This window comes from Danio rerio, chromosome 9 (genome assembly GCF_049306965.1).
Source record: "Danio rerio strain Tuebingen ecotype United States chromosome 9, GRCz12tu, whole genome shotgun sequence".
NCBI classification, from domain to species: domain Eukaryota; kingdom Metazoa; phylum Chordata; class Actinopteri; order Cypriniformes; family Danionidae; genus Danio; species Danio rerio.
In genome coordinates, this window is record NC_133184.1 from 18,927,639 (window position 1) to 18,999,727 (window position 72,089).

Here is a 72,089-nt window from a genome sequence, read left to right on the forward strand (position 1 = left end):
TCTATATGAAGAATGTTGGAAAACAGCAACCATTTATATCCTTAGTAAGAACAAAAAATATCCGTTTCTAACATTCTTCAAAATATCTTTTTTATGTTCAACAGAAGAAGAAATAAAAAACTCAAACAGGTTTGGAAAAAGTAAAGGATGAGTTAACAATTACATAATTTTAAGTTTTGGGTGAACTATTTCTTAAATGACACTGACTAACTCTTGACAGGCACAACAAATTCAGGAAGAACTTTAATAACCCAAGAAAAAAGACCAGTACATATGAAATGCAATGCTTACGCGTAAACAGGACAGACCACAAGCTGAACAAAACAAGGAGTGTATTTATATATATATATACACTATGAGGGACCAAAACAGTAACAGCAGAACAGAACAATTGTGATTTTTTTTCTCTTTGTTTTACACATTTTAATCTCATTTTAACCATTTTTATTTGTTGTTTTTATTTCTTATACTTGTTTCTTTTATTATTGTTTATGTGAAACACTTTGAATTACTATTGTGTATGAATTGTGCCATATGAATAGAATTGCCTAGCGTTGCCTTACTCTTTATGAAATGTGCCATGGGATTTTTAATGACCGCAGAGAGTCAGGACCTCAGTTTTTAATGTCTCATCCGAAAGATGGATAAGATGGATGAGGGTAATTACTAATTACTCTCCCTCATGGTGTTTTAATAATCCCCTGAGATGTTCGTTTATCTTCAGAATACAGATTATGATATATCAGGGGAAATTTGAGAGCTCTCTCATGTGCACACAAAGATATTGTCATTGCTTGATAATATTTGGATTGAACTCCTGTAGCATTCATTCATTCATTCATTCACTCATTCATTTATTTTCCTGTGGCTTAGTCCTTTTATTCATCAGGGGTCGCCACAGCAGAATGAACCGCCAACTTATCCAGCATATGTTTTATATAGTGAATGCCCTAACAGCAACCCAATACTGGGAAACATCCATACACACTAGTTCACACACATAAACTACGGCTAATTTAGTTTATTCAATTCACCTGTATCACGTCTTTGGACTGTGGGGGAAACCAGAGCACCTGGAGGAAACCCACATAAACATAGGGAGAATATGCAAACTCCACACAGAAATGCCAACTGATCCAGCCTGGACTCGAACCAGCGACCTTCTTGCTGTGAAGCGACAGTGTTGGATGATGTTTTGTCTTATTTTTCTGACTGAATCTTGCTGGGGTGTGCTCAGATTTAATCTGAAACATCTTTATTTGTGTTCTGAAAATGAATAAAGTTGTCAGGGTTTTTTAACCAACATGAGTGTGAGTAAATATAAACATTTTTTGGTTCATTTAAATAAATAAAAAAATGCACATAATTATAAAAATTATGTTGTCAACTAGTTTACTTACTTTTTAAAGTATATTACGCTGTAAAAAATGCTAGGTTCCACAAAGTTCCTTCATGTTGTCCCAACACAAATCGATTAAGTTAACTTAAGCGGGGCACATGGAAACACTTTTTGGTTTTCGCCAAATAAAGAATGGGGTTAGACAAGCCATATTTTTTACACTAACAACACACAAGCCTCTCCTACACAAGAGCACTGAAAGTATGATCGCCAAACCTATGATTTATGTGCAGTATTGCCAAAAGTGCCAGGAGTAAATATTGCTGTCTACTATTGACCCCACCTGCGGAACAACTTGTAACAGACAGAGGGTTAGTTGTAACATATTAAAAAATCCGATTTTACACAATTCATTTAAATGTAGTAATTTGAACAGTTAAATAGTATACTTCCTCAGTACTTAACTATTTTTTTTTTATTCTACATAGAACAGCATGTTTATTCATTTATCTGTTGGATAAACACATTTGGATTTATTTGCATTATTGTCTATTATTATACATGGTGATTAAAAAAGAACACAACTTTGAAAATCTGTATTTAATCAACGAAACATGATAAAACCTGGAGTAATTATTCAATGTGAAGCGTACTTAACAAAGTTTTTTTTTCAATAGAAAACAAATTTATAGATGTTCAATGTAACTCCTCTAGACACTTGAGTGACATCAACCTGAAAGTTGTGGTATTCGTTTTGAATCACCCTATTAAAAAAAAAAATTTTTATTTAAAAAGTTCCCAACATTCAAAAGTTTCCAAAATGCTAAAAGTATTTGTTAGCTTGATTGGTGTCTAACAGTGTGTGTTTTTTTTGTAAGACCCTGTTACCCCGCTGTGTCGTGTCCTCCCCCAAGGCTGGCTAGCAGTGTGTGTTTTTTTGACATCTTTTAACCTAAAAGACGGTAATCACAATATAAGATTTTACATACATACTTTAACAGATTTAAAAAAAAAAGAGTAAAATAAAATTATTTTTTTTATCCAAATTTTCTAAATTTTTTAAATAATTGTCAGGAAGACGTCTGCCGATACTGTGGTGAAAACCTCGGAAGCATGCCATGGTTACCCCTAAGCAAATACCTTACTGTAAAAAAATCTGTTATTTTTTTTTTTTTTCAGAGTGCTGAAAAAAAGTAAAATAACAGTCATTAAATCACAGAAATTTACCATTAAATAACGACTGTTAAATTACAGAAATCTGCCTTAAAACAACGGACATTAAATTACAGAAATTTCCTTAAATTTACATTGCCAGTAAATTTCTTTAATTTAACGTCTGTAATTTTATGGCAAATTTCCGTAATTTAACAGCTGTTATTTAAAAAAAAAATTTTTCCAGCAGATGGGGTGCCAGAAAAAAAAGAAAAATAATGGCTGATAAATTACAGAAATTTACCAATAATGACCGTTAGATTGTAGAAATTTACCATAAAACAAAGGGCGTTAACTTACAGAAATTTACTGTTAGATTACCAAAATTGACTGTAAAACAACAAACGTTCAATTACAGAAATTTGCCATAAAAAACGCCCGTTAGATTACAGAAATTTACCATAAAACAACGGATGTTAAATTACAGAAATTTACTGTAAAATAACGGCCGTTAGATTACAGAAATTTACCGTAAAGCAACGGACGTTAAATTACAGAAATTTCTGTAATTTAATGGCCGTAATTTTCCATTTTATTTCCTGTACTTTTTTCACAAAAAAAGTAAAATAACTGATTTTTTTTTTACAAGATTGTGTTACTTTGTGCCCTGGGCTCTCTTAGTTTTTAGAGTTTTTCCAAATTTAACTGAACTGAACAAAAAAACTATTCAAGAACTGTGTTGATTCAACTAATTTATAATAAGTATTGAACAAGCAGCAAAAATAAAATTGAGTGTAAGTCATCACTATTTACAGTGTAGTGTACTTTGAGATAATCTGTATTGTTTAAAGTTTTAAAGAATTAATAAGTGAGTAAAATGAACATTTTAATAATTTAAACAAGATTTGTCTTCTATTAGGAATGCATGCAAACAATCTATATGGGTGTCCGAACTAGAGGACCATTGTCCTGTGAAATTTAGTTTCAACCTTAATTAGACACACCTGGGCTAGCTAATCAAGCTCTCAATAGGCTTTCTAGAAACATCTTCGTAGGTGTGTTGAGGCAAGTTGGAGCTAAAATCTGAAGGACGCCGGCCTTCCAGGACTGAGTATGGACACCCTTGTTCTATATAAGGACGTTGACGGTTTCAAAAGCTGAAATAAAAATTCCTTAAGTATATCAATGATGTTGTGCACAATTGCCTCAACAGATAGACATGTGAATGAATTTAACTATGAGTGAATAACTATTAAAAAAATATAAGCAATAAACAATTAGAATGCTGAACTTTTAAACCTTAAGAATGACACCTGAACAACTTTTCTTCCGCCTTATCTCGATCCGTATCTGCCCGAAGGTTGTTTTGGCTGCGTTCAAATAGTTCCCTATGTCAAACAATCGTCTGCTGTTCTCCAAATGACATTCATTAGTTACTGTCTTTTCATCTTTCCCGGCTGAAGGAAAAGACCTCGTAAAGACACGCCTCTACAGTAAACCACATTGCTGACAGTTCAGGTTCTGTTGCTCTAGTCGGTGTCATACGAATTCAAGCCACACCTTTCACCACACTCTTTTTTTCCCTGCCCAGGTCAAAAATGTAAGACGGGAAGAGCAGTAAACTGTTTGTTATTCTCATCCAACTTCAATCACATCCTGCGCACACCTGAAATACCAAGGTAGGACTGTTCTTAATATCATATCTGTATGCTTTATATGTGTCTCTGAATTCTCTTCATCCTTTTTCATGGTTAAAATTGTCTCCTTTTTTATAAAATGAAAGAGATTTTGGGTTAACAGCATGCGATTGTGTCTAAAAATGTTTTTGTTTCTTTAAAATGTATTATACTGATTTGTATCTGTTGTATGAAAATCAGATATTTTGAGTATTTGATTGTCAAGGTGAGGCTGAAGGACACAACATTGCATTTGACAAAATTTCAGATAAAACTTTGACAGTGGGTTTCTTCTCGTATTAAAAGACAAATCTTCATCACCAGTATTAGTACAGTTTCCTGACTGATGTTTTTAACTGATTTGAAAGTTATTTGTTATTTAAGGAGACATAATTGTAATTAGCAAAGATGTTTATAAATAGTCTGAGTTTTTAAAAAAACCTCAAGATTTTATTAATGAATGCGTAATACATATAATTGTGTTTGAGTTAGAAATACATTTTATTTAATTTTCTAAACTGTTGATATGTTTTCCAAGTTTAAAATCAAAAGGTTTCTATTTACAATTTCTTTTAGGCATAAAATAACAAAAATATTTACATGCGTTCAGACATATTTGTATTTATTTTTGGAAATATTTATTGACAGTTTAGTCAAAATATTAATGTTTTAAGTTAAGAGTGAAGAAATAAATATTTGGAGGAATGAGCCAGCATTTTCGATCACAACAAATAAAAACATTTTCTATTTTTGAAAAACTAATCGCTCTAAATGACAATTTTTTTATTTGAAATTTGGAAGAACATTTATCATACATTTTTGCTGTGATATGAGTTACAAATACACTTACTAAATTGTCATTCAGTGTAACACTGCACCAGAAACACTTGGTATTTGATCATGCATATTTCGAACAAGGCTGAACAGTGGCACAGTGGGTAGCACGATCACCTCACAGCAAGAAGGTCGCTGATTCGAGCCTCGGCTGGGTCAGTTGGGATTTCTGTGTGGAGTTTGCATGTTCTCCCCGTGTTCATGTGGGTTTCCTTTGGGTGCTCCGGTTTACCCCACAAGTCCAAAGACAGGCACTATAGTGAATATGTGAATGAGTGTGTATGGATGTTTCCCAGTAATGGGTTCCAGCTGAAAGAGCATCGGCTGCGTAAAACATATGTTGGATAAGTTGGTGGTTCATTTCGCTGTGGCGACCCCAGATTAATAAAGGGACTAAGCTGAAAAGAAAATGCATGAATGGATGAATAAATATTTCGAACAATTTGATGGCATATATGGTTTTTGAGATCAGATACAGTTGCAGCTGGAAGTTAACAAGAATGATTTGTATTATTTATTAAATTTGTCATTTATTGTATTTCTTTAACGTCTACCCCCCACCCCAACCCGAAACCCAACTGTAACAGCAATGTAAAAACAGTAGTTGTACAGATAATTATTTATGTTATTTTTTAAATTACCCAATATTTTATTAACACCTACCCCCACCCCAACCCTAAACCCAACCGGCACAGTACTGTATAAAGTGTTACAAAAATAATGCAATATTGATGTGTGTATCCGCAGGTGTCCCCTATCTAGACTTTACTCAAACTGCAGCTCCAAAATAGTTTTAAAAATTTTTATTTTTGAAAATTACACCAGATTTAACTGTAATATCAATTTTATATAAATGTTTACTTTTTGGAAAAAAATTTTTTGAAGCCATTAAAATTGTATTTTTTATATGCTGTAAATGAAATTACAGTAAAAAACAAAAACGAGCATGAAACCTGACCAATCATAAAAAATACAGTAAATTACCATTTGTACTATTTTACAGTAAATAGATAAATGGACAATGAATAACAAGTAAATTTCTTTATTGTATGAACACATGTTGCAGTTAAGAAGTCTTTTATCTAAGTTATTTTATAATTTTCATATTTACAAAATACTGTATATTTACAAAAAATATTAACACAGTAATTTTACTGCAAGTTTGATTTACAGTAAAGTCTGCCAGTAGGTTACTGTAAATTCTACAGGAAATTGTTATATAATTGTTAATTGTGTATATTTTACTATGTTCACTTTTTTAATAAATTTTAATAAGTAGGTCAGAATAGGAATGTTTAAAGGAACATAAAAGAACATTACGCTGAAGGAATAATTATTTTGCCCATAATTTTTATTTTCACAAAACTATTTGAATCATCAGAAAGAGACTTTCCATATCGTCACTTTTTAAAAAAAAATTATAATGTTCTATCTTACATTTTTGTCAAAATTGAGTTATTGACATATTCTTATTAAATGACAACTTATTTACATCATGGGATGTATTTTTATAAGTTGTTTGCATTTTAAGACTTTTTATTTTTAAAACAAATGTTACACACATACACATAAATATCACATGAGTTTAACATTAAAATAACATGTGGAACACATGTGAATCACGCATGAAGTGCTGTTCACTTACATTCAATATGCTGTCTGTGTATATGAAATCATGTTTGTATTTTTAATGCACACACTGCAAAATAGGATGTCTGATCTTCAGCCACTAAAAATGAAAAGCACCAAATAATAGTTGATATCATTATTGCAGTTACAAACTTTCCCACATAAAATCCAGTGAAACCTGTCAGCTGATGTTAGTGCATGTGATGTCTATTGTATGTGAAGCTTCTTTCCAAGCATGAGAATGCTGCCATGGTTACAGGTTGTTGGCAGGTGTTTAAACAGGGTGTGTCTTTACAGGCATCAGGACAGACTAGTTTTGGGTGTAACCAGGAGAGTTAAAGGGCAGTGCAAAATCAAACATCACCGTGGGATAGACAAATGCATTATTAGAATGGAATGTATTAACCGTGATTTGTAAAATCATAGTGTTTTAGCTATTGGCACCTTGTGGATAGTCTAGTATGAGCACTAAACATAATAATGTGCATTCCATTTTACAGCGTAAACCATGTCTTTCACCGGAAAATCAAACAGCCAATCAGGTGAGAAAATGACTAAATATATTGTTCTCAAAATAAAAAAATACAGTTGAAGTCAAAAGTGTACATGTACCTTACAGAATCTACAAAATGTTGACTATTATTATTATTATTATAGATTTTTTATATAGTAATAAACTGAATAGGATATATTAAAGAAGAGACATTATACGAGACAAAATGATAGTTGTAAAAAGAAAATTCAGATGATACTCACTCCAGAAAGTAACGAGATGCATTTAGAGCTTATAGCGTGTGAAAACCTTTTGTAAATTTTGTCTTCTGGAAAACATGTATGTATCTTTTGTAGCTTCTGAAAGGCAGTACTTAATTAAAAAATAAGTATATAAAAACAGAAATATAAAATATATACATTTTAATATCAGATAAATAAACATCTTATAGGGGTCAGTAATACATCTTAAATCATGCCTCTTTAGTGTTTTGTTTCTCTCTTAAAAACTTATTTTTTTCTGTTTGATGACACTAAAATGAGCTGAAACAACACAATCTGTAAGTTTTTTTTGGGACAACTTAATTGTTTTAAGTTCAATCCAATTATGCTCAATTTAATTTGTTAAAACAATTAAATTAACTTAATTGATTTTTGTGGAATTATGTCGAACCATCCTTTTTTACAGTATTGTTTAGTTTTTATCTTCAAAACAAAAAGCTAAATAATGCAGAAAAATGCTAAAGTTTCACAAATCAATATGTAGAAAATCCTGGACGAGCCCCCAAGTTCATGTTACAAGTCAAAGTCAAAATTTATGGACAATAAAACATAAATATGGTTCACAGAGTCTAATGGTGTCATGAATGATGAAACTTTAATACAAATAAGAATAAATTCAACAAAAGACATGACGACCCCTCCAAAGGGAAAAAAAGAAAGCCTCACACTTTCAATCTTGAATGTTAAAAAGTTCTATCATGCTCCCAAAAAACAAAAAGAGTTGAGTCTCATATAACTAAAAAAAATACTGAACCAAAACTATAAAAGTGTTGGATTTTTTTAAAATTAACTAAACAAAAATTAATGTAAGGTGTGGTTACAAACATCTGGGAACCGAAGGCGAGAGAGTGTGGCCCCTTGCTATTGGGGTGGTATTTATACAAGATGGCTAACCTTAATTAACAAAAGCTATGGAATATCATCACATTTTGGAACATCACATGAAAATACTCAATGGAAATGACAAGATGTGCATACATTTTAAATATGTACATAAAAAACTGAGTAGGATAATATATAATATATTTAGCTATAAGTTAAATAAACATCTTATTCGAGTCAGTAAATCCTAAATGATCCCTCTTTAGTTTTTTGTTTTTCACTCAAAATATTATTTTTGCTGCTTCAAACTAAAATGAGTTGAGAAAACACAATTCTTGATTTTTTTTGGGACAAATTAATTGTTTTATGTCCTATCCACTTAAATTTATTAAAACATTTAAGTTAACTGGTTTGTTGAGACAGCATTTTTTACAGTATTGTTTAGTTTTTATTTTCTAAACAAAAAGCTAAATGATACAGCAAAAATTGAAAAGTTTCACAAATCAATATGTAGAATATCCCGGACAAGCCCCCAAGTTCAAGTCAAAAGTCAAAATTTATGCACAATATAACATAAATAAGGTTCACAGAGTAGTTATGTCACGAATGATAATTCTTTAAAACAAATAAGAAAAATTTCAACAAAAGACATGATAACCCCCCCCCCAAACAACAAAAAGCCTATGATGAAGACACATTTACCAAATACATCCCAGCATGCGCATTAAACAAAAGTTATATTATTTCATTTTAACAGAACATGTAATAAAAATAAACGTGAACTTTAATGAAAAAACCAGTGGACAGACCACTTTGTAATACATCTAAAATGTTGTTTTGGTCAATCTAAAAGCCCTTGACCAAAATCCATCATCAAAGTGGTTTAGTATTAGTACCTTACAGAAACAAATGTGCTTCCAAAGAGCGGTCCCATGCAGGCCTTCAAAAGCCACAGCACATTAATTGCAAGTAATTTATTAAAAAATAAATAAAAGAGCTACAAAAATAAAACCCAGATGATTCTCCTACTACAAAAAAAAACCATTGTACTTTTTAATATTTGGCACCAGGGAGTGAAGATTTTTTTGTCTTTTAAAAAAAATAAATATTTTGATGCAAAATTCATATCTAATTGTTTTGCATATCTAATTAGCATATTTGGATGGAAACATAGCTACAGACACATCCAAAGACCATCATCAAAGCTCCAACTACAATAGCAAAACAAACAACAACAACAAAAGTGAACACACAAAAAAATCACATTTAGTAGATTTTGCAAGGTGTAAGTACATCCATAATCAAGTTATTAGGGACCGAGCACCGAAACGGTGCGTAGGCCCTATTGGAATTGCTCCGTTTATTATTCTTCTTCTTCTTCTTCTTCTTCTTCTTCTTCTTCCGCGGAATGAATCGCGGTTTTGAGGGGCTAAACATGCCCGAAAACTCACGAAACTTTGCACACGCCTCAGAAGTGGCGAAAATTTACGTTTATTATGGGCTTCGGAAGTGGGCGTGGCAAAATGACTCGACAGCGCCACCTAGAAAAATTAAACGGACGAGCCCCCGATCCACGAATCACGCACATGCATGAAAATTGGCACACACCTCAAACATGCCAAAACATACGAAAAAGTCTCTTGGAGCCATATCTCAAACCCAACAGGAAGTCGGATATTTTTAACTTCCTGCGGCGAAAAAGTGGTGTTTTTGCCATTTCCAGGCGTTGTATTTTAACGAACTCCTCCTAGGGATTTTATCCGATCGACACCAAAATTGGGTTTTGTCATCTAAAGGCCTTGGCGATGTTAAATTGCGAAGCTTTTGAGTTTTCGTCGATGGGCGTGTCCGTGGCGGCCTCGCAAACTTTGACGATTCGCCACAAAACAGGAAGTCGTTATAACTCAGGCATGCATTATCCGATCTGCCTCAAAATTCACACGTTTGATAAGAGTCCTGACCTGAACACGTTTACATGCCAATATCCAGATACAGGTATAGCGCCACCTACTGGGCACAGGAAATGACATGTTTTACACTATAACAAACTCCTCCCACAAATTTTATCGTATCAGCACCAAAATTGGGTAGTGTTATCTGAAAGCTCTAGCGATGATATATTGTGAAGATCTAGAGTTTTTGCAGAGGGGCGTGTCTGTGGCAGCATGACAAACCTCAACGCTTCGCCATGGAACAGGAAGTCCTTATAACTCAACCACACAATGTCCGATCTGCCTGAAACTACACATGGTTGATTAAATTCTTCTCCTGAACACATCCCCATAACAATATTGAAGTGGGCGTGGCAAAATGACTCGGCAGCGCCACCTATGAAAATTAAACGGACGAGCCCCTGATCTACGAATCACGCACATGCACGAAAATTGGCACACACCTCAAACACGCCAAAACATACGAAAAAGTCTCTTAGAGCCATATCTCAAACCCAACAGGAAGTCGAATATTTTTAACTTCCTGCGGCAAATAAGTGGCATTTTTGCCATTTCCAGGCTTTGTATCTTAACGAACTCCTCCTAGGAATTTTATCCGATCGACACCAAAATTGGGTTTTGTCATCTAAAGGCCTTGGCGATGTTAAATTGCGAAGCTTTAGAGGTGTTGTCGATGGGTGTGTCCGTGGCGGCATCGCAAACTTTGACGATTCGCCACAAAACAGGAACTCATTATAACTCAGGCATGCATTATCAGATCTGCCTCAAAATCCACATGTTTAATAAGAGTTCAGAGCAGAACACGTTTACATGCCGATATCCAGATACAGTTATAGCGCCACCTGCTGGTCACAGGAAATGTCATGTTTTACACTGTAACGAACTCCTCTCACAAATTTTATCGTATCAGCACCAAAATTGGGTAGTGTTATCTGAAAGCTCTAGCGATGATATATTGTGAAGATCTAGAGTTTTTGCAGAGGGGCGTGTCTGTGGCGGTATGACAAACCTCAACGCTTCGCCATGGAACAGGAAGTCCTTATAACTCAACCACACAATGTCCGATCTGCCTGAAACTTCACATGGTTGATAAAAGTCCTCTCCTGAACATACATGCCAATATTGAAAATGAAAATTAAACGGACGAGCCCCCGATATACGAATCACGCACATGCACGAAAATTGGCACACACCTCAAACACACCAAAACATACGAAAAAGTCTCTTGGAGCCATATCTCAAACCCAACAGGAAGTCAGATATTTTTAACTTCCTGCGGCGAAAAAGTGCCATTTTTGCCATTTCCAGGCGTCGTATTTTAACGAACTCCTCCTAGGGATTTTATCCGATCGACACCAAAATTGGGTTTTGTCATCTAAAGGCCTTGGCGATGTTAAATTGCGAAGCTTTAGAGTTTTCGTCGATGGGCGTGTCTGTGGCGGCCTCGCAAACTTTGACGATTCGCCACAAAACAGGAAGTTGTTATAACTCAGGCATGCATTATCCGATCTGCCTCAAAATTCACACGTTTGATAACAGTCCTGACATGAACACGTTTACATGCCGATATCCAGATACAGTTACAGCGCCACCTGCTGGCCACAGGAAATGACATGATTTTCGGTGTAACAAACTCCTCCCACAAATTTTTTCGTATCAGCACCAAATTAGGGTTGTGTTATCTGAAAGCCCTAGCAATGATATATTGTGGAGATCTAAAGTTTTCGCAGAGGGGCGTGTCCGTGGCGGCATGACAAATCTCAACGCTTCGCCATGGAACAGGAAGTCCTTATAACTCAACCACACAATGTGCGATCTGCCTGAAACTTCACATGGTTGATAAAAGTCCTCTCCTAAACACATCCAGATAACAATAATGAAGTGGGCGTGGCAAAATGACTCGACAGCGCCACCTATAAAAATTAAACGGACGAGCCCCTGATCTACGAATACCGCATATGCACGAAAATTGGCAAACACCTCAAACACGCCAAAACATACGAAAAAGTCTCTTGGAGCCCTATCTCAAATCCAACAGGAAGTCGGATATTTTTAACTTCCTGCGGCAAATAAGTGGCATTTTTGCCATTTCCAGGCGTTGTATCTTAACGAACTCCTCCTAGGGATTTTATCCGATCGACAAAAAAATTAGGTTTTGTCATCTAAAGGCCTTGGTGATGTTAAATTGCGAAGCTTTAGAGTTTTCATCGATGGGCGTGTCCATGGCGGCCTCACAAACTTTGATGATTCGCCACAAAACAGGAAGTCGTTATAACTCAGTCATGCATTATCCGATCTGCCTCAAAATTCACACGCTAAATAAGAGTCCTGACCTGAACACGTTTACATGCCGATATCCAGATACAGTTATAGCGCCACCTGCTGGCCACAGAAAATTACATGTTTTACAGAGTAACAAACTCCTGCCACAAATTTTATCGTATCAGCACCAAAATTGGCACCAAAATTATCTGAAAGCTCTGGCGATGATATATTGTGAAGATCTAGAGTTTTCGGAGAGGGGCGTGTCCGTGGCGGCATGACAAACCTCAACTCTTCGCCATGGAACAGGAAGACCTTATAACTCGACCATACAATGTCCGATCAGCCTGAAACTTCACATGGTTTATAAAAATCCTCCCATGAACACATCCAGATAACAATATTGAGTCAGTCATAGCGCCACCTGCTTGCAGAAGGTAGTTTAGCTTATAACTCAGCCACACAATGTATGACCTGCCTGAAAATTCACATGGTTGATAAGATTCCTCTACTGAAGGCATCTACATGCCAATCTTAAGTCATAGTCATAGCGTCTCCTGCTGACAGGAGGAAGTTTGTCTTAAATTTGTGATTTTCTCAGGTTCTTTATATATATCGGCTTAAATTAATATTGTTTGCTGTTCTCTGTCATCCTGAGGCCACAGGGCGGCGGTGAGCCCGGGTGCGAGGTCCCTATCATCGCTGCTTGCAGCTTTAATTAGGGACCGAGCACCGAACGGTGCAAGGCCCTATTGGAATTGCTCCGTTTATTATTATTCTTCTTCTTCCGCGGAATGAATCGCAGTTTTAAGGGGCTAAACATGCCCGAAAACTCACGCAACTTTGCACACGCCTCAGAAGTGGCGAAAATTTACGTTTGTTATGGGCTTCGGAAGTGGGCGTGGCAAAATGACTCGACAGCGCCACCTAGAAATATGAAACGGACGAGCCCCCGATCCACGAATCACGCACATGCACGAAAATTGGCACACACCTCTAACATGCCAAAACATACGAAAAAGTCTCTTGGAGCCATATCTCAAACCCAACAGGAAGTCAGATATTTTTGACTTCCTGCGGCGAAAAAGTGGCGTTTTTGCCATTTCCAGGTGTTGTATTTTAACGAACTCCTCCTAGGGATTTTATCTGATCGACACCAAAATTGGGTTTTGTCATCTAAAGGCCTTGGCGATGTTAAATTGCGAAGCTTTAGAGTTTTTGTCGATGGGCGTGTCCGTGGCGGCCTCGCAAACTTTGACGATTCGCCACAAAACAGGAAGTCGTTATAACTCAGGCATGCATTATCCGATCTGCTTCAAATTTCACACGTTTGATAAGAGTCCTGACCTGAACACGTTTACATGCCGATATCCAGATATAGTTATAGCGCCACCTGCTGGTCACAGGAAATGACATGTTTTACACTGTAACAAACTCCTCCCACAAATTTTATGGTATCAGCACCAAATGTAAGTGGTGTCATCTGAAAGCTCTAGCGATGATATATTGTGAAGATCTAGAGTTTTTGCAGAGGGGCGTGTCCGTGGCGGCATGACAAACCTCAACGCTTCGCCATGGAACAGGAAGTCCTCATAACTCAACCACACAAAGTCCGATCAGCCTGAAACTTCATATGGTTGATAAAAGTCCATCACTGAACACATCCACATAACAATATTGAAGTGGGTGTGGCTATATGACTCGACAGCGCCCCCTAAAAAAATTAAACGGACGAGCCCCTGATCTATGAATCACGCACATGCACGAAAATTGGCACACACCTCAAACACGCCAAAACATACGAAAAAGTCTCTTGGAGCCATATCTCAAACCCAACAGGAAGTCGGATATTTTTAACTTCCTGTGGCCAAAAAGTAGCGTTTTTGCCATTTTCAGGCGTTGTATCTTAACGAACTCCTCCTAGGGATTTTATCTGATTGACACCAAAATTGGGTTTTGTCATCTTAAAGCCTTGGTGATGTTAAATTGCGAAGCTTTAGAGTTTTCATCGATGGGCGTGTCCGTGGCGGCCTCGCAAACGTTGATGATTCGCCACAAAACAGGAAGTCGTTATAACTCAGGCATGCAATATTCGATCTGCCTCAAAATTCACACATTTAATAACAGTCCCGACCTGAACAGGTTTACGTGCCGATATCCAGTTACAGTTATAGTGCCACCTGCTGGCCACAGGAAATGACATGTTTGACACTGTAACAAACTCCTCCCACAAACTTTCCCATATCAGCACCAAAATAGAGTGGTGTCATCTGAAAGCTCTAGCAATGATATATTGTGAAGATCTAGAGTTTTCGCAGAGGGGCGTGTCTGTGGTGGCATGACAAACCTCAATGCTTCGCCATGGAACAGGAAGTTATTATAACTCAAACACAAAATGTCTGATCTGCCTGAAACTTCACATGGTTGATAAAAGTCCTCTTCTGAACAAATCTACATAACAATATTGAGTCAGTCATAGCGCCACCTGCTGGCAGTAGGTACATTGTCTTATAACTCAACCACACAAACTCCGATCTGCCTGAAACTTCACATGGTTGATTAAATTCCATTACTGAAGGCATCTACATGCCAATCTTAAGTCACAGTTATAGCGCCACCTGCTGGCAGATGGTAGTTTGCAGTATAACTCAACCACACAAAGTCCGATCTGGCTGAAACTTCACAAGGTTGATAAAAGTCCTCTCCTGAGCACATCTACATAACAACATTGAGTTTGTTATAGCGCCACCTGCTGACAAAAGGCAGTTTGGCTTATAACTCAGCCAAACAATGTCCGATCTGCCTAAAACTTCACATGGTTGATAAGATTCCTCTCCTGAAGACATCTACATGCCAATCGTGAGTCACAGTTATAGCGCCACCTGCTGACAGGAGGAAGTTTGGCATAAATCTGTGATTTTTCTCAGATTTTTTAAATATATTGGCTTAAATTATTACTGTTCGCTGTTCTCTGTCATACTGAGGCCACCGGGTGGCGGTGAGCCCGGGTGCGAGGTCCCTATCATCGCTGCTTGCAGCTTTAATTAATATTATTTTTGATCAAAACAGGCACAACTTCAAGCACAGGATCCATTAATCCAGTGAATGAAAGCAAAAAGAAAACATCCCTGCTAAAAGACAATAGCTGGATAAAGTCAAATGTGAATGAAGACCAGAAAGTCGAGTAAGTTTTTAGCAAATTCATTATCCAGACAGAACATCTTGTTTAACATATCACCTCTGTAATAGACTTATACTGTAAATGTTTCAAATGACGTATATGTCTCTGGCAGACTAAACCAGTGATAAACAGAACTTGTGTTTCTCATTTCTCAACAGACAAGAGACGAACTTTGGGAAAACTGTTCTGAGCCGTTACAAGTCCAATGAAAGCCTCACAAGGTTGTAAATCTTATTTAAATGCTATAGTGTGTTGATCTCACGTTGCCATTTTATACTTAATATGACATTATGTTCTTCTTTTAATTTTTTTAACAAAGCCCTCAAGATAAAACTAGCAAAACTGAGACTAAAACCACTACTGTCACTGCTTCACCTGGCTCTTCTGTTCAAGCTCTCAGTAAACGGTAACACATTCAGCACTTTCACACAGTAAAATTGTTAAGTTATGTCATATACATATCTTCATCAACACTATGGTTTACAAATTTTATTCAAATAACACATTATATAACTTCTCTCTAGAAGCTTTTGTCTCATAAGAAAACTTATTTTAGTGAGATATAAGCTGGAATTATGAGATATACAAGGTTGAAATTATGATATTAAAGGATATAACTGTTACATGAAAAGTCAATGATGTCAAATGATTAGTTTAAAAAAAATCACAATTATCAAACAAAATGTCAGAACACATGCAAGTTATTATTATGACAATGGAAATCATAACAAAACTGGAAATGAAAAGGATAAACTGAAATGCAAAGTCATTTAAAGCTTAAATTATCACAAATCATATGGCATAAATTCTAAATAATTAGTTCAGATCAAGATATTAGGTGTTATTTGTGTGTGTGTGTGTGTGTGTGTGTGTGTGTGTGTGTGGGGGGGGGGGGGGGGTTATATTATTTTATTTATGAACAGATCAAAAAGCATCATGCAGCTATTTTTCAGTGATTTTGATATTTTGTAAGAATTGTTTTTCAACTTTACGTTTTTAACATAGCGTTTTTATGAAGAGGCTATTTACATAGAGCCATACACTACCTGAAAAAAGTCTTAAAAATAGTCGCCTATCCAAGTTTTAGAAACAACAAATAATAACTTGACTTCTAGTTGATCATTTGGTATCAGAAGTGGCTTATATGAAAGGCAAAGGCCCCTAGATTACATTTATTTTACCAAATGAAATATGACCATGCCTTGATTTTTAATTATTTAATTAGCACAGTAAAGTCTGACTTTGCTTAGACAAAAATCTGTCACTATATCTTACAAAAGTACAATCTGATTGCATAGCTTTTATTGTGCTCCTCGCCAAACAACTAATATCGCTTAGGTGGAAGGATCAGAAACCTCCAACCCCAACACAGTGGATCCGTGATGTCCTCATCTTTGTAAAGTTGGAAAAAATTAGACTGTCTAGAGGTTCATCTAACCAGTTTAAGAAAATTTGGGACCCATTTAGGAAATATACCCAATAACATGTTTTATTGTCAACCACAGACCAAGTCCTTGTTCCAACAAATAAATTTTTTTCATTCCTAAGTGCAAAGTAGAGTGTATTGTGTGCTTCAGATTGTACAATTGTAGTTTTTGTTGAGCCACATTATTATTTACCTTTTTATTTGTTGGTATGTTTTTTTATTTTTTATTTTGTTTGCTTGTTTTTTTTCTTATTGTTTGTGATTAAGTTGATGCTACCTATATATATTTTTAAATACAATTTAGTTTTTTCTTCTTTTTTTTACTGTAATTTGCCATAAAAGGTTATTATTATTATTATTATTATTTTTTAGTCTGTCACTTAACAGAAAATATGTACAGTATAGAATATAAAGCCATAGTGCAGTGGAAAAAGAATGAATATTGTGGATGACTCCCATGAGCTTGGAGGACTGCGTCCATACATCTCTGCAATGACTCAAATAACTTATTAATAAAATCATCTGGAATGGCAAAGAAAGCGTCCTTACAGGACTCCCGGAGTTCATCAGGATTCTTTGGATTCTCGTCAATGCCCCCTCCTCCATCCTACCCCAAACATGCTCAATAATGTTCATGTCTAGTGACTGGACTGGCCAATCCTGGATCACCTTGACCTTCTTTGCTTTCAGGAACTTTGATGTGGAGGCTGAAGTATGAGAAGGAGCGCTATCCTGCTGAAGAATTTGCCCTCTCCTGTGGTTTGCAATGCAATGAGCACCACAAATGTCTTGCTACCTCAGGTTGTTGATGTTGCAATCTATCTCGCACACGCCCCCACACTGAATGTAACCACAAACCATGATTTTTCCTTCACCAAACTTGACTGATTTTGGTGAGAATCTTGGGTCCATTTGGGTTTCAATAGGTCTTCTGCAGAATTTCGTTTGGGCCCTTAATAACATCTCTAGGGGCGCCAAAACTGCGTAGAACCCATAGAATTGCCATAACAGTCTTTTAACAGATTTTTGATACAAGGATCATCTGCAGCATGTCGCAACTCTTTCACCCATATCTCTGCAAATCTTTGCACAGGGAATGAGGCAACCTCTGAGCCATTTACTGAATTGAACAGCAGGCTGTTCAGCATTAAGACATTTGTTCTGTTTCATCCATCAGTGAGAATGGTTCATTGCACTGAAACCTCATTCACATTCAGCTTTAAAAATCATAAGTGTAGAGACAGTAATGAGCACTTTGCGCAGATTCTTTAAATGTTATTCGGTCGTAATTGTTTTTCAAGTGACCATAACAGACCTTCAATCAAACATACAAACCTCTCAGTCACTAGCCCCTTTCACACAGTGATACCGGTAAATATCCGGAAAATTTCCGGAACGACTTTACCGGTATGTTCAAAAAAGCGCTGTTCACACAGGCGAGGACGTTACGGAAAATTTCCGGAAAAGAGCATTCACACATCCATTCCAAAATACCGGTAAATTCTGACATCATTCACCACAAATGAGCTTTAAACGGCTGCGCTTGTATTTGTAAACATTTGACTAAATTACAAACTCTTTTGATGATCAATATTGTGAACAACTTTCACTGGATCATATTCGCATGTCGAGATGTTCATAATATGTGCGTGTGCTGACGCTCACAGGCTGTTTCATGGGCACACGCAAAGCTTGAAGGTAAACAAACAACGGCTTATCATAAGCATCTTATCGATGATTATTTGCACAGTTGGCATTAAGAAGAACATATAAACGTGATCTGACTAACTTCTAGCAGCTAAATGTGTCTGGAAAAATATTCAAAGGCTTTTATTCTCACAAACCGCGCGGACGTAAATGCGTCTGACTGTTGTGATTGGCTAAAGCAGAAGTCTTACGTCAGCACGTTCTAGACGTGCACGAGCTTATTCCGGAAATCTTCCTTCTGCGTTCACACAGCGCAGCATTCCGGCAAATTGCCGGTAATGTTACAACTTCTCTTTCCGGAAAATAGCCAGAACGAATTTACCGGTATTTTCAAAAAGGACCTGTTCACACATACAACCTTTCCGGAAAATTGCCGGTAATTTTCCAGAAAGGTCTGTATGTGTGAAAGGGACTATTGACTATTAGAATTAGCTAAAGGAAAGGGAGTGAATGTTTTTTGTAATCAATTTGTAAAAACATCTTAAGGCAGGGCTGATAATATTGAACTTAATTTCTTTTTTTATTGGTTGTTTATATCACGTTTATGATTTAATTGTGAGATGTGGCTTCTGATATGGTGCTATGGTCTTATATGATTGTTTTCCTTTTGTAGATTTGGTGGGAGCCAAGACAAGCTGAATGAAACCAGGTAAAACAAACGCTTATCACTGCACCATCTCATCCATCCAGAAGTTGTAAATCAGACAGTTGTAAATCTATGAACTAGTACAATATGTTTAACACACTAATACAATACAATAATCTAACAAACAACATGATTGTACATTTAAAGAGATAGTTCAGACAAAAATGAATTATTTCCTGCCTCTTTTTTGCTGAACACAAAAGCAGATAACTTAAAGAATGATAATAGCTGGCACCCATTGACTTTTACAGTTGGGAAAAAAAATACTATTAAAGTCAATGGGTGCCAGCAATCAAAAAATTTTTTTCTAATTATGTTCTATTGTGTTCATCAGAAGAAATACAAGTAATAAGTGTGAGTGATTGATAATTTTCATCTTTGGGTGAACTATTTTAAACTAGTCACTACTGTTCGGAAGAGTGATGAGAATTCAACAATGATGGGAATTTAAAACATTTTAAGAGCTCTTTTGTCTTTCCAACCCAACCCTACAGAACCCCATTAAATAAACCATCTGTGAAATCGCTGCCCAGGACAAGGTAATGCTTCGAAAGTCTCCGAGACACACCCGTTTAAATGTCAGATGTATGATAACTGGCTTCTTACAAAAATAATGATCACTCTTTCAGCACTACCAGCACGACAACAACAGTCAAAAATGGCACAAAGACAACTGAGACGACTGTGACCACTACCAAGTAAGATACTGAGAGAATATGTTATATGTGTTGTGCTATTCAGTTTACAGTCAGAGGAAATGTAAAGAATGACAAGATCAATCCAAACAGTTTCTGTTATTCTAAAGCAGTTTTTGCTATTTTAACTGTTTTTTTTATCATTTTTCCACTAGACAGGATGTGGTGAAATCATCTACCAAACTCGAGACAGTCATTGATAGAAACCCGGCAGATTCAAGTACCAGGAGAACAGGGTAAATCAGTTCACTCTAACAAGCATTTGATCATAGATTTTAATTGAGCTCTACACTTAAAGGTGTGTGTCATTGCATTATAATGAATATTAAATGCATAGTTCACCCAAAAGTAATAACACCTCACCATTTTCTCACCCTCAAGTAGTCACAAACATTTACAAGTTTATTTTGTGTTGTTGTTGTTGAACACAAAATAAGATATTTTGAGGAATGTTTAGAAGTGGTAACCACTGATATCCATAGTGGGGGAAAAAAAACACTGTGGAAGTCAATGGTTACATATTTCCAAGGTTTTTAAAATATCTTCAAAGAAAGAAACTCGGTAACACTTTATTTTGATGGTCCATTTGAGTATTAGTAGACTGTCTGCTTAATATCTGTTGATACTGCTCCTTCAACAGATATTTAACTGATAATAAGAAACTTTGCAAGTATATGTCAACTTACACTATCCCAACCCCAACGTAACAGTCTACTTAATCTAATGAGAAATAGTTGGCAAGTAGATGCAATTTAACCTTAATTCAACAAACAGACCATCAAAATAAAGTGTGACTAGAAACTCAAACATGTTTGTGACAAGTGAAGTGTGGGTAAAGGATGACAGATTTTTAAAATTATCTTCTTTAAAGCAATTTAATTGAAATTGGCACTTTTAAAAACGCATTTTATACATTTTAAGTGGCTGTGTGACAAACGTAGATACACTATTCAAAACTAAATGGCCTTTATGTAGAATTTATAAACTGTTATTAGTGACACCAGTGGCTGTTAAGTGAAATGCAGGCAGCAACCTGTGAGAGATCAAACATGGCGGCAAAAGTCTATAGAGGTCAATAAATTTAGATCTGGTTTTCAAAATCTCAAGTTTAAATTGGGTACTACCAAAGAAAGAGAAAACAGATAAAACTGTAGGTTGTGCAAAGACTGTAGGCTAAATGTCAGTTTTGTTTGCCCCTTCGTGATGAGAAATGAGTGCCACCTTGAACCTGAGGTTGTAGTATTGTGACTGCTAAAGAGTAAAACTTTGTATTATTGCATTGCATAAGGATTTGTTTTATTTGCTTCTATAACGCATGACAAGGACTACCATACATCAAACTTGCCTGATGTGGATTTCCTAACAGTAAACTGACCGTTTTCTAATGCAAGCTTTCAAGTACAGGTCATCTTCAGTTTGCTCTGCCATGTTGGTAAAGCACGCTCAGTAATCTGTGTTAGGAACTTTTCATATAGCATTGAGGGTCTCTGTATGTCTCATTGCACATGTTATCTGTTCCTAAAGTGACTACAAAACAACAAGACAAGAGGACATCACTGTGAAGTCATCAAAGGACACTGTTGATGGGTGAGTGTTAAAGCAGAAGCTCATAATTCAATTATTGTTAGTTGCATTTGTACTTTTTTAAATGTGTATTTAAAAAAATAAACCTTTAATTCTTTTTGTGTAGACCGTCTTCACCTGTCAAGACCACTACAAGGTAGAGTAAGCATAGCCTTTTTTTAAAATATCTGACTGTGATTTCTTTGACTTTCTAAACATCTTAATGTTTTGAATTCAAGCATCAAAAGCTACACCAAGGAGGACGTTTTACCAGCTAAAACAACACCCTATTCTGTCCAATCCACAAAGAGGTGAGAACCTTACAGAGCATGCTTTGATTTCAGTTACTTTATGACAAAAAGGGTCACTGAATGTTTTTCCACAGCTCTGAGAATCTCACACCAACATCATCAATCATGACAACTAACACAAAACCTGAAATCAGGTAAGTGGTATCTAAATGACTCAATCAATAACGTATTTTAATAGGAATTTAAACCTCAGCCTTCTACATGATTCTGTAGTTCCACTGCTGATCTGAATCTGAACTGAAAATCTAGTATTTATTGCTAAATGAACTTGTTGTTTGTTCCTAAAGTGACTCCAAGACTGAAGTGGTTACTGTAAAGTCATCAAAGACTGTCATTGATACGTAAGTGCCTCATCTGATGGAGAGAACATGCTAAATACAAAGAAATCAAACGTGTCTTATCATATATTCTTCTATTAGAATTAGTCTTTAAGTAGTATGCATTTGTTGTTTACTTTAAATCTCAAAAATATACAAAGAATAAAACAACCTACTGTATGTGGTTGAATGGTCGCTCACAGCAGGAAGGTCCCTGGTTTGAGTCCTGGCTGAGCCAGGATGTCTTTTTGTTGGCATGTTCTCCTCATGATCGTGTTAGTTTGCTCCATGTGTTAGGGTTTTACACACAGTCCAAGACATGTGATATAGGTGAATTGGATAACTAAATTGGCTGTATTGTGCAAGTGCATGTTTGTGTTTTATTTGCATGCTAGTGCAAAGGGATGTGTCTTTAGTAGATTTAGAAGGAAAGAGTGTGTCTGCCTCCCAAACTGTGTTAGAAAAACTGTTCCACAGTTTAGGCACAAGTTATGAAATAAATATTTTCATTTTTTTTTTTTTTTTTTGCAAGGGACAAAAAAAATCCCTTTATAGTACACAATTTCACATAAAACTACAGAAAATACACAATGGCTGTATATTTTAGTTTCACACTCATTAACATTTGTGAATTTACAGTACAAATAGTGACAAATGGTGACATCGCAATAAAAGTCTATATAAATGTATTTTGTGTGTGTGTGTGAAATAAGGGAATGTGCCCCATGGTATATATGAAGTGTCTCCATAACAGTTCTTAGTTTGGCAAGCCCTGTTAAAGAAGGGAATAAGCCAAGGGAAAGTAAGTGAATGAGGGAGAAAAAGACACATGAGTGTACTTAATAAAATATGGTTAACTTTTTATACTATAATAAATGCTGGTGTCACACGGGAGACCCTGACAAGGGAAATGTGGATTCAAATGCAGGTTTATTAAACAGAGAATGGTCAGACAGGCAATGTCACAATCAGGAGCAAATGGTTGTATACAGGGAATCCATAGTCGTAGTCGAATACAGGCAGGCAGCAGGCAACATAAAAAAACAAATAAACAAGGCTAAGGTCAAAAACACTGCAGAACAAGGCAAGGAAAACCCGCCATAATGTTAATTTGACAGATGAAGAAGACTCAGCCATGAGTGTGTGTGTGTGTGTGTGTGGTTTAAAAAGTCCATTTAATTGTCTTTGACAATCCTCCGGCTGTGTGTTTGCAATCAGCCAGGATCAGGAACCGGTGTGAGTGTGTGTGGTGCATGACTGGATCTGTAATCCATAAACTGGTGGATTTTTAATCTGTAGCTATCTGCAACTACTAGAGATCATAACAGATAGGTTTCATACAATATCTTTTTTTGTTGGGACAATATAAGGAATTAAGCTATTTTAGTCATTTATTTTTTTATTTATTTATTTTTTTTTTACAAATTTAAGTGGATTGGACATAAAACAATTAAGTTGCCCCCCAACCCTCCCCAAAAATAAATATCATTTTATTAAAAAAATATTTTAAATAAATAGTTTGAACAAGCAGAGAAGATTTTTAGGTGACCAACTGTATAGTTTCATACAGTAACTGTTTTATAAAATGTTTAATAACACACTTAAATATGCTAAAAATTTGATTTTTTTATTTCATATACTGTCATGTAAACACTCAAAATATGCTATGTAAATTCTGTGTAATCTGATATATTGTCATAATTTCTGTCTTTGTGTATTAACACTGAACCTACTATTCTTGTTGTTTAGACCAGCTTCACCTGTAAAGACCACCACAAGGTATAGTAGTTCTTGATTACAGATTCATGACCAACTTGAAATAATCAAACTACTCTATTAACCTTTATTAATTGCAACTTTAGCATCAAGACTTATACCAAGGAGGATGTTACATCCACAAATACAAAGAGGTGAGAACCTTAAAGAAAACTCCATGCATCCAATTTCAGTCCAACTAAACAAGACTTTAAGAAGAGTGTTCGTTGTTAAAAATTACGCTTGTTGTTTGTTCCTAAAGTGACTCCAAGATGAGCCCTAAGTCATGACCCACATATTTACTTGTTTTTTAAACATCAATCCTATCTTAAAATTAAATCCACATCTAATTCTTAACCCTAAACTTTACTACACATGATGTGGTTAGAAAAAAAAAAATCTCATGTTAAAATTGATGACGACGCTTGAAGTTTCTATTTCAGAAATTACTATTTCTGTGATGCAGTGGTGGAAGAGTCTGGAAAAATCATACTCAAGTAAAAGTACCATTACTTGCCTGAAAATGTAGAGCAAATAAAGTAAAAGTATCTGTTGTAAATATTAACCAAAGTTTGAGTAAAAAGTAGCTTTTTAAAAGTACTCAAGAGTAGTGAGTATTGCACTTTGAAAAGTCGATGCATTAACATTTATGGACGTGTGTAAACGTAACATTCTGTAGTGCATTGAATTATTGCCCAGCAGGCACACAACATCGTAAGACGTTAATATTAGGTTAGATTTAGGTTTTCAGGTGACCAAAATTCAATGTCTAGACATCGTCTAAGGACAACATTATTTTGATGTTCAATAACAACATCAAATGACGATATTTGGATCTATTTCAGATTGTCTGAAAGACTAAAACGTCATACCAACGTCATATTGTTTTTAAATACTGACATTTATTCATCAGGTATGGCAACCAAAATCCAATGTCTGATAGACGTCATAGTGGTAACGCACACACAACATCAAGCTGTAAAATCATTAGATGTTGATATTTGGTTGGTTTTAGGTTGGACATTGACGTTGGCCTGATGTTGAGTTCTGAGGCTAAACTGATTTTCGTTTCCAAACAAAATGCAACACACCCATGACGTCAGGGTACAATGTCAATCTGACGTCATGTTGTTGATGTCTCGTGCCTGCTGGGTGTTTAAGGCCATTTTGGTCATCATACATTAAACATCCGTCATCTTCTCATCAGTGACATGCATCTAAACATGGTCTCTGGGTCATTGTGTGTAAAGATTTTGGACATCCTCTTGGACACTTTTAATGCTTCCAAACAGTTTGCTGCAATTATAAAACGCCCTTTCCTTGAGGTAGTTCATTATGATGTGATTTACCTTCTATGTGCGATTTGATTGGACAGGACTGACTTTTCTAATCCCCATAGACAGGAAATAATAAAGTAGTGTGACTGCAGGTTGTAGAGTGGAGTAAAAGTACCGATATACTGCACTAAAAATGTACTCAAGGGAGTACACATTTTTAAAACGACTTAGTAAATTACAATTCCTGAGAAAAACTATTTAATTACAGTAATTTGAGTATTTGTAATTAGTTACTTTACACCACTGCTGTGATGTCACGGCTGAACAACAGTGAAAACTACTAAGACAATGATAACCTCAGGTCCTGATTATGTGCCGTATGTACTGTAACACACATACATCACTGAGACATCTATTTAATTTTTGTGTTTACCAAAAATTTTTATTAGAGTGATTGTTCGTCTGCAAAACAATTATTAGAACAGATGTCAATTTTCAGATGCTAAATAGATGTTTATAAAATCTTTAATATGTTTAAATTTATAATGTTTATTCAGCAGACATTATATAGATCCGTGTTTCTCAAGGGTCGCGGGAACATTTTCAGTGGGTCTTGGAGTGTGTGGTCAAAAAAACAACAAAAGTTATTTTTTTTTCTTATTTTGCTTATACTAGACTTTTATTTTGAAATGTGTGCGCGACAACCCTACAATTTGACATGTGAAATTTCATTTAATTATGGCAATAAATATGTCAAAGGGCAAGTACGACCCCGAATATGTAAAGACCTAAAGCCTCAGTGTCATATGTAGTGAGGTGCACTCTTAAAGAGCATGAAACCTTCTAAATTAAAACGACATTTAGAAACTAGACAAATATTTTTATTAACAGTTCAGTTTAGTTCATGGTAACTGAACCTTTCCTTACCCTAACCACTGTTTCCAGTATTTGTGGTTTTTACTTTATAATATTTCTATAATTTGATACATTTTGTTAAACAACAGCAATAAAATATTGTTTATTTGTGAGTCTTGGTGAATTTCTTATGATTTATCTGTCACTACTTGTTCATGTTAACAAATAAATACAAATTAATTATAATTGCTAAAATTGTATTATAGCTCCTAAAAATTTGGGTCGCGGGTTGATGACCATGTAAAAATGTGAGTCTATTGACCAAACCAGTTGAGAACCCCTGATAATGATGTTTATTAGATCTTTGAACACAGCAGATATATCTTTAAAATACATATTGCATGATCAGAAAGATCGAGAAAAGGGATTCAGGAGAGTTATTACAACCTAACAAACACCTCCTTCTAACCATTTCAATTTGTTGTCTTAGCGCTGTCAAAACTGCTATTTGAAGGGGCATGGTTAAGTATGTTAACCACTCCTATACCTCAAATAATAATATGAGAATTTAACAAACAAGAAGTGCATTTTCAGATTTCAATTTTAGATTACAAGGGAAAACAAATTATTTTTTCTTAATGACATACACAGAAGAATTGTTCACCAAACTAGCAATGTGAGCTTACAAAATCAGTATGGTTAGTTCTGAGTACTTGTGTACTTTAGTATACAATAAACAGATCAGCTCTGAATGGATGATTGGAATGTTGTTCCAGGAACAACATGTTAATATAGAAAAGTGACACTTGGTAAGTTTTTTTGCTTTGTTTTTCTGCATTTGTATATTAAAATTCAACCTATCATTCTTTTTGTTTAGGCCAACTTCACCTGTCAAGACCACCACTAGGTACAGTTACAGCTAACAAATCCTGATAAAAATAATATGTCAACAGATTCCTGGTCTATAAAAAGTTGTCTACTCTTAGAACATTTAAACTATTTTAATTACAGCATCAAAACCTTCACCAAGGAGGATGTTTCACCAGCTAAATTAACAACAACAACAACCTACACCACAAAGAGGTGGGAGCTTGAAGTCATTTCAAACTTTCAGTATTTACAATATAATTAAAGGAATAGCTCACGCAAAAAGGAAAATTCTGTCACCATTTATTCATTCTCATTACTCATGAACTTGAACCTTGAGACTAAAATGTTGATCCCTATATATTTTTGTGTGTCTAAAGTGACTACAAGACTGAAGTGGCTACTGTGAAGTCATCAAAGGACATCATTGATATGTGAGTATCATAAATCACTGCTTCACAACTGATGACTCATGAATTGAAAAATGGGGTAAATGGTAATATGGGACATTAATATGCATAGATATATACACTAGATCTCGCATAGGGTCCTTGAGCATACGTCAATAGTGCCACCACATTGGTACAGTGCTCCCAAGACAAATGTCATTCAACCGCACTATTCAAGACAGTGTTATTACATGAAGATGCGGGACTTTAGAGCTGTCTACGGGTGTAGTAACGAGTAAACAAAGAAAACAAAGCACAAAGGAAGAACATTTCATAGGTAAGATTAAGTTTTTTTCTGTTTTTGTATGTTCTGAACTTTTGTGCTAATCAGGTAACGTTATTGATGATAACAGTCACTTACTGCATTCACCATAAGGCAAAGCAGCTCCAACTCGCACTGAACACTCGGCTTATGCTAGTTTTGTTGAATAAAATCAGCAAACATTGCAAAAGAAATATGACAACGAGATGCTGCGCTGCCAGAAACTTGTATTATTGTCGGCTAACGTTAGTGAAAGAGTCGTTCGGGGGATTCATTCACAAACGAATTGCTCCCTCCGTCAGTATGAGAAGTGAAAGCAGGAGAAGAGGAGGTGTGTTTCAGGACACGGATTAGATCAAATTTAACAGGGAGGGTGGATAGTACATTTCTCTACACACAAACACAAGCTTTTTGTCAGAAATCAATGTAGAAAAGTGATGTGAAATTATAATTTTCGTAATTAGAAAAAAAATTACATCCTAACATCCAGGAAAACTCCCGATCATAGATATATGTGTATATGTGTATATCTCTGGCTTTGGATGGCCACAGTCCTTCACTGTACCTTGGTCTCGCATTCATTTCAAAGGAGCGCTACCCTGTAGCAAGATGGCGGCGCTATTGACGCATTCCGTCCAATAGACAACAATAAGCCAGGCGACATCTAATGTATATATCTATGATTAATATGCATGGCCAAGGCTGCATTTGATTGGCCACATTTCATACTGAAGAATATAATTCATATTATAACAATGACATTTGCCCCCTTATTTCTAAGTTTATCTAAGCTTATATAAACATATATGTCCTTTTTGAAAACAGTCACTTCTTTACATTGTTTTCTATAAGTTATTTGATGCACATAATCAACATAGGCTCATTCTGAAAACGTACATTGTGTTTAAAAGACAAAAGAAGATACTTTAAAGAATGTTTGAATCCAGGAACCACTAACTTCCATAGTATGAAATACAAATACTGTGGAAGTTAATGGTTATAGGTTTCCAACGTTCTTCAATGTATGCTCTTTGTGTAAATAACAGGGGAAAAAACAGACTTTTCATTTAATACATACAGTTGAAGTCATAATTATTAGATGCCTTTGATTTTTAAATATTTCCTAAATGGTGTTTAACAGAGCAAGGACATTTTCACAGTATGTCTGATAATATTTTTTCTTCTGGAAAAAGTCTTATTTGTTTTATTTTGGCCAGAATAAAAGTTTAAACTTTTAAATTTTATTTTATTTTTTTTTACTATTTAAAATTTATTAGCCCCTTTATACTGTATATTTTTTAATAGTCTACAAAACAAACCATCATCATGCAATAACTTGCCTAATTACCCTAACCTACATAGTTAACCGAATTAAATCAGTTAACCTTTAAATGTCACTTTAAGCTGTATAGAAGTGTCCTGAAAAATATCTAGTCAAATATTGTTTACTGTCATCATGGCAAAGATAAAATAAATCAGTTTATTAACTCGGAAATGAGTTATTAAAATGTTTAAAAATGTGTTGAAATTTTTATTTTCCGTTAAACAGAAATAGGGGGAAAAATAAACAGGAGAGCTAAAAGTGTAATGACACATTTTAAATAATGAGGATTTAATTTACTTAAAAAAAAAATAAATCAATAGTTTTCTAGTACTGGGTTGAGGCTGGAAGGGTATACTGCATAAAACATATGCCAGAGTAGTTGGCGGTTCATTCCGCTGTAGTGACCCCTGATAAATATGTGACTAAACTGAAGGAAAACGAATGAATGAATGAATAATGTACAGTAACTTTAAATGTAAATCCAAATTAAATTACAATCCAGTATGTACTGTATGTGCTGTAGTATTTGTATGTTTTAGCACACTCTCAGAAATAAAGGTACAGGAGCTGTCACTGGGGCAGTACCTTTTCAAAATATACATATTTGTACCCAAAGAGTCCACAGTAGTACCTCAAAGGTGCATATTAGTGCCGAAATGTACCTAAAAAGTACCTTTGAGGTTCCATTATGGACCCTTCAGGTAAAAATATGTATCTTTTAAAAAGGTATTGCCCAAGTGACAGCCCCTATACCTTTATTTCTGAGAGTGTACTAAAACATACAAATATTAAAGCACATACAGTACATACTGGATTGCTATTTAATTTTAACTGACAGCCCCTGTACCTTTATTTCTGAGAGTGCATGTAATAAAAAAACACCAAAATAAGTGCATGTTAGAACACAAAAATGGTTTAATGTACGCGTTAAAATAAAAATTTAAATTAAATAATTAACTTTCATTAAGCAAACTTAAGTTGCAATACACTTTTTATAAGCCCTGTTTTTAAATGTACTTTTAAAATGAGATTTAAAATACATTACAATCACCATAAGATTAAGGGACATTTTGCATATTTTGGGATATTTCAGTATATTGTAATCCTAAAATACACCTAAAACGCTGTAGTAAAATTTCAAAATTCAATATGCTCAAAATAGTCCCTTAATTCTGTTGGAAGATGCTTTTAGTTTGTTGTTGTTTTTTAAACTTAAACCTATCTTTTTTTTGTTTTTGTTTAGACCAGCTTCACCTGTGAAGACCACAACAAGGTACAGTGGTTCTTAATTACAGATTTCCAACAAGCCTGAAATAATCAGACCATTCTCTATTAACCTCTTATTAATCTCAATGTTAGCATCAAAACCTACACCAAGGAGGATGTTACATCCCCTAAAACAACACCATATTCTGTGCGCTCCACAAAGAGGTGAGAGATCCTTAAAGAAAACTTCATGCTCAAGTCATTGCAAGACAAAGAGCCTCACTGAATGTTTCTCCACAGCTCTAAGGACTTTCTGTATGATACTCCTACTAAAACGTCAATCAGGTATGCGGTATCTAAATGACTCAGTCAACATTCTAAGAAACGGTATTATTTTTCATCACATTCTCAGCAGGCCACAGGATTGTGTAGTTCCGCCACTGAATATGTAAAGCATTTATTTAAAAAAAACAAAAAAATGTATTTTTTTTCCCAAAGTGACTACAAGACTGAAGTGGTTACTGTAAACTCATCAAAGGACATCGTTGACATGTGAGTGTCATATATAATCTTTTTTTTTTTTTTTTTTTTTGCTGTTTCTGCACAGAATTTCATAAGAAAAAAATAAAATAAACTTCTTAACTAAGATCCTTAATAATATATGGTTTACAATGCAAATCCAATTAGAATCACTTGTAAATAAAGATACAGATCTCTCATATAATACAGTACATCCACTAAAAGGTTAAGAAAATATTATTTTACAAATGTAAGTCCATGCAAATCAAATGAACATTTACACATTCAGTAGTCCTGCTGAAATGAACATAAAAAATGCTATAAATATACACAGGTGAAGTTATTAGCCCCTTCCCCTCTAATTATTAACTAGGTTACTTAGGTTAACTAGGCAGTTTAGGGTAATTAGGCAAGTTATTGTATGGCTTGTTCTGATGGCTTGTTCTGTAGATTATCTGAAAAAAAAAGCTTAAAAGGCTAATAATATTGACCTTAAAAAATGAGTTAAAATTAGTAACTGCTTTTATTCTGGCTGAAATAAAACAAATAAGACTTTCTCTATAAGAAAAAATATTATCAGACATACTGTTAAGTTAATACATTTGCATAAGTAAATACATAGATTGAATTATGCGCTCAAAATTCTGTGGATTTATGTGGGCACAAATGATAACTTACATCAATAAAAATACATCAGTAGACATAAAATAGCAAAATAAAGTCCTGTATAGAAACATAGACATTTGTTGGAAAATAAATAAATTGTTTATGTAACTTTTATGAAAAAAGTGCACTTCTGCATACTGTACAGTACTTTCAAAAAGAGCTCTATTTATGGAAGTAATATTGTTAGTAATTATTATGAATTAATTAAGTATTGTTAAGTTGAAACTGAATGTAATGTTTTCAGACAGTTAATTATATTAAAGTTACAATTAATGAAAATGTATTACATGTAGAAGAACTTTATAAGTATTGTTGTCCTGCTTAAGGAATTAATTACATATTTTTTTTAAATTTTGTCTTGTGTCTTTGAAATATGATCAAAGAAACTACTGAATGTACCAAAACCATTATTTTTAGTCATATTTAGTTTCTTGTTTGCAATTTAAATTTAAACTAGCTTGTTATTTACCTAACTACGTTTATATAATGATATATTTGAAAGATTTTAACAATTTAATTTTATTAATTACATTTCATACTAAATGTAAGTTTCCATAATATAATAAAGTAAATTATGTAATCAAACTATAATCAAGTGGACTTGTATGTAAGTAAAAACACATCGAATTAAAGATTATTAAAACAAATTTGTTGAATACATACTTTTATCTTTATAAAAAATGTTTAAAATGTTTAACTCTCTGTTCCTTGGAGGTAAAGTTCACCCTAAAATCTCAACTCAAGTGGTTCCAGACCTTTAAGAGTTTCCTTTTCTGTTTGAACAAATGAAAATATTTTGAAGAAAGCTGAAAACCTGTAACCATTTTCTATAGTAAGAAAGTCAAATATTATTAAACTCGATGGTTACAGGTTTTCAACCTTTTTCAAAATATAATCTTTTAATCTTGTTCAAAAGAAGAAAGACATTTTTGGGTAAACTATCCTTTTAAGTTGGGATTAAATTTATTATTTATTATTATTAAATTTAGTATAATATATATATATATATATATATATATATATATATATATATATATATATATATATATATATATATATATATATATATATTTTACTGAGTATTGTATTTTAGAATGTACATTTTGATTTGAGATTTAAAATACTGTTGAAATCACAATTATTAAACCCCTTTTTTCTTATTTAAATATTTAAAATGTTTAGCAGAGCTGAACATAATATTTTTTCTTTTAGAGAAAGTTTCATTTGTTTTATTTTGGCTAGAATAAAAGTTTAATAACTCTGTGTTTAACTGTACATTACATGTCAACATTCCATTAAATGAATTTTTTCACAACAGTACTACTACTAATGTTTGCATATTTTTTAGATAGTTTTAAATATTTTAATCCTAAAATACATCTCTCACAATGTTTCAAATCCACCCTACCCTAAACTGTCTCAAAATTCTGTCACTGTTAAATTGGTTTACTGTTTTTTAAACCCAATACTTTACTTCTTTATGTTTAGACCAACTTCCCCTGTCAAGACCACGACAAGGTACAGTAATTCTTGATTTCAGATTCATGACCACCATCAATTACTCAGACTGCTCTTTTAAAGGGCAAAACTGAAAAATCATCGTCGGCTAACCTTTCACTTTTCACAAACCTGTTTGAGTTTCTTTCTTCTGTCAAACACAAAAGATGATAATATGAAGAAAGCTGAAAACCTTTAACCTTTGAATTCTATAGCATTTATTTTTTCCAACTATGGAATTCAATCATAACCAGTTTTCAGCTTGATTGATTGGTAGAATACTGATCTGACGTTTGTGTGTATGTGTGTGTGTGTGTGTGTGTGTGTGTATATATGGTTCTTGAATCTGATTGGGTGATAGCCGTGTGATATTCTGCCAGTAACAGCACTTGTCCAGCCTCTGCAACCTTCACCCTTGTGTATTACTCCCCCCACATACAGCAACAAGCAGAGTACACTCTACAGTTTGCCAAATATTGCTGCTGTTGGGCAACATAATGTACTTTTAAGGATTTTTTGTTGTTGTTGAGAATGTAGTTGTTTAAATTGCAACTATGCCGATTATTCATAAGGATAGTGCCTATTTTCAATTATTCATAATATTTGAGAGACAGCGCGTCAGCGGCCATTAGCCTGTCTTTGGAGACAGTCCTTGCTTCAGCCCGCAGCTTAATGACATAGTTGACAATGGATTACACCTCCACAACCCTGAACCCAACCGTCACAGTAGCATGGCCGCTACTTTAGTGGGCGGTACAAGGTCTGCTATGTAGTTGATGATTACCTACACCTCCCCCTACCCTAAACCCAACCGTCACAGTAGCATTGGAGCTACCTTAGTGGACCGCTACGTAGTTGACGATCGACTATGTCATCAAGCTGCGGGCTGCAGCAAGGAAATCTTGTGTCTTTGAGCAACGACGGTTAACGAAGTTCATCGATAAGCCCTAAGAGAAAAACTGTGTAATTTCAAACTACAGCTGATCAAATCATTATTAAACAGATAAAAGATTTTCTAAGTCGATCTCTCTCTTATGTATGCTGTAGTGCTGTATTTATACCATAGTAATATTATGATCTCCCGATTGCAACAGAGAAATACTGGGGAATCTTTGTACAATGAGATGGCATTTCATTCTGTTCAGCCTTATAATCTTAAAATATGAGCAAAATCACCTGTTTTGTCATCACTTTAGACATTACGCTAAAGAGTCATTCAAAAACTACATATATATATATATATATATATATATATATATATATATATATATATATATATATATATATATATATATATATATATATATATATATATATATATATGAGCAATATCACACAAGTAGCACACAAAATAGCACTATAATTGAAATAGGTTTAACTGTATTGTTGTGTATTGTCCTTGTACAAATAAACTAAACTAAGAGCTTTCTTCAAAATATCTTCTTTTGAATCAATTAAGGAAGTGTAAATCGTGACAAAATTTTCATTTTTGGGTGAACTATTCCTTTAACATCTTATTAATTCCAGCTATAGCATCAAAAGCTACACTAAGGAGGATGTTTCGCCAACTAAAACAACATCGGATTCCATCCGATCCACAAAGAGGTGACGTAAAATTCCAACTACACTCCCTAAAATATTTTCAGTCACTGTAAAACAAAGAGCATCACTAAATGTCTCTCCACAGCTCGGAGGATCTTCTGTACGATACTCTCATACCGCTGTCAATCAAATCAACTAACAGCAAACCTGACAGCAGGTATGTTGCATTTGCACATTTATAAGGTGTGAACCCCTTTTGTGATGAGTTTGACATTTGCTTTGGCTTTTAAGTAGTTTAACCAGTCTTACGGCTGACTGGCTTAAAGCAGGCATACAGTTGTATTTAAGCTCTTTCATGACTTTTCATTAGAGCTTCCCTCTCAGCACAGCAGTGTTTGTAATATGGATTTTTATGGTTCTTACAGTCGTGAGGATTTGTCATCCTCCAAAACTGTCAGAACCGTGTACTCAACAATTGACAGGTAGGAAAATGTTTATTATTCAAGCTTCTTTTGCTTAAAAGTCATTTATTGTACTCTTATATATCTTTTTTTGAATAAATAGAAATGAGTGGAGTACAGACTTAAGTCCTTCTTACACCAGAACGTCATACACAGAAAGCAGGTTATGATGCATTTTTGGCATTTAAAAACATCACACACCGCATTTAAACAATGTTGATTAAATGAGACCAGGTTTGTTGATTTGGGATTGTTTTTTATCCCCACACAGGCCTTTTGAATACATGTCGGATTCTCTCACATCAAAAACTACTACGACTGTGTACTCATCACCGGAAAGGTATGGAGGCGGAAATAGTTTTCATTTAATTAAGTTATGCGTATAGTGCACATTTGAAATGCATGTTGTTTTGTTGCAGGAAAGTAAATGCGAAGGACATCTGCACATATTGCAATCAAAGCATGTACACAGATGAAAAGTTTATCTTGGATGACATGAACATAAACTGTCATGCAAGATGTTTCAAGGTTAGTTATTATTATTATTATTATTATTATTATTATTATTATTAATGAAAATATACATAATTTATTATCAATCACATAGGGTTCATTAGAAGTTTGAAGGCTTTGTTTTCCATCTTAATTTTATTTTGAAAGTTTTCTTTTGTGGTTTTCAGAAATTTTATTTTTAAAAAATATCTATAAAGATTTTTTTTGGTGTTTGTTATTTTATTCATTATTTTTGTTTTGTTTATTTAATCACAAAAGATCAATTTAAAATAATATATGTATTTGCATCTCATATATTTTCAAGTGTCATGGTTTTAGAGAAAAAAAAATGTATATATGAGTTTCAAATATGTTATAAACTATAATGGTTTTCATAAATATTTTTAATATATATTTGTATTTTCTAACAAAATATTGGTAATTATTTTTATTATTATTATTATTATTATTATTATTATTATTATTATTATTATTAATGATGATGAATATTTAAATATTTGTTGTCCAAAATATTTTACCATCTCTAACATAGGTTTCATTAGAAGTTTGAAGGCTTTTATTTCCTTTGTTTGTTTTCTTTTGTTAAAAATATTGTTTATGTTTTGTTGTTTTTTATTTGTTTATTTATTTTTTTATTTAATTACAGAATGTTAATTTCAAAATAATATATGTATTTGCATTAATGCTATTTTCAAGTAACATGGTTTTAGTGTTATGTTGATAAATATGCATAAATGAGTTTTAAATAAGCTACTTATAAACTATAATTGTTTTAAATATATATTTAAATGTTTATTTGTATTTTGTAACTAGTCGTATTTATTGTTATTATTATTATTGTTATTATTATTATTGTTATTATTATTATTGGTATTATTATTATTATTATTATTATTATTATTATTAGTCCCAGTACTGGGAAAACATATGCAGGATAAGTTGGCGGTTCATTCCACTGTGGTGAAAAAGGGACTAAACCTATGGAAAAGGAATGAATTATTATTATTATTATTATTATTATTATTATTATTATTATTATTATAATTAATGAGTATATAATTATGTGTTGTCAAAAATATTTTAGCATCAATGACAGGATTCAAAAGAGGTTTGAAGGCGTTTATTCTTTTGCTTTTTATTTTCATTTGAAAGTTTTTTTTTTTTTTATCATTTTAGTTATTTGTTACGTTTTAACATTTCATTTATTCATTTCTTTGTTTATTTTTTCCAATCTAAAATCTCAAACAATGTATGTATATCATTTTATTTGCTCTAACTTTAATGCTATTTTCAACTGACATGGTTTTAGTTTTATGTACAAAGTATATATATATAAGTTTATAACTTATAAGTTATAATAAGTTATAAGATAAGCTATCAACTATAATGATTTTCATAAATATTTGTTATGAATATTTGTATTTTCTAATAAAATATTTGTATATTTATTATTATTATTATTATTATTATTATTATTACTTAACTAATTATACATTTTGCCAAATTACAAAATTGAATTTAGGTATTCACTGTTTATGAAAACATTATGAATACAATAGGAATAATAATAAAAAAAACATTTAAATGTTTTAGTTTAGTTTTAACATTAAATTATGTGTTAAATATTTCAGAATCAGTTGATATGTATGAATGATTTTTTGTTTGTTTTTGTTTTGTTTTTGGTTCTTTAGCTGAATGTTTGTTTTATTTTTCATCATTTTAATAGTTTATATAAAATTGTTTATTTAGTTTTAACCTTCAGGATTAATATAAACTGAAAGATATATATCTTATATGTAGGCTATATCTTTTTCAGTTTATTATAATCCCGAAGGTTAATCTAAAGTATTACATGTAAATCATTTTATTTTCTTTAATGTTACTTTTAAGTAAAACTTTTTCTTCTTCTTTTTTTTACGTTTTATCTATAATAGATATTTCATAAATATTTTATTAATATTTCTTTTTTTTTGTATGTATGTATGTATATAATATGTATAATATAAACATACTCATGTATGATCTTTATTGTTAGTGTGGGGTGTGCAATACTTCACTGGGAAACCTGAGGGCTGGGGACAGCCTGTGGGTTTACCAGTGTGCGATTCACTGTGCAAGCTGCTTTGGTGTCACTAAGAGTAAGAAAACTCGATACAACTACATTTTTCAGTATTCTGAAACAAATAGTCAGTATGCTTGGCTAATAAACCAAAATGTATTTTAAACAAAAGCATATGTTTTTGTTTTACAGACAAATGGATGCGCTGAAACAGTTCCCACTGAAGAAGTGAGCTAATGAAGGAGATGATGGCAAATGTGATAAAACTGCCTATACACTGATTAGACATGGACACGGGTCATTCGATTTATGGTGGTGGACTTCTATCAGATAGAGTTTGGGGTTTATTCATTGTATTAATAGATATTTATATACTTATACAATTACCAATACTAATAGGACTATTTTAAAGGAAAAATAACATTATTTTCATATATTTTATGACTGTATTAAATGCAGAAACACATTTGTTTACATCTGAATGATTTTTATCAGTCAGATCTGGTTAAGCATCATTCCAGTTAGCCTGTCTCTACTGTGCAATTTGCATGTGCTTGTGCTTGATGTATTTAAGGAAGTATTTCTATTAAAGAGAACTGAACATGCTCTGATCAAGGCATCTTATGTCTTATGACAGGATTCCTATGGGGATACAAATAAAGAGCTAAAGTTAGCTTGAACCTGAGAGACTTTGCTTATATAATAGGGTTTTGGACCTAAAAATATGATTTCAACTATATGACAACTACTAGAACAACAAACCCTTGATACTCAAATACACTTCATTGAATATGAATCATACACTTAGACCTCACCCTTTTTGAACGGACACTCTATACTGTATAACTGCAGGTTAACTGTTTACAGTTTTTCTCAGTGGCTTTGGTGCATTTCTCACAACACTATTTACATTTGCACAACAGGTCATGCATTTCTCAAAACAATTAGTCATTTGTGCACATCATAGTAGCAGTTTCTCATTCCTTTCAACAAATTTCAAATGCTTTTGGACATGCATCAATTGCTTTCATTCAACTCTCTGCTGTTTATAACATTATCATTTGCTTATGTCATGTCAGTCAAAATGAACTCAACTTGTAAATGCTGAATAGTCATTCCATATAAAACTAACAGTGCTCATTTCATTACTTGAGTCATTACATACAAAAATGTTGAACTTGATGTCAAAATCAGTTAAGAAAACTTTATAATTTTTTTTAAACTTTATTTTCCTGAAAATGTCTTTAAAATTGAACAATTTGATGAATGATTTACAGACCTGTGTATGTTGCAGGTTCAGGTCCAATATGTACTGAAATATTGTTTACAGCTGTGCACAGTTCTACCCAAAGGGAGTTTATGTTTGTTGTAAATAAGGGTGTGTTTATTCTTTTGCACAATGCTGTGAATAAATTAGGATTGTAAAGAGCAAATGCAGAGTAAAAATGTGAAACATACATATTCAGTGTCTTGTACTCAGATACCTTACTAAATGCAGTGATGTCCAACTTTACTGTAGTTTTCAAATGGCTGTGCAAATATTATTTAGTGCTGTCTTGAGAATTTTCAGGAAGTGTCACCAAAATCTGACTTTTTTGCATTGAAAAAATGTCCAGAATAAACTCATAATAAAAACATGACTAAGCCATTTGACTATCTTGTTCATAAACAGTCATTTTGTTCATAAACATTCATTTTGATGGCACTGACACTGACTTGAATACTTGCTTTTGAGGAATGAACTATCCATTTTGAGCATGTGACACGCTTTTGCAGGTTATCAGCTAGGTTTTGCAGTTTGCACTAATTGTTTTGAGAAATGCATTAACTGTTGTGCAGAATTCACTGGTGTTGTGAGAAATGCACCAAAGCGACTGAGAAAAACTTTATATACTGTCCACCCTATACACAACTCCTTACCTTTTTTGATTTTGACTATTATAATGATGTGCACCTTTTGTAAAGCTGCTTTGAAATGATCATTATTGTAATGATGCTATAAAAGTAAACTTGAATTGAATTGAATTAAATATGGCCAATGAACAGGTTTTTGAAAATGTATAAATATGATTTTTTTATATTAAATATCTATCTATCTATCTATCTATCTATCTATCTATCTATCTATCTATCTATCTATCTATCTATCTATCTATCTATCTATCTATCTATCTATCTATCTATCTATCTATCTATCCAAAACAAATGATAATATGTTTCGAAATGTAGACCACAAAACGTACAGCATGTATCACTTTTAAAATTAAACCTGCTTGCAAGAAAGTAATTACTGGGAAATATTTATAAATATGCTTGAAAGAAATTTATTTTACTTTATTTGTTTTTACAGTTTTTCTTGTTTGCTTTGACCTGGTTAAAGAAACTAGGTTCCTCTTCATTTTCATTATCACTATCCCAGCAGAGCAGAAGACCGGTCTTGCAAATGTGTAAACGCTTTCTCATTGGGTTGACGCATTTTCCCCACTATTTTTCAAAACAGTTAACACTGATGTCATTCAAGCAGTCCAAACTCCATTGTTTTAGTTATGGTAACCAAACAGAAACCATCTATTCCTAACTATTAAAAGCTACCAACCTCAGTATGAAATCACAGAAGCACCGGTTTGACACTCCTTCACACAAATCTTCAATTAGCAATCAGTCTGTAAACCTTATAAAAACGATGGAAGGTCTGTGTTGTTTTGTGCCAGCATTGATGGAGGAGGTCAGTATGGCTATGTCCTATACTCCCAATAGATTTGACTGTATATTGGTTTAAACGTGTTTTCTCTAATATTTACTGTATTTTATTACTTTTGTCTGTTTTTTTTAATACAGTATTTCAGTTTTCAGTCACAGTTTGAAAAATTTTATGAATTCAATATATATTTAATCAAAGCATATCTTATTCTGGATCCAATTCTTTGCAAAAAAGGCAAATTTGACAGCCCAAATAGAAAGACAACAAATGCTAGTGGCAATAAGCTACAGTGGCAAGCAATGGTGGTGCACTGAGTTCTATATTTTGTATTTTGTTGTCCATTGTATAAAGATTAATTGAAAGAGCTCATATACTTGTTTGCAAGTTGTGTTTTTTGAAGGTTAAACTAGCTTTTGTTTCATATTTTAAATGTTTTGACACGATATGTGCCTTTTGTAAGCAAAATGTGTCATTTTGACCATGAGTGCCGCTGTTTAGGGCTGTGTGTTAACTGTTTTGAAAATGTGGAGTTTCAGTTGACGGCTGCATCAAAGCAATCAAGAAAAACTATAAGTATTTATGAAGTAATTTCCAAATTTTGGGCCATAACAAACCATTAACATAGCTGTTCCAGAAAGTCATTACATGAGGTCTAGAGACAACATCCATTTGAAAAAAGATTTCAAATTTGTTGATTATTATTTTTAATAGAAGAGGAAAAGCAGATTCGACCAACAGCAGTATCACGAGGATCCAGGAACAGCAAAGGAGAAGGAAAACATGTGTTTTTACAAAGCATTTACTGTTTTTCTCAGTGGCTTTGGTGCATTTCTCCCAACACTATTTACATTTGCACAACAGTAAATGCATTTCTCAAAACAATTAGTACAAAGTGCAAAACCTAGTTGATAACATGCAAAAGCGTGTCACTAGCTCAAAATGGATAGACCATTCCTCAAAAGCAAGTATTGATGTCAGTGTCAGTGTCATCAAGATAAAAAGTCCTGACATTATTGTTTATGAACAAGATAGTCAAATGGCTTAGTCATGTTTTCATTATGACAGTTTACAGTTTTTTCCAATGTAAAAAAGTGATTTTGGTGACACTTCCTGAATAAGCTCAAGACAGCACTGTATACTATTTGCACAGCCATTTGAAAACTACAGTAAAGTTAGACATCACTGCATTTAGTGAGGTATCTGAGTACAACACACTGAATATGTATGTTTCACATTTTTGCTGCATTTGCTCTTTACAATTCTAATTTATTCACAGCATTGTTCAAAAGAATAAACACACCATTATTTACAACAAACATATACTTCTTTTGGGTAGAACTGTGCACAACTGTAAACAATATTGCAGCACATAGTGAAACTGAACCTACAACATACACAGGCCTGTAAATCACTCATGAAATAGGTCAGTTTAGAAGACATTTTCAAAAAAAAACTAAGATCAAAACATGTTTATAAAATTTGCTTGACAGATTTTGACAACTAGTTTTTACAAATATTTTTGTATGTAAAGACTCAAGTACTGAAATGAAGAGTATTAGTTTTATATGGAATGACTATTCAGCATTCACAAGTTTAGTTCATTTTGACTGACATGACATAAGCAAATAATAATGTTGTAAAACAGCAGAGAATTGTATGAAAGCAATTGATGTATGTCCAAAAGCATTTGCAATTTGTTGGAAAGAATGAGAAACTGCTACTATGATGTGCACAGATGACTAAGGGTTTTTAGAAATGCATAAACTGTTGTGCAAATGATAATAGTGTTGTGAGAAATGCACCAAAGCCACTGAGAAAAACTGTATTATTGAACCAACTTTCAAAAAACAATGTTTTGGATTTAAATAAAATATGCTTATTATTCCAAATGAAACATCTATTGGGTGAGAAATTGTGTTTATAAATGAAGTTCCAGGAAACAACCATTTGATTGTGAAAGTCTGATAATTGTTTGTTGGTTAATTGATTGGATAATTGGTTTGGATAATTGGTTGTTTAAATGAATGTATAAAATCTACATCTACTAAGAAAACATCTTAGGGTTTTAGAAAAGTGTAATATGTTGTTGTAATTAGTTGGACTTTGAAATAGCTGAAGTCAAAATTGCAAAAAGTGCTAGATAACATGAATTCGTACTTCTAGTAGGCTATATATATATCTAATAAAAATGTTGGATAAACAAAATAAACATTGAAGCTACTGAAAGAAAGAGCATTACATAATCACATATTTATGTGTGTCCACTGTTATTTTGAAACAATATTGTATTTGATGCAGAGGCTGAAAAAACAGAGATGAATAATTTTGCGTTCTGTTTATTCATATGCTTAGGCCTGTATCAGTTTTCATATCAGAGATTATTAAACGTGACAATTTAAATAACAATAAAACCAGACTTGCAAAAGTATGTAGGCAAGATAACTTCCCAGATAGCATAAGAATGTGGGCCACTTTCAGCCTGATCTCTCGAGGAAACGTACACTGTAAACGATTTCTTGTTAAATTAACAGTAAGTTACTGGCAACAATTATCCAGTAGCTGCTGTATTTCATAAAACAGTAACATTACTGTAATACTAATTACATTAGTATTACATTTACTGTAAAATGTATTACATCATTTTACTGTTGTTGATTTTTACTGTAACACCAATTACAGTAGTGATACACATACTGCAAAACTGAAAACAGTATTTTATTGTACATTTTTACCATGAAGAACTACGGTATTTTAACGTTACTTTCATTATTACTGTATAGTATTTTACAGTTATTAAATGTTATTTTATTTTATTTAATAGTGCTACTTTATAATGGGTAAAAATTTTCAAAAATTGCACAAGTGTTATTTTACCTGTTCAAGAAATACAAGAAAAATAAAGAAACTGAAACTTTAACTTCACAATAAAGGTTTATTGTGTAAACCATGCTAAAACAGTGGCAATAATTCAATATAACAAAGCAACAGAACACTAATAAACAATTGATCGTTAAAACCAGTCAACAATTAATGCATCAAAAATTATTACAATTTTAAAAACAGGTGAAAATACTGCTACAAGACAGGAAATGATGAAGGCCAAATGATGTGGAAAGGGACAGTGAAAAAGGGCAGCAGCACTTCTGATGATCCTGCAAAAATGACCAGCAAAATCAATCACTGAAGTAAAAACTAATCATCCCTCAAACCATTTAATTCATTCAGAAACGAAACACTGCACTGTTGTTTTTATATATATAAAGATCAGCAGGCATTGTTCTTGAAGATTGCTAGTCAGGTGTCCACACAGGTGTGTAAAAAATAAAGTCTCATCTTAACTTAATGTCCGACTCTGTATAACTCGAATATCTGATTCCATGACCACACTACTAGTGCTTCCACGGATTTAAGAGGGGTGAACACAGTTCATTCTCACTTTAAGATAGTCATATTTAAAATTAAATAAATAAAAATAATCTAATTTAACGTGACTAATGTTAATTAAATACTTTTAGGCTTTTAACACGTATAAATCCACTTCTAACTTACAGATAAGATTGCGTTAGAGAACATGAAAGCCGTGGGTGATTTTTTAAAATAATGCTAATGATGAGTTACTGATATTTGGTTTGCATAAAACAAAGTAATCACTAAGCATTCATTTTTGGCAAAATCTGCAGAGAGGCTCAGCGACACGAGGAAATGTGTTAAAGTTGAGTAGAGAACTAAAGAGCAGTCTAGCCTACTTCATGAAATGTTTGTGGTAATATTCTGCTGTCAATTCGTATTACTGTATTTCAATATGCAGCAGTGATGGCATGTCAGCAAGACAAATAAACATTTTATCGAGTTATTTCATACAATTTATTTATTTATTTTTTTTTCATACAAACCCTCTAGTGACATTTCCTCAAACTAAATCATCATAACGTTACTGTGCACAGCATCAGTAAAACGTTGAGAATAATTTAAATACTTAATTTTTTAAAACAGTCACTGCTGATTAGAAATTAACATTAAAGCTAAGCTTACAGAAATCCTGTATGCATGACAATATAAAGATGTATTACTCACTGATGTCGAAGCACTTCCAGGTCATCAGAGATGTAGACAGGACAGAATATGTGCTATCAAATGAGCTCTTGTGCAGCCTTTGTTGGACATCCAGGCAGTATGTTCACCCACACTGTAAGAAACAAAAACAGAAACAATTTATTAAAATGTGAGGGATAGTAAACATGTTTGGTCTACAGAGAGAAGAAAATGTTTACTTTAAGCATTGATCCTAATGAAACTATTTCTCAACTACATTTAACCTTATCACGGAAACAGCATTTTTGAGCTTTTAGACCAGGGGTGCTCAACCTTGTTTGCTTTAAATTAGAATTAAAACAATAAATCTCTATGTCAAATAAAATACTTCAGATCTAAATAAAGCAGGTGCTTTTACCTAAAGGTTCCTTCCCTCCAGTTAGTTTGGCTGCAGATCCCTCCACATCTGTGCTTTATTCGGTTCTTGTCTTAAGAGTAACTGGTGTCGCATTCCAGGTCCATCACAATCTGGGCTAGAAGGACAATATGACAAAAGACAAGACACATATAAATAAAAGTCTCAGAATAAAATATTTAAAGGAATAGTTTACTATTTTGCCACTATTTACGTGTTTTAAACTAGTTTGAATTTCTGTTAAACACTAAAGCAGATATTTTGAGGAATGTTAGTAACCAGTAACTATTGACATCCATATTTGAACCAAATTTCTTTAAAAAATATGAGTTTGTGTTCAACGGAACAAATTTAATATATAACTATTTTGAAACAAGTGGAGGATGCCAAAGATGCTATTATTTTCATTTTGGGGTGAACTGTCCCTTCAATTCAAGTGTCAAGCAATAGTCATAAAAACTGATGCATCACTTGAGGAAAACTAAATCAAGTACCTTCTGTGAACAAGCAGAATCATTATGCCATTGTATTCAGTGATTCTCTTTTACATTTTCCCACTATAAAATGATAGCTTCAACATGCAATCCATGTTAAGACAAAAATTAATAGCATAAAATAACATATTGAACTAAACTTACAGTTTCCAGGCTGTTTGAAAAAAAAACAAACACATACGCCCAGTAAAATTGCTAATAAACACAAAGACAACAGTTATCGAAAAAAATGTTTGTCTAATATTTACTCAGCACTTGGTAGGCAAATAGCATAGCCGTGGCTGTTTTAACACCAGATTTTTTTTTTATCTTAGGAACTGCTGGAAGAAGAAAAAAAGGTTGTACATGAAACTCCTCACAACAAATCTGTGAACAACTTGACATTTAAAAATCTAATCAAAATGAGGAAGACATCAACATTACCTTGAATAATCAAGTGAGGAGTGATTGGTAGCATCAGTTTTTCAACATCAATTACTGTAGCTGAAAAACAGATAAATATAGTAAGAGTAAAATAAGACTTAACATTAATTAATCTAAATCTATGGTACAACCATACCAATCTGTATGGGGTTAAAATACATTTGTACACAAATCATTCCCTGACCCCATCAATTTCTCTTAGAATAGGATGGATATATATATATATATATATATATATATATATATATATATATATATATATATATATATATATATATATATATATATATATAGTGATAATGACTTTGGCTTATATCTGTGTACTCAGAACGTACACTCACCTCAGGTACACCTGAACACCAAAAATTAAATGTACAATTAATGACACACTATACATCAAGCTCATTAACATTATTGAGAAATAGACAATTAATATGTATTTTGTTAATATTAAAGTTAGCTTAAAATAATTCAACTGCATTTAATTTTCAGCTCCATTTAATAAAACAGTTAAGACTCATTTCATTATGAGTTTAGTTTAAATAACTGACTTAAAGTTGAAAAATTTTACCATAATGATAGCTTAGTCATAATGACTATGTGAAGACCAGAGCTTACCTTAACGGTAAAGGTTTAACTTTTCATGGTGACTTCGCCTTCATCTCAGTGTTGTGCTGAAATAGAGAATGCATTAATGCAGTTACAATAAGTTAAAGTTATGTTTTTTTCAGGTAACTTAACGTATGGTCAAAAACTCACTCAAGATAAACTCACTGTATCTAATACCTCGCAAACACTACAATGACCGCCTGGCGTCTGTTATTTCTTGTTTAAAATACCGTTTGTTAACGGATAGCGTGACATAACATAAGAACCTACAACTAATGTCACTTGGTTAATTCTTTTAAATTACACACACAATACACAGAAATACATACAAAACAATCCTTCAACGGACAGAATTTGACTTTAAAACACTTACCGAGGATGAATTCGCTGGATGAAAGACGACAGGTGAATTTCAAATTAGGAGAGCCGTTGCCTGCATGTCGAGTCGTGTCCGTTCGGTTCTATGAATCGGCTCCTTAGTGAACAGTAAAGAATCGAATCCGCCTAAAACCGATTCCTTGTTGTATATGATTCATTACTATTTCGTTATACTGCTTGGCCACACGCATTTATACACTAATTATACACTAATTGCATATTGCTGAGTGTGCTTGTAAACACGTGTGATCAAATAATTCCCGAGCAAACGGTTCAATTCGGTTCAATACGATTCAGAGTCGCTCGAGTGCTGAACCGAACCAGTGCAAACGTGATATCGATTTCAATATAGTAACATTGTTTTTTATTCATTTTACCAGCGAAATTATTACATATATCTGACCTTGACAATACGAATAAAGTTCGTTTGAAGTGTTTTGAGAATTATATATAAATATATATATATTTTTTTTTTCTCCCAGAATTCATTTCACATCAACAAGCAAATGGTAATGGCGGATGAGAAAGCCCAGCTAATATTATAAATATTGCGTTTAATATGTCACGAAATGAAATTTTAACAGTGTTTCATGCGAGAATGTAGTTCTTACAAACTCAAATCTGTGGTTTATTTATAGATATCATGTGTAAATTTTAAGCGTGCTTTGCCGATAGCGGAGATTCTGACCTCCAGGGTGTCTATCATCACTCATGTATCCGGCGAAACGAGGTTATAATCGGCTAGACATGTGAGAGTTCCCCCAGTCTTAGATGGCTCTATAAAATGTGTTATGAAATTTAGTTATGTTGATTAAAAATGATTTAATATTTTCATGTTAACCTTATAAAATTAAGGTGCAGTACACCCAAATATGGAAAACCAGGGGACAGCTTTATGCTCAACAGTCTGAAGAAACTGGTTATTTTATTTTTCTTCACAAAATACTTTGTCAAAAAATAAAATAAACATAATAATAATAATAATAATATAAAGTGTGTGTAGAGTTTTTCATGGTCATTTGCAGTACTGTATTTAGATGCACAGTAACTGATTTTTTCCCAAAATTCATTGTAAAATCTGCAGTAGCATACTGTTAATCATGTTCACAGTATGGAAATGTTGAGAATACATTATCATGCTGTGAAAACAGCAATATATACAGTAACACACTGTGCACAGCTTATACAGTAAACAACTGTTGAGAAATGCAGTATAATACCGTGAAAACAACAGAAATCGTTTACAGTGTAAGTATTTTACGTTTTGCCAGTTTAGTAACTAATTCGTACAAATTCGTACAAGTTCAGTCGTATGAAAATGTACGATTTAAAAAAGTAGGCGTGGCACCTAATACCACCCCTAACCCCAACCGTCATTGGGCGATAAGCAAATCGTACTAAATTGTACGAAATAGATCGTATGAATTCATATGAATTAGCCACTAAATCAAAAAGTTACGAATTGCCGTGAGATTGTGTTGGCCACTTTAGGCAGTTATGCGGCACTGGTGGTATTTCTTCGGCCCAGACAAAATGAATGTGAACCTGAAGTGGCTCACCTGTGCAATGGCAAAGGGGGGGCCAAAGATTCAGTCATATATGGACCATTTAAGGCAAAGATCTGGCACTTATGGCAAAATGTAATCTGAATGTGAGCCTAATGTGGCCCATGTGGGAAATGATAAATTTGTCCCAAATGATGGAGGACAAATATGGGCCACAGTTGGTAAAAATGTGACATAGTCATTTAAAGGTAATCTGGGTCTAAACCTAAACTGGCTCACACGTGTAAGTGAAAATGTGGCCCGGTTATCTTAAGACATATGTGTGCCACTTTTGGCAAATATTTGGCACAGTAAGCTCTGGCTATTGCAGCTGTGAGCCTAATGTGGGCCAGAGAAAACATGGCAAATGTGGCCAAGTTTTTAAAACATATATGAGCCACTTTTGGCAAATATTCAGCACAGTAAACTCTGGCTAATGCAGCCGTTAGTCTATAGTGGCCCAGTGAAGATATGGCAAATGTGGCCCAGTTATCCTAAAACAAATGTAGGCCACCTTTGGCAAATATTCGGCAGGGTTAGCTCTAGCTAATGTGGCTGTGAGCCTAAAGTGGCTCAGAGAAGATATGGCAAATGAGGCCCAGTTATCTTAAAACTAATTGGACCACATAGACCAGGGGTCACCAATCCTGGTCCTGGAGGGCCGGTGTCCCTACAGGGTTTTGCTCCAACTTGCCTTAACACACCTGCCTGGATGTTTCAAGTATACCAAGTAAGAGCTTAAATAGCTTGTTCAGGTGTGTTTGATTAGGGTTGGAGCTAAAATCTGCAGGACACCGGCCCACAAGGAACAAGTTTGGTGACTACTGACATAGATTAAAGTCACCATCATGGAGAAAAGTGTTTGCTTTAGTTGGGCTCATAGCCCTAAACCTCTTATTATAAATTTTAATTTGGGCTGTTGTAACATTTTTGAAATTTGCTTGAAAAGTTTATTCATTACAGCAAACAAGCCAAGTAAAAAAAAAAACAATAAAATTAAATAAGGCACAACCTGTTATGAAATAATATATTTCACTAATGTTCACCAATGTTTAATCCATTATTAAAAGTAACATAATGACATGCTTGCACATGCCACTTTACTATGAAGGTTTATAACCTAAAAAAATTCTATGGTTCAACTGCTGCTCATAGAGACATCAATAATCAGCATAGTTTTAATGGGGTATTTGTTTATATTATTATAGTTGTTGTGTATTATTAGGGGAGAGTGGGGATAAAAGTGATTTTTTAAAGCCCTGACAACATTTGCTTCCCAGGCTATAACAGCACATTTAGCACGCAACCGTTTTTGGCTACCAAAATTTCCGTTAGCTCCAAATTTCAGTTTTCAAGTGCAAAAAGTAAATTATTGTAGTGGTTCTTTTTTATTGCAAGTTGTGTTTCTCTTTTCATGTGTCACACTATAATCAATCTACAGGTTGTTTATTGCAATAACACATCTTTGAGATTTTTCACTTTAAAAGTAAATCAGGTTTCAATGACAAGAGTTCCTGTGGGTGCGAAAGTAACACTGTTATTTATGTCCCACTGCTAATAGCCATGGCTTATTTTTTTGATTCCTCGCTAGTTTTCAGTGTTTTAACTCATGCTCTATGAGATTAATGCATATTGCCAATAATAATAAAAATATTCAAAAATTGTAGAAAATGTTAAAATTTTGCATTGTTGGATTGCTTTTGAAACATTTAATCGAACTGAAATTTTAAATGAAAATGCAGTTTGATATTTTATTGCAAAAATAAATGACAAAATATGTTTTTAGTTAACATTAACAAGGTCATAGTCAGCTATATTTAAAATAAACAAGATTAAGCCAGTAAATCTGGCAAATATTGCTGTGTTACTTTTGACCCACCCGAGCGTTACGTTCATCCCTGTAAAAAGTAACAATGTGGAACTTTTCTTTAAAGTGAAGTTCAAAAATTCACACTTAGCTCATGATTTATACATAGCCTGTTTGGCATGCTGTCCTGAGAAAGAGCCCTGAGCTCAAGGGATCCCCAGGCCCAGGGCTCCATCTTTTTGCAGGGCGAGGAGAGATTGAGCTTAGGTCGATCTCAAAACTCCCCCACTGCTAATGCTAAGGTGAGTTTCCAGAGAATAAGACGTTTAGAAAAAGACTTATTCTGCGTCCAAAACTACATAATACTCAGAAGTGACTGCATTTGAATTTAAATGTACCACTCAGCCATCATACCTCAAAAGTACATCCTATACAGTATGAATGTGTGCAGCATGAATGGAATTCAGACATAGGCTACTACATCCCCCATTTTGTCATGGTCACGTGACCTTCTTCGCTAAACTCTTTTTCATGAACTTTCTTGCGGAGCATCACAGGATAGAGCATCCAGGTACTTCTCGCATATTGATTTTCGAATTGAATTCAAACATACTACTCGGCTCGCAAACAGATTTTAGCGTACTATATAGTGTAAAAGTATGCTGTTTCGGATGCAGCCTAAGGCTTATTTTTTCTATAATACAGAGCAAATTTGGACGATGGGAGAAACCCTGGGAAGCTGTTTGAAACCCATGTGGACCCGGGGAGAACATGCAAACTCTGCACAGAAATACCAGATGGCCAAGTGAGGACCCAGGGCCATTGATATTTTTGCTGTCAGGCGACAGTGCTAGTCACTGGGCCACCGTGCCGCCCATCCTGCATAAAGGTGAAAGAAGGGGAGGAGGGGTGTTTCTTCCAGATGAAGATAGTTGACAAGAAATGAAATGAGGATATATGTAGTGACTTGGGATCCTTTGATCAAGATTAGCTAATGTGGGCCAGCTGAGTCAATCATGTGCACATGCTCCTCTCGAAATAAGTTTAATATAAACTTCACTTATAGTGGAGTTGTTCTACATTGATACAACACCTGATTTTTCTGAGAAAATACATTTCTGCTAAAACATTATCTTTTAAAAGTAGGTTTTTATGAAAAATGTTACATTCGACACCGCTCTCCACTTTCACAATGGATTAATTCAAGCCTACTTCACTACAGTATGGTTAAAAAATATTGTATTGTTTACTATAAATGTCAATAGAGATTAATTTGTCAATGTTGATAACATAAACGTTATTACATAAAATGCAATTTCTCCAGAGATGGCTATGTTTAATTTACATCACTTTATTCAATTGTAGGCAATGCATTTAGCCGATTTCAGGTTTTTTTTGATCAAGAAAGGATTTAGTTGGAAATAGAAACATTTGTAGCATTGTAATTTGTAACGTGTAAATACCTTTTCTATTACTTTTGGTATTTTAATGTATAATTGTCCTCTAAAAGAATTTTTTTTTAATCAGTTTTTTTTTAATCAAATTGTCTTTGGAAGGTAGGCTATAGTGGTGCATTATGGGCATGACAAGTTGAATATAGCCTAATTCTCCAAAAGACACCATTTTTGCTCGTCGTCCCCTGAATGAAAGGAGCAGTGTGTGGTAGCGCGGCTGGTGTTTTTGCCTGGTAATGTGGTGGTCGTGTGTTGTGTTTTGAACCGAGTGGGAGGAGACACAGACATGAGCAGCACATCAGCATCTGAATGAAGCATGTAACCCCGCTGAAAGCACTTCGAGTCTGGGCATACAGGGTAAACAACGCCGCCACCATTTTACTACCGTTTATATGCTTTTCTCTTCAATGGACGGACTATTGTTCAAGCCGCAGATGATGGCGGACGTCAATGGCAACAGTAAGATGATGAACGCAGAACTGGAGGTGAAAAAGCTTCAAGAGCTCGTGCGAAAACTGGAGAGGCAGAACGAGCAGCTACGGACGAGAGCAAACGCTGCGAACAACTGCACCTCCAGTGTCCGTCTGTTAGCCGCTCCGGCGTCGGCCTGTCCCGCAGGTCCGGCTGGCCCAGACACAGGCTCTTTTCACACCGGGAATTACTGCATTTCACCTTCATATTCCCCGTCCTTTGGCTTATCGGATGAGCACTATCCGTATTTTCATCCGCAGTCAGTGACTGGTGCTGATGAGGAAGATGAAGATGCTACTGTGATGGATGAGGTGGAAAAACTAGACCTTCATGCACTTCTTTCCATCGATGGAGAGTCTGAATATAGCTGGTACTGATGCTTCTGCTAAACATTTGATTTTCATTGTCTCTTTGTCATCCCTTATGGTCAGTTCTCATGAATTGTCACTGTAGTATGTGTCCTGGTCCATTGTTAGGTCTGTGAGTGTAAACATCTCTGAAGACACTGATGAGGAATATCTTCATTAGTCTAACAGATTGGCTTGCTGTTATATTGCATCTGGTGATGTGAAAATTTTTTTTTTTTTTCTTTTGAGGTAATACATAGACAAAATGCAAGGCATGTAAAGTGCAAAGACCGAAATACTTGATTTGTTTTGATTGTTTATGCCAGATCATGGTGAAAATCATATATGCTGAACCACTGCAATATGATGATGAAAAAAAGAAGAAGGGGGGAAATCAGGCCAACTATAGAATGAAACACATTTAAAACATGGAAGTCTTAAACATTTAAATAAGCAGGACATTTAGGTTTTTCATTATTGACAATTTAAATCCATATTTTAAATATATTTAAACAATTGATCAAATCAGATGCATGTGAGCTCTTAGATCAAATGTTTTTCCTTACATTCCATACTTGTACTTGCTTCTTTAGATCTTTCACATCTCATGCAGAAGAAGTTCATGCCTCTTTAGTGTTGGCAACACAGTTAAACAAAGTTATGGTCAATATGAAATCGATAATCAATGTTAATTTGATTAATGTCAGGCTAACATATGACAAAAACAGTATTTAAGGGAATGTTCACACAGAAATTTAAATGCTGTCATCATTTACTCACTCATTGCTACTTGTTTTAAATCTTTTTGACTTTCTTCTAATAAACACAAAATATATTTTGAAGAATGTTAGAAACGTTTAAACACTGACTTTGGTAGCCTATTTGTTTTTTTTGGAAGTCAGTAATTACAGGTTTTCAAGTTTCTTCTAAATGTGTTTTGTGTTCAAGAGAATAAATGAACTCATATAGTAAGTGAATTTTCATTTTTGGGTAATCTATCCATTTCAATTTAAAAATTAATGCATATGAAGAAAATGTGTCTATAAAATGAAGTGAAAGTGAAAGTCATAATGTGGCCAAGTATGATGGTCCATACTCAGAATTTGTGCTCTTCATTTAACCCATCCAAGTGCACACACACAGCAGTGAACACACAGCCAGAGCAGTGGGCAGTTCAGTGGACTGGAGTCATTTCAAGCAGCATGGAACATGATAGTGAAAGAAATGCCTAAATTAGCATTATTATTTAATACATTTAAAATACATTATATGGTACATTATAAATATATAATATATTTTGCTTATAAATTACATTGATAAAAAGGAGTATTAACTGTATGATCAATGCGATAAAGATTACAATATAAAACATTCTTCCACATTCATGTGCTAAAAATTTAGAACTCTTGTTTAAAGTTGGATCTTTAGGAAAACTAAACAATAAGAATTACCGGGAAGTTTCAACAAATATGTGGCAATTCTATGATTAAATATTATTCAAACTAGTGCTGCACAATATAAATTCAACAATGGTATCACAATGTGTGTGTGTGACCACAGTGTCACATGGCAGGAAATGCAATGTTGATTTGAGATTATGGTTAATCAGCACAAAAGTTGAGAATACATGAGATTTGTGGAGTCATTGCAAAGAATTATCATAACAGACTGAAAGTTTATCATTTTCATGTGTTTTAAAGAGAGCCTTTCCAGAGAGTTTAAAACATTTGGGCACAAAAAGTACATTTCTAACTGTAATAAAGAATAATTTTACTGAATTATCAATACGGTGACGTAGTGGCGCAGTAGGTGGTGCTGTCACTTCACAGCAAGAAGGTCGCTGGTTCGAAACTCGGCTCAGATGGCGTTTCTGTGAGGAGTTTGCATGTTCTCCCTGCGTTCGCATGGGTTTCCTCCGGGTGCTCCGGTTTCCCCCACAGTCCAAAGACATGCGGTAAAGACATGCGGTACAGGTGAATTGGGTAGGCTAAATTGTCCATAGTGTAGGAGTGTATGTGTGTGTGGATGTTTCCCAGAGATTGCGGCTGGAAGGGCATCCGCTGCGTAAAAACCTGCTGGATAAAAGTTGGCGGTTCATTCCGCTGTGGCGACCCTGGATTAATAAAGGGACTAAGCCAACAAGAAAATGAATAAATGAATGAATGAATTATCAATACAGTAAACACTATTCAGTGTGGGCAACACAGTGGCGCAGTAAGTAGTGCTGTCGCCTCACAGCAAAAAGGTCGCTGGTTCGAGCCTCGGCTGGGTCAGTTGGCGTTTCTGTGTGGAGTTTGCATGTTGTTCTCCTTGCGTTTGTTCAGGTTTCTTCCAGGTGCTCCAGTTTCCACCACAGTCCAAAGACATGCAGTACAGGTGAATTGGGTAGTCTAAATATTCCTTAATGTATAAGTATAAATGAGTGTGTGTGTGGATGTTTAGATTGGTTGCGGCTGGAAGGGCATGTAAAAACGTGCCGGATAAGTTTGCAGTTCATTCCGCTGTGGTGACCTCCGATTTAAGGGACTAAGCCGAAAAGAAAATAAATGAATGACTACAGTGTTAATATTCAATTTCTGTACCTAAATACTGTTTGACTCTCTGGAAATCCATAAAGCACTGTTTATACTTCTTATTTCTTTGCTCGATTGCAACTATTTTTACATGCAATTTTTTTTTTAATTGTTGCAAATTTATTAAAAATAAAAACCTGAAAAATCACATGTACATAAGTATTCAAGGCCTTTGGCGTGAAGCTCTTAATCGAGCTCAGGTACTTTCTGTTTCCACTGATCATTCTTGAGATGTTTCATCAGCTTAATTAAAGTTCACCTTTTGTAAATTCAGTTGATTGGACATGATTTGAAAAGGCTGACACCTGTCTATATAAGGTCCCAGGTTTGGCAGGACATGTCACAGCACAAATCAAGCATGAAGACAAAGAAATTGTCTGTAGACCTCCTAGACAGGATTGTCTCGAGGCACAAGCCTGGGGAAGGTTACAAAAAAATGTTTGCTGCTCTAAAAGTTCTAGTGGTCACAGTGGCCTCCATCAATTGTAAGTGAAAGATGTTTGGAACCACAAGGACTCTTCCCAGAGCTGGCCGTCCAGCTAAGCCGAGTGTCAGGGAAAAGGGCCTTAGTCAAGCAGGTGATCAATAACTTGATGATTACTCTGTCTGAGCTCAGGTGTTCTTCTGTAAAGAGAGAGGAAAACCTTGAAGAAGGACAACCATCTGTGCAGCAATCCACCAATCAGTCCTGTATGGTATAGTGGTCAGATGGAAATCACGCCTTAGTAAAGGGCACATAACAGCCTGCCTGGAATTTGCCAAAAGGCATCTGAAACAAAATTCTCTGGTTTGATGAGACTGTGGGGATGTTTTTCAGCAGCCAGAACTGGTAGAATAGTCAAGATAAAGAAAAAGATGAATGCAGCAATGTACAGAGACATCCTGAATGAAAACCTGCTTCACAGTGCTCTTGACCTCAGACTGGGGCAACAGTTCATCTTGCAGCAGGACAATGACCCAAAGCACACCGCCAAAATATCAGTGGAGTGGCTTCACAACTACTCGGTGAATGTCCTTGAGTGGCCCAGCCAGAGCCCAGACCTAAATCCTATTAAACATCTCTAGAGAGATCTTAAAATGGCTGTACACCGTCATCTCCCATCCAACCTGATAGAGCTTGAGAGGTACTGCAAAGAGGAATAGGCAAATATTCCGAAAGACAGGTGTGCCAAGCTTGTGGCACCATATTCAAAAAGACTTGAGGCTGTAATTGCTGCCAATGAGGCATCAACAAAGTATAGAGCAAAGGCTGTGAATACTTTTGTACATGTACATTTTTCAGGTTTTTAATTTTTTTATATATAAATTTGCATCATTTTTTTCACATTGTCATTATGGGGTATTGTGTGTAGAATTGTGAAAAAGAAATTAATGTAATCCATTTTAGAATACATATCACATCAGATTTTCCAAGGTCTTGCAGAACTAATTCAAACACTATAAACAAATCAGTGAAAATCAGTAGTTACCATAACTTTACTGTAAACATAATGCTAGGTACATTTTAGGTTTTACAGATTGAAGATTACAGTAGAAAAAATATATAAATAGTTTATATACCAACATGTTGATGTACTAATATGTGTGTTGTTTATGAAAATCACTTGGTAATTAGAAAGGCTGTAAGTGTACCACAAAGAGCTCCTACACCATCTGAAGTAAATTTTAAAATATTGAACATGCATATCGTCATAGACACAAATACTAAACACCATCACGGATACACACAGTGCTAATGTAGTGTAGAAAATTGAATTTAAGAACATTTGCATGCATAAACGATAAGACAAAACAAACTATTTATTTGTATAGCTAGTTATATATAGTTATATAGTATATATAGTTATTGTGTATTCATCTTTAATCAAAATCTAGAAAAATATAAAACATTAAAAAATCAGTATATAAATCTTTTTTGCTTCTGTAGTTGGTTTGCCTATTTTTGACAGTCTCCACAAAGAGCCTTGGGTCATTAATTAATGTCCTTTTTAAACAAATGACTACGATGTAATTAAATGTAATATAAAATCTAAGATTTTTATGTGATGTTTTAAAACTATTTTATTCATTAAATAAAATTTTAGTCCGCTGAATTATGAGGTTAATGATAAAATTCATAAACCAGGGCTCAGCAATATGGACTGCCTGATGGCCCGGGGCCAGCATGAGAGATGTTTGGGACAGTAGACGGGATCGTTGCTGGCCCAATTGCTACTCTTCCAATTCAGTGCTGCCTTGTTACTAAAGTTTAATTTGCCTACGACTATTTGTCAATTGCATGTAAATAGTCTTAGAATTGAGAAATCGAGTTTGTGCTTTTAGGCCTTTAAATGCCATCCTCTCTGTGATGTTGCAAACTTTTTTTCAGTTTCTCTTATCTGATTGGATGTTGTGAGCATATTTTTTCCCCCCATATAACCTGGTAACAACCAGTTCAGTGAAGAGGCGGTAACATAGCGGCAACATCAAATTAGGAGACTAAAAGAAAACGTCTACATTTCCATAGGTACAGCATGACGAAAAAATAAAGTGATGTTTTTCACAGTTTGCTGTCAGTTTGGCAGGTCAGCCACCTTTTGTAAAATAATTTAAAACTGCAATAAAATCAATAAAATACTGCTCTTTTTGGTTGCATAACAATTTTGCTTATTATACTTTTTTTATACTTAAATTCGAGATTCACAGATGTTATTTTTGACACATTATTTAAATATTTGGCCATAAGAAACACCTATTAACCTTTTTTTTTTTTTTTTTTTTTTTGGTGGGGCCATGGAAAATTTTGTTAGGACAAGTAAAAATCCTTAGTATTGAACCCTGATCAACCATACAGAAAACAGTGCAATATTAATGTTTGCAACAGCACAGATTGAAATGTCTTGACCAAGTTTTTATTTCACCAGGTTGTACGTGTCTCCCAAAGCAAAGCTGTTTTCTCATGCACTCCTCAGTCCTCTTCAGTGGTGCAGGCATGTGCTGGACAACCCCAAACCTGAGGTGGAGTTAGCCAAACGCTCCTTATGCTACAAACTGGACCAAGGTACCAGTGATAAGTGACATATAATAAACACAGCAATTACATTTATATAAAGTATCTCAGTTTTGTCTCTTCCAGCTTTGATTAGGAAGTAATATTTATATTTATTTTCATGAATTATGGATTTGATAAAAGTTCCATATAATTTAATACATAAACGTATATTTTGCATGAAAGTCTTTTACACAAATAATGCTTGATTATAATGATGTAGTTTTAAAAATCTTTTTTTTTAGCACATCACAACAATAATGACACAAACAAACAATATCATTGAAATCACTTTCAAATTATTTCCCCCATCTAATAAGTGATAAAAACAGCCAATCAAAATCCATACTGCTTTTAAAAGGAAGAAACAAAACTGCAGTTTATGTTTTTCTGTGAATAATATTTATTTATAAGTTGTCTTTTTGAGCCTTACAGTTTTAAAATGGAATTTAGATGGTCTGTTAAACAAAAGAAATATGGTTCAAACACAGAAATAAAGGCTAATTTAATACAATGTAAAATATTGTTAGATCTATTTTACATTTGTCTATCTCAAAATTTCACATTTAATTTATTTGCTGTTTTTTTATAATTATTTCTTATTTTCTTATTAATATTACTATAATGATCATAGTTTTAAAGCCAATTATTCCAGTTCGTAAGCAGTTTATTAGTGTTGGAGTATAGTAATGCATTACAGTAACTTACTACTTTTTTGCTGTAATTCATTAGTGTAAAGCCTTACTAATTCAATTCAATTCATGTTTATTTCTGTAGCGCTTTTGCAATGTAGACTGTGTCAAAGCAGCTTTACATAGAAGATTATAGTAAATTGAAACTTAGTCAGTCAGGTTTTAGAGTTCAAGTTCAGTTCAGTTCAGTTCAGTGTAATTTAAATTTCACTGCTGAAATTCCAAACACTGAAGAGCAAATCCATCGATGAAGCTGCACAAGTCCTTAACCAAGCAAGCCAGTGGTGACAGTGGCGAGAAACAAACTTCACCAACTGACGAAAGTGAAGGAAAAAAACTCTCAAGGCTCTGTTGGGCATGACCATTTCTCCTCTGGCCAAACTTCCTAATAAAAATTACAGTCATATTTTACTTTTACATGTGCATTTCAACACTCTTTTTGTGATGAAACTGTTCCAAAATATAATTGTCCAAAGGAAGAGATAAAAAACTGCAAGACGATGAGATGTTAAAACACTAATAGAGGTCATGTGTTCAAAACAAACAAAGGCACAGATTAATGACTGAGTGTGGAATCATGGGAGTTCATATTAAACACTGGTCTTCTCAGGATGTATGTAATGTGGCAGTTGTTCATTTCCAATAGGAGACATTTAGATAGCAGCACAACAACATTTTTTTATTAAGCCATTATCATTATTTTCCCCCTTTATTTTGTCATATGTAAAAAAAAGAAGAAAGCTTAATGGTTTAATGTCTCAGTACTCAATATTCTGACAAAAGGTAAGGACACAAGTCAGCAAAATGTATAATGCTGTTCTATTGTTTTTTTATGTGTGGATAATTTAATAAAACATCTGACATTTTTACAGTGCTCAGCATAAATAAGTACAACCCCATATTTATCCAAATAAATATACCCATTAATTTTTGGTGCATTTAAAGAAAACAGTTTTATTAAACAGTTATATCCATTAAAACAAAAGTTTGGTCATCTTACATCTTTACGAATAGAAAGATATAATACATTCACAGACATCCCAGGTTGGGAAAAGTTATTTTCGGGTGGGGCATAGATGATTTGTTGGAGTTTGTGGGAATTATCCGGCAGGAAGGGGTTAATTTTATCATTCGTTTGCGGGCATCCATCTTGGGATGTGTGCATTCAAATTCAAACAAGTTCTTGCAAATACAAATTACAAAATTTCAACTGAATGTTTTATTTTTTATGTTCCTTATTTTTCCTGTTTATTAAACAATTATTCAATATTCTCCCCAACGTATTAATTTGCTTGTACAAATTTTTGGACTGTCTTCTCTTCTTTTTGTAAGATCAGTTACAGTTTTGCCTTTGGTATTCTAGAAATATTAATTCAAATGAGAGGTTTGTGAGGGGTGTACTCATTTATGCAGAGCACTGTAAGTTCAACATCTGTAGTTATTTTTATTATTTATAATTAATAATGATCCTTTAATGTATTACACTTTTGAGATAGTACTATAGTAAGGTAAGGGATTACCTTTAAATGACAGTAGCAAGTAATCTGTAATTGATTAGGGTTTGAATGTAGCTTGCAAAACACATGCTGATAATACACGCTGTAAAAACCTGAAAAAGCAAATCTTAAGAGTATGTTTACCCAGCAAAAAATAATGAATTAATCAATTATTCCTATTAATTATTAATGAATAAGATCTTCAGTGGATGTAAAAAGGTAAATATAACCCTACAATTTCAGTTGCAATATGCATAAGAGATTGTATCCATCATAACAAATGTACATAACTTTACTGTAGAATAGACATAGATAAACTGTATAAATCTGAGACTGTCTCGGGGACATTGTGAAATGTTTTTGTATTAATTATTTCTGTGGATGAGCCCATACATAAATGATTTATGAGGTGCATATACAGAGATGTGTGTTGTGGAGTTGCGGGCGCTCTGAAAGGCTTTTGAAAGGCCAGATTCAGTAAGCTTGGCTCTCAGCAAATGGGGTCATGAATACATCTTTGTTCAGGCGGCCTCTGAAAACCTTTGTTTTTGTGGGTCGCCTTGAATGCTTGTTTTTATGCAATCTTGAAAAGGCTAATTGAGGTACGCAAAAGTACTGGTGTTCATTTGACTACCAATAAATTGTAAAGACAGAGAAATGTGGATGTTTCTAGCTACTGTTTTTTAAGATTGTCAGAAATTACTTTCAATAATTCATTAAAGTAGTTTATTTTTGGGTTATATTACTGTAAAAAATATGCCTTAGTGATAACCTTATTGTGTATAAAGAGATTTATAAAAATAGATACTCTATCTAATATTTAGCACAGCCTCGAAGGTGAGCATTACGTTTTTTTACATCATACAATTATATTCCTTACTTTAATTGAACTGTAAATGATATCAAAAGCTTTATTTGTTAGTATTATTAAATAATTGAATTATTGAATAAGCTAACATGAGCAACAAAGAACAACTGTCATCACTCTGTCATCTGTCAATCTCACGGCAATTCAGAGCTTTTTGATTTGGTGGCTAATTCGTATGAGTTTGTACAATCTAATTCTTACAATTTCGTATGAATTGCTCATCACCCAATGACAGTTGGGTTTAGGGGTGGGGTTTGGTGCCACGTCCCCTTTTTAAAAACATACATTTTTGTATGAGTTCAGAATTTGTACAAATTAGCCACTAAACTCACAAAACGTAAAATACTTTTTCTTGTGAAATCTGGGGTGTGTTTCCCAAAACAACGACATACCTAGTGGCTGAACTTGTACAATGCATCATTTGGGAAATGAAACCGTAGTTTTTCTGTCGCAGATTCATAGTTTGAACTAAGTTAGTTATAATGTAAAACCTCCATAATGACGCTCTAAATGGGGCGGAGTAACAACTTTTATTGAAAATAGACATCATTTTTTGTATAAAATTATTTGTTTTACACACACACGCACTTAAAAAAAAATCCAATATTAGTTTTAGTAAAAACATGCACTCGTTTTCTATATTAGCGGAAATATAATTATGTAAACGGTACATATAGGGCCAATGTCTCCTTTAAGAATATTTAATATTCTATGATAAAGCATAAAACTACTTAGCCAATGTTACTCTAATCTCATATATAAATCATATAAATAGTCTATGGCTTTAATTTACAGTAGGCTATTTATTAAGAAAAGTAATAATAATAATAAATATTATTATTATTATTATCATCATTATTATTATTATATATTATTATTATGTAGGATATTGTTTATTTTTTATTTTTTGAAAAGTCTACTTTTACAACTATGACATTCAAACCTCTGCAGAAATGTTTTAACCACTAGGCCCATGTCATATACAGTTGGCTACAGACACATTTCTTAATAAATAGCCTACTATAAATTAATACAATAAGCATGTGCTATATAGCATATATTTGTTTTCACAAGCTTTGAAGATGTAATGTAAATTCCTATTTCCTATATAGGTCACCTATAGCTTTCGTCATGAGCCACGGCTGCTTTCAAAATGTCATAAATGACATGGGCGCAAGTGTCAATATGAAATTTTTAAATCATTACGAGTTTAAATCTTAGAACGTTCTAAATGAACAGGGCACAGGGGGACAACTGGGAAGAGAACACAACCAGGAACTATGCTTAAGTACAGCTCCAGAGGTGTAGTTACAAGCGTATAAGTTTGCGAATGTTTGTTGGAACGATGGATTTAGGAAACACTAAATCAATAAACTATGTTTGTAATGATGGAACTTGCAATGTTAGTTGGCTAACCCCAGGCTGGTATTAAGTAATGCTGTGTTCAAATTGCATGTTATCAGCTGAAAATGTGTAAATGGTGGTAATGAATGTTGCGCCGCCCGGCAGCACAATATATTGAAACATTTTCATATTGCGAAAATAGTACACGCAATATCTCGGAGAAGTTCAACAAATTATTGTTTGTTTTTGTGCCAACCATTGTTTGCTGCATGCATAGGGTATTTATCCAAATCTGACCAATCAGATGGGGCTTTTACTATTTTTATTCCCACCTCTCCATTAGCTGCTGTTGTATATATATATATATATATATATATATATATATATATATATATATATATATATATATATATATATATATATATATATATATATATATATATATATATATATATATATATATATATATATATATATATATATATATGAGATGTATATATCATATATCATATATATATATATATATATGGGAGACACAGTGGCGCAGTGGGTAGCATGTTCGCTTCACAGCAAAAAGGTCGCTGGTTCGAGCCTCGGCTCAGTTGGCGTTTCTGTGTGGAGTTTGCATATTCTCTCTGCGTTCGCGTTGGTTTCCTCCGGGTGCTCCGGTTTCCCCCACAGTCCAAGGACATGAGGTACAGGTGAATTGGGTAGGCTAAATTGTCCGTAGTGTGTGTGTGTGAAAGAGTGTGTGTGGATGTTTCCCAGAGATGGGTTGCGGCTGTAAGGGCATCCGCTGCATAAAAAAAACTTGCTGGATAAGTTGGCGGTTCATTCTGCGTATATATATATATATATATATATATATATATATATATATATATATATATATATATATATATATATATATACAATTGAGCATATTTTCTCTGTTTTGTGCAGCCCTAATAAATGCTATAACAGATATATCACCTATTGCTGCTAGTTCATCTAACACATTAACCTGTGTAAAATGTGAACAAATCTTTTTTGTTTACTAATTTTTTATTTATTTACTATATTGCTTTGCTATAAGCATTTATTCACATTATACCTACTTAAACTTTTACACTAACCGTACTGTTTCTACATTAATGTTGCTGTGTGTAATGTTTGTGTTAATTTCGATTCCCTTTTCCCATTAGCCAAAAGATGGCGAGGGGTCCTCTCAAGCTGTGTGTCTTCAAGCGTTCTGTACAGTCCTTTAGATGGGGTCTCTTCTTTAAGCAGCTGCTCTAAACCCTTTACTAAACCTGCACTAACTGAGCAAACAGGTAATGTGTGTGAGAAATTGAAAAGCTTCTCATTATATGTTAGAATCTTTCTCTAACTCTCTCTAACTTTCTATGTCTAACTTTTCTCTAACTCTCTCTAGCATACTATTAAACAGAGTACTTATTGCTTCATGTAATCCTTTGAAATAATATTATTGTGTGTATTAAATGTGAATTGTTTAGACAAATACATTTTATTTTTGATTAAATGCAATTAGCTAAACTTTTTTGTTACAGTGGGGGAAATGAGTATTCAGCACGTCACAACATTTCTCAGTAAACATATTTCTTAAACATAAGATGTTGCTGACTTAAAGAAATTAATATGTGCAAAGAAAACAATATTAATTAGTTTACAAATTAAGTTATTAAGTTATTAAATGACACAGGAAAAATTATTGAACACATGAAGAAAGGAAGGTGCAGAATGGCAGTGAAAGACCAGACAGCAGCTAAAATCTCTCAGTAATTCTTTAGCTCAGATTTGATAGACAAGACAAACAGAACCATCAAGATTTTTACACTCTATTGAACTTTTTAAGCTGACTTTACCAAAGAGCATTTTATATAAAGCATTAAATACATTTCAGTAGTTCAGTAAATTATCCATGTGTTTCAGATTTTTAAACAAATTTTTTAAAAAAATTATGCATTTTTTTTTAACCAAAATCTGATTCAAATCCATTACAACAAACACACAATGTTGCCTCAACGTTGCATTAAGCTGTGCTTAGGCAGCGTGGATGACCACTGTACAACATTTACTCATCATCAATGAATCTGTTTAAATTTCAACATTTATTTATTTATTTATTAATTTATATTGTAATGCTTGTTTACTTTTCTTGTTTGTTTACCTTCTCAATTGACATTTTAATGTAGTCTATACCCTTTTAGTTTCATTATATATAGTTTATATATTATATTAAGTATTTAATATAATTTAAGCTTTATTTTATACTGTTTGCTTATAATTAGATGTGTACTGTATGCATTAAAAGTTTGATTATATTCATTTGTGTGGCATTTTTACACTTCGAAGCTTACACATGCAGTTGTTAAATTAAAAAGGAAAAAAGAATGAACAATATTTAATATTCAGCAATACTGGAAAATTATTACTGCTTATCCTGTATTCTAGGCAGTATTGATAAACTGCCAGGGAAAAAAAACATTAGGTGCGTTCGACATGAAGCACAGCTGCAGCCGGTGATCAACGAGATTAGCCGAGCGCAGGCAGGGGCGGAGTTGAAAACGGAGCCGTCAAGATGGATAGCTGGACACCTCGGGGCTCAAAGTTTCTGCAGTCATGATGACCGATCACATGGCGTCATCATAATTTTTTAGTTATTTTTATTTATAACAACAAAACAATTGCAAATAAAACAGAATACAGTCTCTACAAACTATAGTTCCTTTTTAAACAATGAGGAAGAATTATGAATAAAATATATAACAAATGCATGAGAGAAATAAGAGGAAATGAGAGGTTAATATAAACATAAAAACAAACAGGTCTATTAAATACAAAGCAATAAGCATAAATTCTAGGAGTTAAACATCACTCTTTAGGCTAATACTTCTTGTTTGAATATGCTAAAAAAGGGTTTACATATATGTACATTTATAGATATAAAAATTTCCAATGTAAAAAGCAAAACAAGGTGTTTTGATTAGGTCTTAATAAATAAGATTATTTTGGATAATGAATGCAATTTCAAAAAAGCAGTTTAATCCAAAAAGATTGTGTTGAAAAGAACAAAAGGTAAAATAAGTGAGCTATGTAGAAGTTTCCCAGAAAGAGCAGGTAGCCTATAAACTGCTAGACAAGAAATAAAATATATATTTATATTATAATAATAAAACCATTTTATAATTATTTAATAAAATAGTTCTTTAACTTAATTTGTTAAGAGAGCTTTAGGGTGGCAGGATCAATGATGATGATTATTTTATTTCAAGGTTATTCACTAAAATATACACTAAAATATATCATTTAAATTGTATATGGAGATGAATGCAGTAAATAGTCTGAAAAAAAGTTGAAAATAAACCTGTGCAAACAAGCTAACCTTTATAACCAGATTATTTAACAAAAGATGATTACTGCAGTAAAATATTGGTAGTCTTTTAATAAGCAAGATGTGTGCAAGATAGAGAGGGTATGAAAAGTGAATTGTTTGTTTTGAAACTTTTGAATCGGAATTTGTCCAATAATAAACCCGAAACACACGTGTTTATTGTCATGTGGTGAACACGGCCAATCGTGTAATATCGGTGTCGTCATCAGAGCTTCTGCAGCTGCTCTTCAGATGCTGCACGGTTTGAGTCTGCCGTCTAATCTCGGAGCGCTGTCCAGGTACTTTGATGCCACATGTGACAGTTTAGCGAGCATCTAAGTGGCGACGTTGCCTTTGAAATAAATGCAACATTATACAGACATCACTACAATGTAGATGTGTTTGTTGGGATGTCAACATGTTTAACAACTTCTTATATTTTTCAGAGAAAAAAAAAACATGATGTGTTGAATATTATTTCCCCCACTATTAGTGAGAATTAAGGACATAACATTCAATAATTCTATTCTCTTTAAATAGTGTATTGCAGATGAGTTGTACAGTTTAAAGTATTTGGGGTAAGCCTAACAAATAATTTGTACTTTAAAGAACACTACAAGTGAATATTCATGGCAATTAAGCGCACTCTTTCAAAATGGTTATGTGATGTGTAAAATATAGATTAATATTTTTCAGTATTTCATAAATATACTGATAAATGAAATGGTTAAGAAACAAAAACTAGTAGAATAGCTGAGAAAACTATTGATTTTTGTTTTTCAGGCATCAAATATCCTTTCCTTTAGTCAACTCAGCATTTTTAGGTGAAATCTGAGACATCACTTACCATTAGTGATGACCACATGGTGTCTGAAAAGGACTGTTGCAGCATATGTTCCATCAAGCAAAGATCTGATTTCAGTACTTTGTCACAGAAGGCCTGCATATGGACTATATATATGGATTTATGTGCATTAGATCAGCTCATTTTGCTTCAGGACACAGATTTTACATTGCAGGTGGCAAGTAGCACACGGAATTGAAATACATGTACTCTTTATCTTGTGTAGTGTGCTCTACTTTTGTTCATAGTCTTTGTAGGCAACAACTTGAAAGATCTATCATCTCTCTTCTGACCCAGATCCACCTTCGCCAAACCAGCAGAAGCCTCTCACGGGAAGGAACTGCTTGAGCCTCACTGAAAGATCTCCCACATTCCTCTATCACACGGCTACGCAGAGTAAGCTTGAGTATTATGTGTGTATTTACACAAGTTGAGGGTCTGTAAAAGTTTTTTTTTTGCTCACCAAGGCCGTATTGTTTTATCAAATATACTAACCTAGTGGGGGGCTGCAAGACCCAGGTTGGGAACCACTGATCTAAAATTTGTAATCAAATAGATTATGTAAGCAATAGGGTATATGCACAGCTAGTGTTTTTCCCCTACTGATAAACTTCCTGTAAACAGTTAATGTGACTTTTTTTAAAATTTTCCATGGTTCCTTTTACAGCATCTATGTTGTGATGAAATGAGAAGAAACGCCGTTTACATGCACACGCCGTCAGAATCAGCAAGCTAGCGCAGAAACTCCATTGAAAATACATGAGTAAAATACATTTTTATATTTTAAAGACATGGTGGAGACAAATAAAATTTAATGCTGTGCTTCTTGTTCATTCTGAGAACCACTTTATAACGTATATCAATCAGGCAGTGAAGATCATTGATTTTTAAAGAAAACAGATGTTAAAAGCAGCGATTTTGTAATAAAATACAATACAACGGAAGTGCTTTAACCAGGTTACTGAAAATTAAAAGTCCTTCTGCATATATCCTATTCTGTCACAGATTATAATTTGTAAGTAGTGAGTAATCTATTCAGCAATGTGTTTATGTCTGTACCATTAAACTCTCCTTGTCTTTTTTCAGGTAATAGTCATCGGCAGCGGCCTCTCAGTCCTCAGTCCTCCATAGACAGTGAGCTCAGTGCGTCAGAGCTGGAGGAGGACTCGGTCTCAATGAGCTACAAGCTTCAGGACATGACTGATGTGGAAGTCATGGCTCGACTGCAGGAGGAGAGTATGTACTTTAATACACCATGTAGTTGAGGGAGGCTATTTATAGCCTTTTTTATTTTCTATTATTATTTTTAGGGTTACTTTCACCTTTACTATGATAGGACAGAGAAGATAACACACAGGAATGCATTGGGAGCAGAGAGATTTGAAGGATTGATTTAGCATTTAACCTAATCCATTTTACCTTAAGATTTCTGGTTCACACCATTTTTACCATGTTTTAGTTTTAAAACACATAAGTTTTGCTATGTTTACACCATCCTTCCACATTACGCCAGAGTTTTCGAGCGCTGAAAACGGAGCGTTTTGAAACCACTGAAGAGGCCGTCTGGGCTTTTTCCTCAATATTTTCTCAATATGTTACACAATGTTCAGTCTTGCTTTCCTTCTTGTAAGTTAAGACTTCGCAAGTTTGATATGCCAGCAGCTAGCTCTCTGCAACTCTCACATGGTCGTCTACTGAAGCTGCAATCGGTCAGTACCTGGATGGGAGATCACATTGGAAAGCTAGGTTGTTGCCGGAAGTGGTGTTAGTGAGGCCAGCAGGGAGCGCCCAACCTGTGTTCTGTGTGGGTCCCTATGCCCCAGTATAGTGATGGGGACTCTATACTGCTCAGTGAGCACTGTCTTTCGGATGAGACGTTAAACTGAGGTCCTGACCTTGGGACCTGGGGTTTCACCTCGGCATCCTGGACAAATTTGCCCACTGACCTCTGTCCATCATGGCCTCCTCACGGAGACTGCCGTCTAAACCAAAATAAACGGACGGCAGCTCCTCACTGAGACTGCCGTCAAACTGAAAGCAAAAGTAAAATATGTCTGGGCCCGGTCCTCTCTCGGCTTCCTCTGCCATCTGGGGCTGGGGGGGGGTTTGGCGTCACAGCACCCGCGAGACCTATATGAGACGGGCCGAGAGAAAAGGAGATGGAAAAAAAAAAGGAGGAAAGACGGAGTAGACCGAGAAAGGGGAGAGAGGAAAAAGAAAAAAAAATTGGGGTTCGGTTCTCCAGACACGCTGCCACTCGGTCCTCCACCAGCTGAGAGATGCGCCGACATGCTGGGAGCCCTGTGGAGGAATCTATCCACCCGTCCGTCTTCTGGCGTCCGGCGGCGGTTCTCCTGGCTGGCGGCATCTCTGGTCTCCTGCTCCGCTCCCGCTTCGGTGGATGGATGCAGGCTCTGGCATCATGGCGGATCGCGGCGACTCCCCCGGGTTCTGTGGGATGGCTCCCTTCAGCACTTTCCCCTCCGGCGGTGAGCCCCACGTCCCCTACTCCTCCCCATGCTGGGAGACGGCAGCAGGCAGATCCTTTCCTCGCCAGCCTCAGGCCGCCCCGGCACTCTGGGCAGACGAACAGGTTTCTCCCCCACTCGGGTTAACTCCCAAACACTCGCCCCCTCTCTCAGCGGCGAGGGCATCTGGACAACGCGTCCCTCCTTCTCCCGGGTTTCGGCACCACTGTAATGAAGTTTATGGCCCTCTGGCCGCCGGAAAGAAGGAGGCGGAGAACCGACGCAGGTTTAAAATATTTATTAATAACTATGACGGCAGCTCCTCACGGAGACTGCCGTCAAACTGAAAGCAAAAGTAAAATATGTCCGGGCCCGGTCCTCTCTCGGCTTCCTCTGCCATCATTCCTCTTTTTATCGTCCAGAGCTCCTTCTGTGGGATCCGAAGCAGGTGCGCACCGCAGGTGTATCCACTTACGCGGTGGCCTCCGGTGGGCTCCGTTCCCATGGCTCTCGGCCACGCCCCCTCGCCACAACATGATATAAGGAACTGCCTGTTTTCATATTGATATGAACAACTAAACAGACACCAAAAATGTTGAGGCGTCATGTAGCTACATATAAGACCGTCATCTTCACTGGATGCATTTTTAACAAAACAGAGCTTATAACATTACTGCCTCCTTTCATTTTCATCAAAAATATAAAACATACCCTGTCTCTTTTGCTGAATAACAGTTTTAATAACCAATAATGGCCATTAGAAAAGTATAGCGTACAATAAGTTAATAATAAATGCAAGCAATCAGTGAAATGTACAGAATTAGTGTACGCGGTCACATGTCTTCTCTCCATCAATCAGCTAGTGTGTGGTGTGCAGTCTGGTGCAATATGGCTGCCATCACATCATCCAGGTGGATGCTGCACGCTGGTGGTGGATGAAGAGATCCCTCTCTTTGTGTAAAGCGATTTGAGTGTCCAGAAAATCGTTATATAAATTTATGGAATTATTATTATTAATATTATTATTATATATTAAAGTTTAACATTTTTGTCTTGACGGCATTGTTTGAGGTGCAAGTTTTTACTCTTGATATTTGGTGCCATTTAATCAGGATGTGACGATTTTGTTCGCTTCGACTCGTTGGATGGAAACGTTGCTTTATTCAAACGTCTTTTATGCGATTTTCCAGTTTTGCGCATAAATTTAATTCGCATCATTGGATGGACACATAGCTATTGACTTAGATAGTTTTTGTTTGTCCTACTATGAAGTAAGAAAGAATTTTCAAAACCACTTCGACTGTGTACATGCCAAACATATAAAAAAACCTAGTAAGCAACTAGAAATAACACAGCCAGGAATGTAGACTAGAAATGGAACCTAAGGGGCTATACTATATATCTGGTGGACAGCTGAGATTTTGTTTTCTTTTTTCTTGTTTTCTTTTCTTTTTTCGTTTGTTTTTCTTATTTTTCCCCAATTTCTGTTTAACAGAAAATACTTTTTTTATAACATTTCTAAACATAATTGTTTTAATTACTCATTTATATAATAACTGATTTATAATTATGGTTTGTTCTGTAGACTATCAAAAATTTATATATAGCTTAAAGGGGCTAATAATTTTGAGCCTAAAATGGTTTTTAAAAAATTAAAAACTGCTTTTATTCTTGCCAAAATAAAACAAATAAGACTTTCCCCAGAAGTTAAATAATATCGAACTTACTGTGAAAATTTCCTTGCTCTGTTAAGCATCATTTGGGAAATGTTTAACAAAGAAATTCAAAGAGGGCTAATAATTCTGACTTCAACTGTAACTGTGCACTTCTGGTCACATGGAATTCCATTAGGTAAGGGCTATCAATTAGTATCTTGTTTCTGCTCTGCGCAGAATATTTGTCAATCTTTCTTCATTTTGTTAGCAATCCAAATTTCCAACGATCCAATGAATTCCCCAAGAAAACCATGCACCTACGTTTTTTTCTAATTTTAGGACCATTACAAGTGTGACAATATTAACTTCAATTTCATGGTGACTTCAATCTTCAGTCTTGAGATTCTGTTAAGTCTAAAAGTGCAGATTGGGACTTCTAAAAGTATTGTGTTTTTCTGTGTAGGTCTCCGGCAGGAGTATGCGAGCACCACTGCCACAGCCACACGCCGCAGTGCCAGCTTCTCTATCCACACAGCTGCCCGCAGAAGCATGCGGAGTGAAGCTGAGTTGGAGGAAGAGGAAGAGTATGACCAGCTGTCTGTTCCCCAGCCGCGACTCTTCCGCACGGCCTCCATGCAGCGCAGCACGTCCCACACACAAAACCTCTCCAGCATGAAAGACTGCCGGCGCAGTCCCTCCACACCTCAGTACCTCAACAGCCTGTCCTTCCAGCAACTCCATGTGGCCAATAACAGCTCCCCTACAGCAGAAGCACAGAGTTACAGAGCCAACACAGGTCAGACAACACAAGGTATACTGATAACACTAAAAATTCAACTGTAAAATGTAAAAAAAATCTGATTGGCTGATAGCCGTGCGATATTCTGCAATATCAGAACTTATACAGCCTCTTCACTCTTGTGTATTACTCCACCCACATTGAGTGACAGCAGATCAATAAACTCGATACAGTTTGACAAATACTGCAGCTGTTGGACAACATAATGTACTTCTGAGGATTTTTTAGGCAAGAATGTAGTTGTTTAGATTGCAACGATGCAGTTTATTTATAAGGAAAGTGCCTATTTTGGAGATATAGTGCCTTGGCATGTTGTTGTCGGACTGTTGTATAAATGCAATATCACACTCGTAGCAGTGTGATATGGCTGTATATCATCACTGGTGGGACAATTAATACAACGCACGTCTCCTACCAGTGCCGATATACAGCCATATTGCACTGCTTCGAGTGTGAAATTGCTCATATACAGTGATGAAAAACATGTCATGTTTTTTATTGGGAATAATATATCTGAAGGAGCTCTTGACATGGAATTGAATCAGATTTTGGTAATTTTGGTATTTAACACTTTATATTAAAGGCTTTTTTAGCAGCTTAAAGACACCTCTCATATGGAGAATGAAGTCAAAGGAATGGCTCAGGTGTGAGTTTTTATACAGACTTCAACAGTGTAATGAAAGTGTTAATGGTTCTGTGGGTATTGTCTATCAAATCTGATCTTTAATTTGCACTT

General features: G+C 34.4%; 2 protein-coding genes and 1 long non-coding RNA gene across 10 annotated transcripts in view; 2 read left to right on the forward strand and 1 right to left on the reverse strand.

The window, feature by feature from the left end:
- Positions 1-4,093: 4,093 nt before the first annotated feature.
- Positions 4,094-39,184, forward strand: scel (sciellin). 3 transcript variants are annotated; one of them, XM_005167970.6, is made up of 32 exons: positions 4,094-4,170; positions 7,131-7,172; positions 15,510-15,624; positions 15,780-15,842; positions 15,941-16,027; positions 19,368-19,403; positions 19,895-19,939; positions 20,030-20,098; positions 20,251-20,331; positions 21,620-21,682; positions 21,786-21,815; positions 21,898-21,969; positions 22,044-22,103; positions 22,257-22,310; positions 24,036-24,065; positions 24,149-24,196; positions 27,051-27,080; positions 27,185-27,256; positions 27,421-27,474; positions 30,319-30,348; positions 30,435-30,506; positions 30,582-30,626; positions 30,780-30,833; positions 32,955-32,984; positions 34,491-34,568; positions 34,651-34,722; positions 34,931-34,987; positions 35,070-35,129; positions 35,238-35,306; positions 35,386-35,494; positions 37,515-37,617; positions 37,731-39,184. In XM_005167970.6, exons 2-32 carry the CDS (start codon positions 7,139-7,141, stop codon positions 37,745-37,747), a joined length of 1,839 nt encoding a protein of 612 aa, XP_005168027.2. In that variant the 5' UTR covers positions 4,094-4,170; positions 7,131-7,138; the 3' UTR covers positions 37,748-39,184.
- Positions 39,185-43,151: 3,967 nt separating this feature from the next.
- LOC141376098 (uncharacterized) lies at positions 43,152-46,682 on the reverse strand. The gene is made up of 6 exons (XR_012385257.1): positions 46,586-46,682; positions 46,222-46,277; positions 45,604-45,663; positions 44,690-44,804; positions 44,314-44,425; positions 43,152-43,391 (listed from the first exon to the last, which is right to left on the reverse strand). It is a non-coding gene; the product is annotated as an uncharacterized lncRNA (long non-coding RNA).
- Positions 46,683-51,680: 4,998 nt separating this feature from the next.
- Positions 51,681-72,089, forward strand: part of slain1a (SLAIN motif family, member 1a) — a 29,295-nt gene continuing 8,886 nt past the window's right edge. The window contains exons 1-7 of one of the 6 annotated variants that reach the window (XM_073911994.1): positions 51,731-52,236; positions 57,690-57,826; positions 63,399-63,527; positions 66,523-66,606; positions 66,729-66,827; positions 67,518-67,667; positions 71,018-71,365. In XM_073911994.1, coding sequence (XP_073768095.1) covers positions 51,788-52,236; positions 57,690-57,826; positions 63,399-63,527; positions 66,523-66,606; positions 66,729-66,827; positions 67,518-67,667; positions 71,018-71,365 — 1,396 coding nt within the window. In that variant the 5' untranslated portion in view covers positions 51,731-51,787. 6 annotated transcript variants of the gene reach the window in all.

Excerpts from the sequence above, each read along its gene's own strand:
- scel (XM_005167970.6), top strand. The coding sequence starts at position 7,139 with ATGTCTTTCACCGGAAAATCAAACAGCCAATCAG. Across the intron at positions 24,197-27,050 it reads ACATCCACAAATACAAAGAG|GCCAACTTCACCTGTCAAGA; the intron begins GTGAGAACCTTA and ends CTTTTTGTTTAG. Across the intron at positions 27,257-27,420 it reads ACAACCTACACCACAAAGAG|TGACTACAAGACTGAAGTGG; the intron begins GTGGGAGCTTGA and ends GTGTGTCTAAAG.